Source organism: Lissotriton vulgaris, chromosome 3_1 (genome assembly GCF_964263255.1).
Source record: "Lissotriton vulgaris chromosome 3_1, aLisVul1.2, whole genome shotgun sequence".
Lineage (NCBI taxonomy): Eukaryota > Metazoa > Chordata > Amphibia > Caudata > Salamandridae > Lissotriton > Lissotriton vulgaris.
In genome coordinates, this window is record NC_141689.1 from 1385118853 (window position 1) to 1385190941 (window position 72089).

The window sequence follows — 72089 nt, forward strand, 5'->3', positions numbered from 1 at the left end:
GTGGTATCCTTCAGATACGATTTTACATCACCGATGAAGGGCTTCAAAAAGAAATCGATATAATTCGAGAGGGGTTCCAAACATGACTCGCACCCGGAGACAATTGGTCGTCCTGGGGGCTCCTCCGGGTTCTTGTGGATTTTGGGTAAAAAATATAAAACTGGCGTTCTGGGAAATTTCTTTATCAAAAACTCGCTTTCTTTTGGTCCCACAAATCCATCTTCCACACCACATTTTATTATTTCACAGATTTGTCCCTGGATGGCCCGCATCGGGTCCTCTGGGAGTTCTCTGTACCATTCGAGATTGTTAACCTGTGTCGCACCTTCCTTGAGATATTTATCCTTGGACCAGATCACCACCGCTCCGCCCTTATCCGCGGGTTTGATAATGACCGACGGGTCACATTTCAAGTTTTTAATGGCTATGCGTTGGCCTTTGGTGATGTTTGGTTTAGTATATTTCTTATTCTTTTCTAGTTTATTGATTGCTGAAAGCATTACCTGTTCAAACGCCACCACCTGCTTCGGGATATTTTGGTAGGGGACAAAAGTGGACTTATTCCTCAAGCCGTTTACCTCTGGGTCCGTGCTTGGTGGTTTATTTGCAAAAAAGGCTCGCAGCCGGATCTTCCTACAAAAGGCAATGGTGTCTAGTTTAAGTCTGGTGAAGTCTGTTCGCTGGCTGGGGACAAACTTCAAACCAAGATTAAGGACAGCTTCCTCGTCTCTAGTAAGTACTTTGGTAGAAAGGTTCATTATTGTCGATGGTGTGGGGTCTAGGATTTGTAAAAGTTCCTGCGGGTGCGCATTTCCCATTGTGGTTTGAACCGAGTTTTTGCCTGTGGGCCTTTGTCTAAAAAAGGCCCTTTCTTGTTTGAATTATTCCCTCTCTCCTCAGGTCCTGATGAGTTTGAGGAGGATGATGTATCAGAGAATGTTTTGTAGCGATTTCTTGATCGACCCTGGAAATTGTATAGGGCTCCACGTGACTCTGTTTGGGTGTAATAATCCTCCTTGAGGAATGGGTAGGCCCTCTCTAGTGTAAACGCTTTTGAATCCCTCTCGTATTGTGCAGATTTCGAGTTTATGGTTATGTCTCTAAAAGTTTGAATATCTTTTTCAATTTTTTCGAGCAGTGCTTTGGCATCAGAAACCGCTGGGCTTTCCTGAAGACTTTTAGTAAGAACCTCGATTTCCTCTAATTCCTTCGCACATAATCTTTGGGCCGTTTCGATGGTATGGACCATCAGGTCCCGGCTACACTTAGTGTTGATACAGCTAAAACCTTTTTTATATTCGCTGTCCTCCGTAAATCGGAGCCATCCAGGGACAAATCTGTGAAATAATAAAATGTGGTGTGGAAGATGGATTTGTGGGACCAAAAGAAAGCGAGTTTTTGATAAAGAAATTTCCCAGAACGCTGATTTTATATCTTTTACCCAAAATCCACAAGAACCCGGAGGAGCCCCCAGGACGACCAATTGTCTCCGGGTGCGAGTCATGTTTGGAACCCCTCTCGAAATATATCGATTTCTTTTTGAAGCCCTTCATCGGTGATGTAAAATCGTATCTGAAGGATACCACCGACTTCTTCCTAAAAGTTGAGGGAACACAATTTGACCCAATGACGGAATTTATGGTGACAATGGACGTAACGTCCTTGTACACCCAAATTCCCCAGGATGAAGCACTAGAAGTGCTAGAATTATACCTTGAGAAAAGAGACAGGCCTCACCAGGTCCCCACCTCGTTCATCCTGAAACTAGCTGAACTAACACTTAAAAAGAACTACTTCAGGTTCAATGACCAATTTTTTATGCAGATCAAAGGTACGGCCATGGGCTGTCTGTATGCGCCGGAGATGGCCATACTCTACATGGCGGAGTATGAGAATAGATTCATCCACTCCAACAACCCCTTCAGTAAACACATTAAACAATGGTTGAGGTACATCGACGACGTGTGGCTCCTGTGGCAGGGGAGCCGCGCAGAGTTGATGGACTTCCACCTTTGGATTAATGGTAGACATCGCGATATCAAGTTTTCACTGGAGTCCAGCAATGAGAAAATGACATTCTTAGACCTAGAGATAAGTTGCACGGATGGGCTTTTGAAGTCTTCACTTTTTCGAAAGAAGACCGACAAAAATACTATCCTCCACCACCGTAGTGCACATCCAAGAAGCTTGAGAGACAATCTGCCCTACGGGCAGTTGCTTCGGATACGGAGAAACTGCTCGGAGGTGACAGATTATGAAAAACATGCAACTCGTTTCTGCAATGAGATGAAGAATCGGGGTTACCCTAAGAGACTACTAAATAACTCTAAGAAAAGGGCACAGTATACTCCCCGGGAGTGCTTACTTGAGAGAACGGTTAAGAAAGACATGGACCGGCTGGTCTGTGTGACAACGTTCGGACCAGACACACATAAAGTAAGACAAATGGTCTTGAGAAACTGGCATCTACTTGATGGACTTGAATGCCCCTTTCCGCGACCGTTGTTCGCATATAAGAAAAACAAAAGTATTGGCCAGGACGTCATTAGAACAGACGTATCTACCCCAAAGCCCAAAAGCGATTTACTATCAATATGGGGCCTTAAGCCAATTGAAGGACACCACAAGTGTGGAAATTGCATATCATGTGACTCCACAATTGAAGGGTCCGAGTTTGACCATAGGGGAGTCAAATGTAAACATGCCAGTTTTTCTAACTGTAAAACACGAAATGTGGTATACGCGATCATTTGCGATTGCCACAAGATCTATATAGGCAAAACTACTCAACAGGTCAACAGCCGGGTCACCCAACACAGATCAAGAATCAAGAGGAAAGTTGTAAGCGCTCCTATGGTCCAACATTTCCTGGATCTAAACCACAGTGAAATGGACTTTAAATGGACTGTACTCTGGACAATAGCGCCAAGTGGCAATAAAGGTCCAATTGACATTGAAGAAACACTTCTTAGGAAAGAGGCATACCTCATTCTAAAATTCAATAGCACACAAAATGGATTAAACTCTCTCTCCGAAGTGTCTAGGTTATAATGCCATAATTGCGTGGGGCTCCACGGGGGGTGTTATGACCCCCTTGACTGAAGGGCAAAACATCGGGGATGTTAGAATAATGCTTTCGTAATCAGCTGTAATTGGCGCATTCCCATTGAACTACATATCCCAGAACACCCACGGTCTTGGTTTTGCTTTTAGTCACTAGGCAACCAGGCCGCCGCCTTCCATAGCGAACAGAGTCCGAGTGAGAGCAAGTCGCGGCAAACAAGGTGAGCGGGATAGAGGGTCTTAGATACAAATGCTTCCCGCCACAGGGACACAAACTTAGGGGCAGATGTATCAAGAAACCATTTTGCACTTCTCTAATAGCGATTGTTAAGGAATCGCTATTTGAGAAGTGCAAAATGGTATGTATGTAGAATTTCGCTATTTTTTAGCGATTCCTTAAAATTCCTTAATTGCGATTAGCAAATTGCTAATCGCAATTAAGGAATAATTTTCCCATTCATTTCTATGGGCCAGGAGGCCCATAGGAATGATTGTGCAGTAATTCTCAAATTGCGAATTCGCAATTTGCTAATCGCAATTTGAGAATTATTTCAAGGGTGCAGGGGTGTCTCAAAGACACCCTGCTGCACCCCTCAAATCTACATGTGTGTGCATGTGGCACACATACATGCCCTATGGGCATGTATGAGTGTCACATGCCACCCTTACAAATGCCAATTAGGGCATTTTTGTAAAAAATCGCAATTTACCACCAACTACAAGTTGATGGTAAAATGCGATCTTTTTACACAAATTCGCACACCAAAAATGTGTCATACATATCATTTAAGGAATCGCAAAATTTGCGATTCCTTAAATGCTATGCAAAAGAAGGAATCGCAAATAATTGCGATTAAATAAATTGCGATTATTTCATACATGTGAAATATCGCAAAACGGCCGTTTGCGAGTCGCAAACGCCGAAAATCTGCGATTTTCAGCCTTTGCGAGTCGCAAAAGCCTTGATACATCTGGCCCTTTATCCCCTATTTTTGCTAACAGTGCGCGACTCGAGAGGACAATACGGGACTTAACACGGGATCCGTCCAAACAAAACAGAACCCGAGCGCAAACGGTTGACAACGGAGCCGGCGGCTCCCTAAGCTTGCGGTGAACGCGAATAAGGTAGGATTGTTTCTACAATCTCTCATATCCAGTTAGACTACGATAGAGGCACAATGATAGTAACCCTATCTCCGCCTTCCCCCTAGGTCCGAAAAACTTCACCGCACCATAGGGATGGCCCATACACGGACCAAAAAATAGTGAAAGGTATGTCCAGCAGTGTTTTGGTAGGAGGTTACCGCAGAGCGAGCGTTGAACGCTACTTGTAAATGACAATTTGATTTTAATTACCTTTTAGACGGCAGTTCCAAAGATGCACAAACACCCATAGGATAACTACAGCTACAAACAAGGTACTATGGGATTTAAATGTGACATACCACTAGCAGTATAAAACAAGGAGGCCATAGTCAATCACACTTACACACTGTTACCTTTCTTTTATATACATACAGACAGAAAGTGACAAGGCCCTGAAGAGAACCCATAACTACTGTTTGGAGTTCGAAACGCGTCGGCATGAAAGGAGATGCAATTCATGATCATTGAAAGCCTTAGACTCATATCATTTGTGCACTGTGATATCTCCTTGTTAATGTGATTCTGTCTAACACTGTTCTTAAGATTTCGTTCATTGATGGTTAATGAGGCTAGTAAAGTTGACTTGCCTTTTTTGAACAGTCTGAAACTGGTACAGTTGTTTTGTATGTCTCACTTTGTGATTTTTCATTTGGTAATTGTTGTATTACAGTTGATGTACTTATATGTTATACGTGCAGTGTTCCTTCTCTGTCATGAGATGTTATGATTTTTTCATAAAAAGAATTGAAAACAAAGGTAAATAAAATACCTAACATATCTAACCAAAGTTTATGTGTTGCCTACAACCAAGGGCTAATGGAATAAGTGGGGCGGCAATTTTTGTGTCAAAGAACTCATTCTATTAACCAGCATGAGAACAGCTTCAGCATTCGAGGGAGTGGCCTCTCTCGGCGCTCCTGAGGGGGCTGGAGTCCTGCCATGCTGTCCCGGGCCACCGAAGGGGGCCACCTAAGAGGGCGGCCACCCTTAGTGCCACATGATGGCACAGACCCCAAGGAGCGGTCTAATGTTTGGGACCTAGAGGGTCCCCAGTGATGTCACTTCCAGTGGGGGAAGGGCGGGCCGAGGATATATGGCCTCCCCCCTTGACCCTGATAAGCGGTGCTGCCCGGACGCTGTTTTTGTGAGGTGAGTGGTTTTCCCTCCCGCCCCCCCTCCCTCCCCTCTCCCTGCTCCTGAGTTTCCTGTGGGTCCTTGGTGGTCGGGTGCGGCCTCCTTAGGTGCGGGGGTGGGCTGCGGTCGCGTGGGGTGGGACCGGGGTGGGTGTCGGTCGGTGCCTTTGCAGTGGGGGGAAGGGGGGGTTGTGCCTGGGCCTGGTCTTGGGTGCTGTGGGAGGCAACTTGAAGGGAGCATGCGGGGGCTATGTTTCAGTTAGGGCCGGGCTTCGTATTTTCGGAGGCCTGATTGTCTTGCACAGAACAGCAGTAAATTAAGCTTCCAAATGGTGTAGAGGTTCACGTACAGCGATGAGCTTTGCTTCTGCTGCTGGGGAATTTTGTGTACCGGAGGCCATTCATCGTGTGGAGGGATAGTAAGTTTGGTGGGCAGCGCGGGCCATTCCTCGCACGTGGGGCATGAGGCACCGCTGAGGTGTATAACCAGAGGGAAATGGAGGTACTTAAGAACAGGTCGCCCTCCAAAAGCGCCAGATGAAAAAAGTGACCCCAAAATATGGGTTCGGAGACCTGTCTTGTATAGTGGCTGAACACAAAATAATATTAAGTGTAGCCAAAAGCAGAAAGAAAAAATGTCTTTCTTGAGTCCCCTCACTCACCGGAGTTTCCTCACGGTGACATGCTTCATCATTGGCCCCAATGATGAAGCATGTCACCATGAGGAAACTCCGGCTACACTTAATATTATTTTGTGTTCAGCCACTATACAAGACAGGTCTCCGAACCCAGATTTTGGGCTCACTTTTTTCATATGTACCGCTGAGGTGGACATTATATATAGGTTTGTTGATTTTAGGTGGTGTGGTGTGGCCACGCGGCCGTCCCTCTGCCTGCGGGTCTCTCGGGGGGGGGGGGGGGGGGGGGGTTGTGATCTTGTGCAGCCCTGCTTCCCGGTGCCTTTCCGTCCCTGGTGCTGTGTCCCCCTGCCCCACCTGCCCCCTTCTTGCCTTGTTGTCCAGGGACTGCTGCTTCTCCTTGTTGTCTGTGCCCCTTATTGCCTGTGCCCCTTGTTGCCGGTCTCCCTGTGCACGCATACCCGGGCTCGTTGTGAGGGGGGGCACCCTGCGGCTCCTTGCCTGCGTGGGCGGGGGTCACGCGGGCAGGTCGGCGTGGCATACTTCATGCGTGCGTCCCTGGGAGCCATGTCTTATGCGGCTTACACCCATGCCCCCGCCCGCGTTGAACTTTGTAGGGGCGGGGCGCAGACAGAGCCTGCATGTGGGTGTGTGGGGGGGCAGAGGCATTGCCGGGTATGATTTATTTGTTGATTTTTACGCATTTTTATATAGTGCAGACTTTACCCGTAGGTGTCAGAGCTCTTCACGATGGGAACAGAACTGATACATGAGAACAAGTACGGGTGAACAAATTACACACGCAGACGTGACATTGCGTGAGGCAGGGGTGACAATTGTGAACAATACAGGGATGCAAGAGGTAGCAAGCGGTGCATTACAGGAGGAAGGGGTGACGTGTGCAGGTCACAAGGGAGTACAGAGTGCAAGTAGATGTATAATACCAATAATTGAAGGACACTCAAACACAAGAACAAACGTTGCGGCTTAGCTGGAGCGTTGATGATTAAATACGGGTGAATACAGAGCGAATATCACCCGATGGTGTACGAGCGCTTCACAGAAGAATAGAGCAATTTTTGTAAGCCATGCACTGTTTCCCTCACGCCGTTGGCGGGAGCTGTGCCTAGGTTATTTATTTGTGAGTTTATTAGTGTGAACATTACCCGAAGGTGTCAGAGCGCTTTACATAGAATCAGGTTTTGCTTAGCGGGGGTTGCACTTGGGGTTACATGTGTTCGTTAAGATGCATGAATGGTAAAAGTTGGATGAACAGTGGCAAGTGGAAGGCTAACATGTTTTTCTAATTACAGATTGTCTGTTGGCAAAGAATTAGACGACAAAGAGGACTTTGGGATTTGATCTGGAGCAGGTATGGTTGGACACAGTATCTATGATAGCACAGTCCAAGTGTACCCTGGTTATGTGTGACTTCTCACTACAAAATGGGACACCATTGAAGCTGTCGCTCTTGGGCCTGGGCGTACCTGCAGTGGTAGCATAAGGTTCGATGCTCTTGGGCCTGGGCGTTCCTGCAGTGGTAGCATCAGGTTTGATGCCCGGCAACCGACACGCATACATCCTGTGATTCAGGGGTAATCCTGTTCTTCCAGTGTCATAAATCAGATCCCCCCTTGTAAAGCAACTGGTGCTAACGTATTGGGGCTGGGACACGGATGACCGAGTTAGGGCTTGCGCACCTGTCAGCTGCCTTCATGTATTTTGCGTGTAAACTGAGTCTTAGTTTACTAGGGCTAGGGTGTCATTGGGTCAAGGGCCCGCAGCCGGATTGTGCCGGGACTAGGAGGCTGGATGCTATGGGCGTACACACAATGCAGTTCGGTTCCAGCACAGCTTTTGTGTGTGACTATGTACAGAATGAATGAATGAATGATTATTTGTAATGCGCGAACTTAGCCCAAGGGCGTCAAGGCGCAGACTAGAAACATAAAGTATAACTAGACAATTACAGTTACAGAAAACAAACAGCAGATTTAAGATTCAGTGATAGGCCTGGGAGAAGAGCCAAGTCTTCAAGAGCTTCCGAAACATGATCAGGGAAGGTTGGTTAGACAGCTCGGTGGGAGGTTGTTCCACAATTTCGGTGCCAGAGTGGAAAAGGCTCTTCCTCCCCATTTCGCTTTTTTAAATCTGGGGATCGCCAGCAGATTTCTTGAAGATGATCGGAGGGTTCTCTTGGGGGAGTAGGGGCTGACCAGAGCCTTTATGCCATCGGAGCCAGAGCCGAACACAGCTCTGTGCGCCAGACATATAATTTTAAAGGAAATCCAGCACTGTTAAGTGAGAATGTGAGGTGTGTGTATGACAGCCTCTGCGGTTGGTTGAGTGTGCCACTAATGTTTGCGAACTCTCGGTGTGTGGGTGTTTGTGTGACAGCAATGTGCCCTGGGGATCGTTTGGTATCTCTTGAGCACTTCACCACTGTGCGTGAATGCACAGCATTGGTGTGTCACAGATGTGTTTTATAAACCATCATTATATACCTTCACTGTGAGTGTATGCAGGGTCACAACCTTTTGAGTGCCTGTGGTTCTAAGGGTGTAGGTGTCAAAGCTACCCCCAGGAATATGTAATATTTTGAACCACAGCACAGGGAGAGAGCTGGGTGTTGGATTTATTGTCCAATTAACTGTGACTGTATAGATCTTTTCCTACATTTGGTAGTGTGTAGAGTTATTAGTTCACCCATGGACGGGCCCCGTGGACAATTTGACTTGGATCAAACAATACAAGAGGTAGCAATCGGTGCATTACAGGAGGTAAGGTAACATGTGTGCAAGTTACAAAAGCGTACAAAGTATAAGTAGAGAAGAATAGTAAGGGGACGAGTTAAGAAGTGACTCTAAATCACACACTCCAAAGTGCAATGGTCATTATCTGACTTAGCATGGGAATAATTGACTTAGTTTCTAGACACTACACTTCTGCAGCTGCTGCTGGAGGTACGCAAGTATGTGCCCCACCCAACTCCTTACTAGAATGTATTGTGTGTAACTAGTTTTTGTAACTGACAAACAAGCTTGGCCTCGGTGGCGTGGGGGGCATTGATGGCCCGGTCTCATTGCAGAGAATCCATATTGTTATACGGTGGGGGGCAGGGCTTCTAATGGATGTTTTATGTTTCAAATGCAGGAACTGCGCTGGAGAACCGCTCTACTCACATGGAGGCTCACCTGAATTATCAACAGGTAGAAGGGTCATTGCACGCTGGGGCAGTGTGCTAGGGACTGGGACACCCAGGTCCTCCCCAGGTGTCAGGACTGTTGTGGAGCACACAGGTTACACCCCATGGAAGTATTACATTCGTAGTCAACTGGTGAATCTGAACTTAGCAGAAGGTTTTCTCTTGTAAAACATCGGATGAACCTGGGCAATTTGTTGATTTAATGGGCAATAATTGGGGTGTTCTGCCGGAAAGCAGTGGGAGACTGTGGGCAAACCATGCATGCCCTGTGAAAAAATTGAAATACATTTTCTTTGGCACATGTGATGAGTCTGGGCATATCTTGCAGCCCATGTGCAATAATGGAGTGTGTTCTTTTGTACAGCAACTGGTGCACAAGCAAGGGTCTCTGATCCTGGCGATCGAGTTAGCAAACTAGTTATCGTTTCTGACAAACAGGCTTGGCCTTAGTAGAGTGGGGGGCATTAATGGCCCCTGTCTCTTTGCAGAGAATCCATGTGGTAGATGAGGGGGGCATGGCTTCTAATGGATGTTTTATGTCTCAAATGCAGGAACCGCGCAGTTGAACTGCCCTACTTACATGGGGGGCCACCTGAACTATCAACAGGTAGAAGGGTCATAGCACACTGGGGGCAGTGTGCTAGGGTCTGGGATTCCCAGGTTCTCCCCAGGTGCCACTACTGTCCCTGTTGTGGGGCGTGCAGGTTACAACCCATAGAGGTAATACATTGGTAGTTAAATGGTGAGTCTGTGCATAATAGGTAGCCCTGTGCAATAATTGGATGCTATATCTTGAAAAAACAAATGACGCGGCTGGGCAATTTGTTGTTTTACTGGGCAATAATTGGGGTGTTCTCTCTGTAAGCAGTGGCAGAGTGTGGGAAAATCATGCATTCCCTGTGACGAAAAATGAAATACGTTTTCTTTTACACAACTGGTGTATCCGGGCATATCACGCATCCCATGTGCAATAAGGGAATGTGTTCGTTTGTACAGCAACTGGTGCGCAAGTAAGGGGCTCTGATCCTGGCAATCGAGCGAGCAATAGGCTGATCTGTCAATGCTGGTCTATTTATATGTAGCCCATAACCTTGCATTTATTCCCGACAGTGTATCAGGGTTCTGTTGAAATGGATTTGTTATTTCTTCCAGAAACGCACAGGTTTCGTTCTATATTGGTCAAAACACGCCTAGCAAGCTGGCCTGCCAGGGCTCAGAGCAGGAACAGGGGAAGAACACACTGAGTCCAGTGTGTGGGGTTCTGGGTCAGCACGTCCAGGATTGGAGTGTAACCTGTTTTCTAATTTCAGGATAATCGGATTAAGTACACAGGCACCACTCTGAGAAGGGCAGGTGGGAACGGAAGCAGGAATGGCCAAGGGTGCTCTGGTCTCGGAGCCTGAATGCTGTTCCTGGTTAAGTGCTTTTGGGGGGCAAGGTGACAACCCAGTTCTGACTTCTTATAGGGGAGTAGAAGCAGTGTTAAGGGTAGCGGTTGTGCAATTACCATGCCCCCTTACACATCAGCCCCAGTCTTGCTCAAGTACCTATGCAACTGCTGGCCTCAGCTCATAGGTGACAGGAGGGGTAACCACAAGGGGAGATGGGCAGAAGACTGGTATGGTTACATTAGGGGGTGCCCAGGGATCTTCTCCAGAACTTATCTGAAGGTCAGTACTTGTGTCGCACTATAAGGTTTGCACACAGCAGGGGAGAGGGCCTGGCCAGGTGGTCAGGGGAAACGGTATTGTCAAGTCTAGACTTCTGTAAGCGCGGCTAGGGCCCGCCAAGAGACATCCTTTTACCAGTAAGGAGGCCTGGTTCGCTTCTTTTGACACACTGCTGTGGGATACAAATGGGTCAGTTTTGGGGGACATATGCTCCGTTGGGTAGAGTTTCTTAGAGTAAGGCGTGTGCAGCATGGACCTGGGGAAGCCAGCTCAGGCTTGCTCCTGTGTTGTAAAGTTGATGTGATGAGCCAAGGGGTGCTGCGCCATGTGTAAATGATGTAGTACTGCATCTAGTTTGCCAGTTCTGAATGGGACCATCAATAGCAAGAGCAGCTCCTTATATGGATAGCAGTATAGCCTCTTTTAGTTCGCCCAGGGTTCGGGCGGGCAAGGTCAGCAGCTTGGCAGCCGGAAACGGAGTAGAGAAAAATCATATCCGGGACAGAGCTATGTGCACTCGGCAGTCAAGCAAACTATGTTTCAACAGAACCCTGATACACTGTCGGGAAAAAATGCAAGGTTATGGGCTACACATAAATAGGCCTTTCTGTGTGCAGGGGGCGCGAGTGAGCCATTCCAAGGAGGGTGCGATGGGCCTTGACAATGCTGAAATGGAGGGGGTGGAGCTCTAATACGGACATCTCCAGAGCACAGTTTGCAGTGTTAGTTGAGAGGTTCAGGGACATTACTGATACAGTTCACAGTCTTGAGGAGAGGCAGAACTGATAAGGGATTTTGGTTGCTGGGCAGCACTTCTGTCCAGAGGAGGAGAGGACATGTCTTTGCTTGAGCTGAGGGAGGCCTCTGAATGAACAGGCTGTAGGTAACTAGGTCTATAGGGCCACTCACTACGCTTTTGAAGCAGCTCTCTTTTCAGCAACTTTTGCACTGGCTTTCTTGGGTGCATTTGGAATGGGGGAGCTAGTGGCGAGATCCAAACAGGATTCATCAGGAGTAGCCTTGTGCAGACGGGATGCTGTCCTGACAGGCGAGGTCCTGACTTTAAGGTTGAGGAGATCTAAAACGGACCAGGAAGGGGCAGAAAAAGTTATATTGTTGAACAGGTTGGAAGTTACCAAGTACTGCCCGGTGCACCTAGTTGCGAGATACCTCGCGCTGCGACCCTCCTGGCGAGGGTTACCTCCTGATGCATGCTGATGGGACCCCTTTGACCAAATACCAAGTACAGCGCATAATGGAGGTGTGTTTGGAATTCTCAGGCAACAAGGTCCAGGGCGAACGCTTTTGTAGCCACTCCTTTAGAATAGGGGCAGCAACCACAGCTTTCCAGGCAGGCTTGCCAGTGGAACACATAAAACAAGTGGGGTGTCGGGAGTCAAGTTGATACAAGAAATACATACGTTCTTAAGAGGCAGGTTTAGGCACTGACCTCGAATTTTGATGTGCCGTTGTTGTTCGGCCGGGAGTCGGTGTAATCATGTTTGCAGTGTTTGAAGAATTTGGTTGGTGTACATAATAAACAATGTGTAAAACTTCTGTCTGGGGCGCAGGGGCCTGCTGCACATGATGAGGAGCACTTTGGGTGAATTGAGCAACTTGCTGGGGACCTGTGATATATGGTGGTCCGATACTACCCCGAGGCTATCTTGGCGGGGCGCAATGTCAGGGGAGGCAATGGAGGTCTCGCGCAGGCTGGTGAACAGCGCAATGCGCAAATTCACCGAGCAAAGAGAATTTGGTTTTGTCAGGCATGGGTTTCTACATGCAAAATGCACAGGGTGCTTTGAAGAAGATGGCATACACCTATCCAAAGTGGGGATGGACCTCTTCCTGCTAGATTTAGTGGAAGCGTTGGTAGCGGCAAGTTGTAAATAAAAGAACAATAGAAGGTGGGGGGCTCTGGGGCGGCGGGGGCCACACCCAGAGCCATGGCAGAGTTACAGGGCGATCCAACGCTGGAAGGTACAGAAGGGTACCATCTACAGGAGCACAGTAAGGGTGCGAGAGCCAATTATCCCCAGGGAGATCCTCGGTGGGATCCAGGAGGAGTGACGGCGCCACGTTAGTCCTTCGGGCAGTTTTGGACCTGAGCAACCGGGGGTTGCCTGCAACGCTCCGCCCCCGTAGTGGGGAGGGGCGTGAGTAAGGGGTGGACTGGAGGTCCACCGGGGGGAGGAGCTAGCCCTTCCCCCAAAATTGAGAACTCCCTGTGCTTAACACCACAGGGGATTTATGGATCATCAGGTGGGCAGGTGGCGAGGGGCGGCCTGACCCTGGATCGCCCGTAAGATAACCCAACATGTTGGCATAATGTTTATGCAAATAAAACTGCAACAACTTTCTCCAACAAAACATTGTGTGGTGTCTGTTATTATGGGAAATTGTTGTGAGCGGGCTGGGGTATGGGCCGATGTTGGCACTATGCCAGGCTACCCTGGGCCACCGAAGAGGGCGGCCACCCTTAGTGTAACATGATGGCACAGACCCCAAGGAGCGGTCTAGTGTCTGGGACCTGGAGGGTCCCCAGTGATGTCACTTCCGGTGGGGGAAGGGCAGGGCTGAGGATATATATTGCCTGGGGTTGCGGGCCTTGCGCCCTCTTTGATCCCTGGTCGGCCTCGTGGATGGATCCTCCTCCCCTTGTCACCGATGAGCGGTGCTGTCCGGACGGTTTTCCCTCCCTACCGCGAACCCGGCGGTTGAGCTACAGGGGGGAGGGGGTAGTTATCTAATACTATTTTGCTTTGTGTTGCAGGCGGAGTTACAGGGCGATCCAACGCTGGAAGGTACAGAAGGGTACCCTCTACAGGAGCACAGTAAGGGTGCGAGAGCCAATAATCCCCAGGGAGATACTCGGTGGGATCCTGGAGGAGTGACAGCGCCCCGTTAGTCCTTCGGGTGGTTGTGGACCTGTGCAACCGGAGGTTGCCTGCAACGCTCCGCCCCTCATAGTGGGGAGGGGCGTGAGTAAGGGGTGGACTGGAGGTCCGCTGGGGGGAGGGGCTAGCCCTTCCCCCAAAATTGACAACACCCCCGCCGTTAACACCACAGGGGGTTTATGGCTCATCAAGTGGGCAGGTGGCGAGGGGTGACCTGACCCTGGATCGCCCGTAAGATAACCCAACATGTTGGTATAATGTTTATGCAAATAAAGCTGCAACAACTTTCTCCAACAAAACATTGTGTGGTGTCTGTTATCATGGGAAATTGTTGTGAGCGGGCTGTGGTTTGGGTCGATGTTGGCACTATGAGCTTTGGCTAATAAGGCAACTGGGTTAGAGTGATTTCAAAGTGGACAACACGGCCGGCCAAAGGGACAGCGCACTTTGTACTGCCCCAGGCAGACCACCCTCCTCCCTGCTGCTGTCACCAAACAGGCCCGGCCCCGTCCTGATGCTCTGTTCGACACTGGTGGATGAAAAATAAAATGTCAATAAATGAACTTTATTACCATTTTATTTTTCATCTTTGGGGCTTTTGGTGGCATTTTGGTTGGTGGGGCGACGCTTCTCCGCTCAAATGGAGGAGCCGCCCCAAAACACACATACACACATATATATATATACATATATATATATATATTTCTTCACTTAGCGAGCAAAGACAGCTTGCTAGTAGATTAAGAGGCACACTCGGAGTTAAAGTGCAAAGCTTAAGATGCTTTATTTGGTGCCTAAATTCCTCTCCCCTCCATATCGACAGACGCGTTTCGCCTCGCGGCTTTTTCAATGTCGATTATTCATTTGTGTTTCAACCATTTTAAACCGTCCCTTCACTTCCATAGCCATGGAAACAAATGATGGACATTATATCAACCAACTAGACATCAGTTTAGCGGCGGCCATCTTATAACAGGTAAAAAATGCAATGATATTATTAACATTCCAAAAGTGCAAGTGCTCAAAGTAAATCAATAACAAATGTTGACAGTTAATCGGGTTCACAATTAAAATACATTCATAATGGACAGGTATTTCATTTGTGTGATGGCAACTAATTATCTGCCATATTCATTTCCCGTAATACATTTTTTCATATCACAAAACCTCAGCAGATAACATGCTAGATAAACTAAATGTATGTGAAATTACTGAACATATCACACAATATCAATATGTTATTCAACCTGCTGAAGTGACAAAATTGTGCTCTGAATGGGCTGGTGATTCATAAATACACATAGATGTATGTCCAGTGGAGTATGCTACATTAAATATTATACCAGTTCAAAATTCATGTAAAGTAGCAGTGACATGCAGAACGGTTCAGAGGAATAAGAAGGGTGTACCAGTGTCTTGTTACTATATGTAAATCTATATTTTTCTCATATAGACTGAACACCCTATTATCACACTGTCATGCTGTATCAATGTTAATATAACACAGCCTTGAATAGAAAGGTTAGTCCAGATGTGTCCAAAGCTCCTCATTATTGTTGAGTCCAGCCGGACTCATGCTTTGGAGTTCTATGATATAACGGGACTCCTTGGCTCTAAGTTGTCTCAATCTGTCTCCACCTCTTTCATGTTTTTCCACCCCGTCGATACAGTAGAATTGCAATATGTCCCTATTGCTTTGATGGTATAATTCAAAATGTCTCGCGACGGGGTAGGCGGGGTCCTTGTTAGAGATAGCGCGCATATGGTCTAATATGCGCTTTTTGGTAGGGTTTTGAGTACTACCAATATATCTCTTATTACAGGGACAGATGAGGCAATATACAGTATATTCTGAATTGCAATTGTAAAACTTGTTAATAGTTCTAAATGGCCTAGAGTCCCCTGGGCCGATTTCAAAACTTGTCATTTTTTTACTAAATTTACAAGCCTTGCACTTCTTGCAAGGAAAGAAGCCATTAATTCCCAGTTTCTTTTTAATGGCTGTTGGTTTAGTAAAATGGCTGTGTATAAGATGGTCGCTAATAGATAAACATCTTTTATATGTGATGGAGGGACGTTCTGGGATGTGCTTTTTAAGAGTGTTATCAGTTTGAAGAATATGCCAATTCTTTTTGAAAATTTGGACAATTTGTGCTGATTTCTCATTGTATGTGGTGATCATTCGTACAGTCTGATCTTCAATTTCAGTAAAAAAAAAAAAAAAATATATATATATATATATATATATATATATATATATATATATATATATATATATATATGAGAAAGAGAGAGAGAGTGCATAACTGACCATTTATGGCCATTTACTGACAGTTGTACTAAGCACTAATGGACACTAAAAGCATTAGCTTTGCCTTCATGAAATATTCTATTCAATTAGGAATTTTCCTTAGTGAAATCCTAACTACTGTAGCTACATTAATCAAGCTCTAGTGTTTATTGCAAAGTGAGTGCCAAGGGCAACTTACTTTTATTAAGCAGTTCAAAAGAATACATCAAATGTTCAAAGTCAAATTTAATGGAGGAATTAATGCAATCTTACATTAAATCTTAATGTTAGGAAGCACACAGTTTCTGGAACAGGACTCAGAGAATTGTAGCGTAGCCTGAAAAATTCTGTGGTTTCAGATGCCAAGCGCCCCACAATCGACCTTTCATTCATGCACCCCCAGCAAAGAGTTTTACCATTATGTAAATTGAGATAATTCGGTTTCTTTCATTAAATAATTTCTAGTTTAGGAGTACATTTTCGGTGATTCAATCTGTTCTCCGTTTCCCGCGTTTAAAGGGGACGTGGTTGATTTGGCAATGCATGAAGGCGATTCACGTCACCCTCAACCGAACAATATAATTGATAGGATGTTCCAATGGGTGTTGTGCACAGTAGCCTAGTGGTGGAGAAGTGTGGCTCACTGGTTAGAGGAGGCATACCCTGAAGCAGAGGTCAGACCCGGGACCAGGGTTCAATTCCCGACGCGGCAGGGTCTTGAGCCCAATTGTCCACAGACTCGATAATTCTCCTTTCGGTGCCCACTCTAATCACGGGTTCACACTCTGCAACCCTGGGCATTAGCTTGCTTAATCTCCACACCGGCCCCCCGCGGCGGGATGCCTGGCTTTCACCTTGGGGATGCCCAGTACGGGTTATTTCACAGGGAAAAAGATAGGACGGGTTCCCAAGGCAAGCGCCGAGATGCCCTAGGGTAAGTCGAGCGCTATATAAGAACACACATACATACATACATACATACATACCTAGTGCCAGGGTCAATAGCTGGTTTATGGAAACTTTGCTGACTGACATAATTGCGAGGGTGAAAAAGGACTGAGTTCGACTGGGCTGTTTGTGAGTGTGACATGCTGAGGACGAAGAGAGTGTAATGAGCAGTTTGTCTTGGCAGACGATGGTGTAATTGGCAGCTTGAGTTCAGGCTGAGAAGGTCTCTGTAGAGAAGTGCTTGCAGGGGAGAGTTGCACTTTATTAAGGAATGTTTTTTAACGTTTTTGACAACTGCTTATATTTTTCGTGGCATCTAGTAGAGACTTGCCACATGCAAACCAGAAAGGCAGGGTTCTAAGATTGCTTTGGTGACCAGGTAACTGTCCTAATACCTCTTATTGCCCCCCCACCCAACCTTCTCCCTGTCAGAATTAGTCACTGAGTCTAGGCCGGAGAAACCAAACGCAAGTACTTAAAACTTTTCAAAAGTTTCCAAACTTTACGATTACTAATAAGCTTTGGATTAAAGAGGTGTGAATTATGTTTTACCTAAAAATATCATCGGAACCCTCCAGTGGATTTTGTTGATTTTGTGTCTAAAAATGTATAAAAATGCAATTGTTTTTTTACAAATTGATGTTTAATTTCTTTTGTGTTGTGTGACATTCTTATTCTGTTGTTTGGTGCACCTAATTGCTTTACGCTAGTTTCTTTGTTTAAGCCTTGCTCCTCGAAGCCACAGCCACCCAGGACTGAGCAAGTATTTTTACAAACACAACTGAATGTGGACCCCGGACAGTTTTGTGAGTGTATTACATGGTGAGATCTCACAGCCACACCGTATATTACACCAAAATCCTGGCAATCACACACAGAGGGATTAGCTAGTCCAAAACATTGTGTCCAAGTGCAGTGATTTCCCATACATCTGTGTGCCTGCATGTGACACAGGAGGATTTCTTCCACAAATGTGTTCACATCCAATTCTATTCCGGGTGATTTATAGAGCACATGGCTACCTGGGGGCTAACAGCCTGAACAGTAGCAGTTAGTCTGTGGCACCGTCAGTCCGGCTAATCAAGGTAGTTTATTTTACAAACAACCGTACTTTTAGGTGCTTCCTGAAACTAACTTCATTTTGGATATTACGAATCCTAACTAGAAGGAAGTCCCATAACTTTGCAACAATATATGAAAAAGACCTACCGCCAGCACTTGCTTTGCAAATTCTGGGAATTGAAAACTTAATTGAAGGGGGTATATAGCTGTAATAGGGACTGAAGCAGTTGGGGGTCTCTTTGTTGGTAGATTTTACGAGCTATGCAGAGGGCACAGCATGAGATAACCCTTAGGTACGACAGACAAGGAGTTTGGAAGTGATCAGGTCTAAATTGGGTTTTCTCAAATATCAGGTAGGGATGTGCTTCATTATTGTGAGTAAATTGGGGCTAAAAAAGTGACTGTGAGGCGAAGAGTGTGATTACCCTGGAATTGTGATAGCCATTTGCATCACCTGGCTTTTGTCATGCCTGTGGTCTTAGCCTTATAATGTATATCGCTTGTATCTCTGTAGCCGGCGAGATCATCAGAATAGCCCCCCTCTGTATCTTAAACTGACTGATAAAATGTGGAAACATGGTTGATTGATAGCCCTAAAAAGCATCCTTTAGCTATAGTTCCTGACCATGTGACACCAGGTTTAGGCCTAAGTACAAGTAATCCCATGGCTGAAGAATGTGAGCAGGGGCGTAACAATAGCTGAGGTGCTTTCCTATCATATTTTCAGGCTGGAGGGGGAGCTGTCTCCCACCAATACAGACTATCAGGGCAAATATTACATGTGGCTGAGTGTCCCCAGCACACCCTGCTCCGCAGGGGATGTGGGCCCTGTGCTACAACCCTGATGTATTAAGGGCCTAGTACAGATGTACTCGGCTCCTGCATCCAGATGTAGGTATCTTGTGACCTCTTTCTCGTTCAGGTGAAAGTCAGCCCCCCCCTGCAATGTGTTGCACAGAACGGGGAAGGGGGTAACACTATACAATCTTATGTGCTATCCTTGATTCCAGTTCCCAATCCAACAGGAGATTTTTCAAAGTCGAATTATATGGTTGTTTGGTACAAAATTATCACAAGGGAGACATTTTAAAGGTGAAAAGGGCGTTCTTTGGGTTAACGCGCCATTAGTGGAGCAAAAGTGCAAGCATCCAACCAGTGAGTTTATGGTTAAGGATGGGTGACGAACAAAGCATTGTGTTTTTATTATTATTATATTATTATTATTCTGAGTTTTGTATAGCGCCTGGTTACCGATAGGCATCCAGCGCTTCCAGAACATAACACTGCTAAAAAATGAAGAGATTAAATGGAAAACAAGAAAGTTTTTAAAAGTTTACGGAAGCGAAGATACAGGCGTGACACATGAGTAATTACTCACCACATTTACAATTGATTTAGCCCTGCAAATTTATATTTAAGCTGTGCGTGTTTTTTTCTTCAACTTTTTTTTTTTGTGATGGACAAACAACTGTTGTCAGGATTGCTGTGTTTGCCCGTCAAGAAAAGCTTCCTTTATCTGGGCTTCACTTGGGCAAGGCCCCTCAGGTCCAGATACAGGGATCAAAAGTACCAGATCAAAAATAGAATTCAAGATGAACTGTACTCGGCCCTCTATTTCGAGATTCTGCTCGCCAGTTTATATGCAGGAAAATAGAATGCTTGAGCCCTGTGTGTCTATCTACAGCCGCTCCTTTTATTGTGAAGATGACACCCTTGTGCCTGAACTCCTGCAAGCAGCAGACTTAAGGAAGGTGGGAAAACTACGACTTACCATTCTTTTATTTAGCTAAACGCGCGTCTTTCATTCTGTAAAATTAAATTATGAAATCAGTTAAAAAATGTCATTTTTTTGAAACCACATTATTCAAATTTCAGCTGGTATGGTTCAGTAACAATAAGTTAACCAGTATGCTTTTTTTTTACTTAGCACTATTTTACTGTGCTACTCTAATAATTTTACACATGAAAACGTGCATATAGTATCACGTGTGGACTTGCAAACTGCAAAGATCCTTTATATGTAACAGTTGAACCAAGCACAGTGCCAGTTACACAGGAAGTTATTAAGGAAATGGGATATTGGCAAGACCACGCTGTTCTCAGCCCTAAATGCTGCACATTCCTGTCTACTACTCCCAATAAAAAGGATTTTGCAGCCAGTTAGCTTTCATGTACTGCAGCATAAAAAACAGAATGGATCGAAGGGAGAAGGTTCTTAAATTCGTGTAGGTTGAAGCTGTTTATATTTGCTGCATTGTGGTTTGCTTAGCAACAAGTACCTTTGAACTTGAAGAAAGGAAATTGGCTTGTAAAATGGAACAACCATTGTCAAAGCTAATCGTTTTGACTTTTGAATAGTGCATACAGGCAGAGGCACAGAATATACATACATAACGTAATATATATACAAAACGGTCATCCATACATACAGACATAGACGCACATATGGCTCTATGCCTAAAGACTTGTGCGCACACACAGCCACAAAGGCAAATATACATACAGGCTGCCATGCACACAGAACCTCGGGCATAAAGGCCTCATCTATACAGAACCAAAGACCTACAGATAGCATTGCTCATAAATCAGTATATAAAATTACACCCACACTTAGACTAGCAGCTGTACATGCTCCAAAACATGAATCCCATCAAACATACATGGAACCCAATTTGAATGGATCGATTCAGACAGATCAACAGACCAAATTCAATTCAAATTCAAATGATCTTTATTCGGAATTTGGTACATCCATAAAAGTACATACAGTTGAAACACATTAAAAGCACATAAAAACATATATTTTCTTAAAAATATTAGATAAAAACAAAACTTTCCAGATAGGGTTTGAAGCAGCATATATAGCATAAAGTGCATGATACATAATAAAAGGATCTTAATGTACTGGTGTTTTTAATCATACGTTTCAGTTTATCCTCTCCCTGAGATAATCATACATATCCAGGCAAACATACAATTGGGTCTATGTGCAGAATATATCATAATAATAAAGTGCAGTGTGCGTTCAGTAACAAAATACTGTAGTCCATCAAACATGTTCCATGCTTGCCCTTGATCTCACACAGACTTTTATAAAGCAGCTTACAGAACATATTACCTCATCTATTGACAGCATTTGTAGAAATCTCAATGCCAGGGTAAAATCCCTTAGGTTGTGTTTACGGAAAATCGGCATTAAATATTGGCGGGTATACAGTTTGTAATGACCACAAAAGAAAAAATAATGTAACAAACTTTGTTTCCCACCTTCAGAGCAAGGACAATCCAACTGTACTAAATTTTTATTATAGCCGAGGGGGAAGCTTAGTAGATTAACAATGCTTCCGTCCCGGATTCGGAACAAAAGGCTCCGGTTCCATCTTCCTATCTGGATTGACAGATATCTACAGAGCTTGTTTAGACTGTCATTGCCGGAATCGGCATAGGGCAAATATTTAATAACAGCAGATTTAGCAAGTTCAGATCTCATCCTTTCCTCCTTATATAAGTCAAGCAATGCCCGTTTGACAATGTTCTTGTGAGCATGAACAATGGTATTAGGAGAGCTAAACAAAGAGCCCTGTCCCACGCTCAACAGGCTATTCTCGACGGCGTTTAACCAAGGTACATGATGGGATCTTTCGCATAGTAAGCAGTCAGATATTATGCTGCGTGTTAGGGATGCCGCTGGGTTTAACCATATATTTATCCAAAAGAGTGCGGGCCTAGATCTAATAAAATCCTCAATATATGGCAACCTAAGCTCATTGTGACAGATGAATGTGGGGGCACCAGGAACTCCCCCCAGCACCCTCCTACAAAATCTATTTTCCTCCAATTGGATAGACATGCTATTACAGTAGCCCCACACTTCTGCTCCATATGTCCCCGTTGGTTGACATTGGGTACGATAGATGTTGAGCAGGGGGGTAGTGACATCAGCCTGTTTAGGTTGTCGGAGAGATAAGATTGAGTTAATTGACTTGCCAATTTTATTTCTCGCATAGGCAGCATGTGGCTGCCATGAGCCTGTATTGGAGAATAACAACCCTAGATAAGGGAAAGTGCTAGTGCATTTTAAAAAGTTGTCACCTGATTTAATTGAGGTAATGTTATATTTTTTAGGTCCACAGTTCATAATAAATGATTTTTTAAAATTAGTGTTTAAACCCAAATCAGACATAAAAGCAACAAACCCAGTGATTAAAATACGTAGAGCATTAGGTGTACGCCCCATTAATACTGCGTCATCCGCATAAAGTAGGGCAGTAATGGGGGAACCATTTATAATTGGTACATCCTTAGTGATCTTGCTCAAGGTGCTGCTCAACCCGTTAATATATAAAATAAAAAGCAGTGGGGCGAGTACGCAGCCCTGTCTAACTCCTCTGCTGATAAAAATGTCGTTGGATAATTCACCCTCATTGTTAATACGTACTCTGGCCTTTAAATCCCTATGTAAATAAGAAATAAAATATACCAATGAATCATCCAAACCATAATTAAGTAAAAGTGACCACAAACTAGAACGATTAACAAAATCAAATGCAGAGCTCAAATCCATGAATCCCAGATAAAGCGTGGACTTTTTAACAGTAATATACTTGGCCATGATCAAATTCAAATTGAGACATTGTACGATGGTGCCCACATGACTTCTGAATCCTAGCTGACTGCAATGTAAAACATTATTATCCTCAGCCCAATTCCTAATCCTTTTAAAAATTACCCTTCCAAGTACCTTTAGCGTGTTATCGATCAGTGAAATCGGACGGTAGCAGGCAGGGTCCATCCTATCACCTTTTTTGAATATCGGTACGATAACACTGTTCGACCAAGATTCGGGAATTGAGCTGTCAGTCAAGTTATTAAATAAATTGCATAATAAAGGGGCCCAGAAATTAATTTCAGATTTGATCTGGTCAATTGAAAGACCATCCGGGCCGGGAGCTTTATTACTAGCGCTCTCAACTATAGCATCCTCGACCTCGGATAATAAGATGTTCAATGATCCGGCAGTATTAGGTGGGGGGGACAGTATCTGGAGAAGTGCCAGATATAGCATAGATTTTAGAGAAATGCTCCACCCACGCCTCACCAGTTATATTACAATTAATTGGTTTAATGTTTGAACCAAAGGATCTGAGGGACTTAACCTCTCTCCAAAAACCTGTTGTGTCTTTTAATGAGGCAGTACGTGTGAGAGATTCCCAGTGATCAATCACTAGGGCCTCAGATCGAATACGTAATGTGGCTTTGTATTTTGATCTTAGGTCTCTCACAAGTAGGGCGTCCCTAGGGTTGGCTTTCAGGGCCGCCCTCAAGTCCCTATTAGCCTTAGAGCAGGAGGAGTCAAACCAGCGGGGGCCATGGTCTTTATTAGGCCTGACCGGTTTAGAAGATTCTCTTTTAATAGCCCCGCAAAGATTACTAAAGGCAACAACCACATCATTGCCTGGACTATTGTGCGACAGACAAATCTCTACTATCGTTGGGTGTTTATTGATAACTCTAGCCAAGATATCTTTGTTGTCCACCCCTTTCCATATTAATCTTAACCTATCGGTGGATAATGCCAGATCTTGTGCCCCACTCTCTACTCTCGATGCATCCTTCGTGAGCTGCAGATTTTTAAAATATATTCTAAGTGGATAGTGATCACTATGTGCGGAACAGATGACTTCTGCTTTTAAGATTATATCACTTATTGTCGGAGAGATAAATATATAATCTATTGTGGAAGCACAGCCCTGGCCAATATATGTAGGTGTTAGTATATTGTTTGCATTTGTTCCTGCAAATTCCATTGCATTCAATAGGTCATGGGAGGCTAGATGGTCTTTCAACTCCACTCCATTTCTACACAATGGGCTATTGCGGTACATATGGGCATTAAAATCCCCTCCAATGCAGATGCCATCAAATGATCCATGCTTCTGCCCCTCCATAATTTCGTCAATAAAATTAAATAATATCAAAAAATTATTATTAGGGCGGGTGACAAAATCAATATTATAAAAATTAATTATACATAATTTCATCCTGTTGGTGTACTTCATGGCCATAAAACATTTACCCTGTGTAGGGATCAATTTAGTTTGTACCCCAGTTTTTATTTTAGTCCAGATAGATAGGCCCCCACTAGGGCGACCCATGGATGAAGGGGATGCCATTAGGTTATAGCAACTGAATCCCTCCATTGTAGGCATAGTTGTGCACCAAGTCTCTTGTAGCATCAGTATGTCACAGTTGTCATTGACCCAATCTGACCATTCTTTGATTTTCTGTTTAGAATTAAGACCCGCTATGTTCCAGCTTACAAGAGATAGTTCGGAATCCTGGACAGACATTCTGTGGTTTGGGGATTTTTGATTAGCTACAGTCAGTGACAGGAGTTGTATTACTTCCTGAGGTTCAGAGATAGGTACCAAAGGTAGTTCATCTGGGTTGGTCTCTGACGGTCAGTCTAGCATATCAAAATCCGACAAAGGTGCAAATCTGTTGAACATCTTAAATGGGAATGGAGCTGGCTGAAATTGCATAGGGGGTGGCTGAAAATGCATTGGAGGTGGTTGGGATTGCATTAAAGGTAACCGAAATTGCATTGGGGGTTGTCTGTAAAAATAACTCAGAGGTAACATGGTTGCAACAGTGGAAATAGCAGAGCAGTTACTGTTTCTATTGAGTAGATATCTTACAGTACCAGGATTTTTAAAATTGAGAACTATACAGTCGCCTTCCTTATCTTTGAATAAAGGCCCAACCCAAGACACCCTGCGAGCGGATAGAATCTCTCTCGAAATATCATATCCGACCCCTTTGTGCTTGGTTAGCCAGTCTATACATTTGTTGCGCAGTTGTACCCATGATTCCCCCTGTTCCTCCCTCAGCGGTGGTACTCCTGCAAGGACCAGGACAAAAGGGCAAGCATCCGATGGCAGATGTAGGGCAGGCCCTTGTTGTTTAAAAGGCCTACCTTTCCCAGATTGCCCAGTACCTTTGTTGTTATCAGCGGTTGGCCTTGCTGCTGTTGTCGATTGGGTGGAGCCGTTATTGTGGTTGATGGTATCCGTGCCAGTAACAACGGGAGGGGCAGCTTTTCGAGGTGCAGGTGTTGGAGTAGCTTTGGAAGGTAAGTTGGATTTCGCCAAGTTCTTCCCGCCATTGCCAAGTCGGGGTTGAATTGTAGGTGGTACAATAGGCGGTGGTAGTGATCCAGGATTGCTTGTGCCCCCACCCAATAAAGTGGAAGCTTCCTGCTTCTTCAGTAACAGAGTGTTGCTTACAGACTCAAGCTCTTTTAGCATACGATCAGCTCTAATTTGATCCAGGATAACAGTCCCCTTTCTTTTTACTTCTTCGTTTTTAACCAGGTTATCTAATCTGTCAAGTCTTTTAAAAACGTTATTAAACTGTTTGATCATTTGCTTCTCTAATCGATTAAAAATTGTGTCAACTATAGTTTCTATGAGGTTTCCATTTTGTTTTGTGAGGTTATAATTATCTCCCATTAGTGTTGTTTGTGTCCATATCGTATTAGAGTTCCCACTTGAGTTACTAATGGTTACGGTGGGAATGTCATCCGCGTCCACTGGGTCTTTATCGGCAACATGGATAGTTTGTGCCCCAGAAGATTTTTGTTTATTCCACAGGCTCTGTGGCGTGGGCTGACTCTTGTTAGTTAATGGTTGTTTCCTTTTATTAGCACTTGGCTTGGCGGTGCCTCTTTTGCGTTTTTCCCCTCCCTGTTTATTATTGGCTTCCATGGTTCCAGTGATATTAACAACTTCCTGGGAGGCAATTGTAATAGTGGATGCAGCCTCTGACAGTCGGGATACGGGGAGTGTGGATACCAGTACCGGTTTTGTAATTACAACAGCTGGTGATAGTGGAATTCTTGGGCTAGTTGACAGTGATATTGGCTGTGTAATATTGTTGGTACAGCTCAAAGACATTCTTCTTTCGGTATCAGCTATTTCGTTAGCGACCAAGTTAAGTGCATTTTCAAGCAGGGACTCAAATGTGGGAGGGGGAAATGGTAAATCATCCTGTGTGGCAACTATATCGGCAGGCTCCATAGTAAAAAGGGGTGAACTCACAATAAGCAAGATGGCAATGTTAGAGGGGTTGCCCGCCCGACCACAGCTGACCACTGACGGCCACAGACGGCCCGCCCTCTGCCCGGGCTCCGCCCGGCGCCATCCGCGCGCGTCCGCAACGCGGAGGAAGCTCCGTGGTTTTATGCACCTCCTGGTGCGCGGGACAGGAAGTGGTGGTCTGCAGCCGCAAGGGACGCTGGGAACCGTAGTTCCTCCCCTCGGCAACCGGGATGGTGGTTGGCACCGTCAGCGGGAGGTAACAGCGGCGTCAGCAGCCCAGCGTCCAGCAGCAGTCCTCCGGTAGGTGAGTTGATTCCTGCCTTGCACTCGGCAGGGTTTTGCAACAGTCCCCGCTCCTCCGAGGGAGCTCCGTGGTTTTATGCACCTCCTGGTGCGCGGGACAGGAAGTGGTGGTCTGCAGCCGCAAGGGACGCTGGGAACCGTAGTTCCTCCCCTCGGAAGCCGGGATGGTGGTTGGCACCGTCAGCGGGAGGTAACAGCGGCGTCAGCAGCCCAGCGTCCAGCAGCAGTCCTCCGGTAGGTGAGTTGATTCCTGCCTTGCACTCGGCAGGGTTTTGCAACAGTCCCCGCTCCTCCGAGGGAGCTCCGTGGTTTTATGCACCTCCTGGTGCGCGGGACAGGAAGTGGTGGTCTGCAGCCGCAAGGGACGCTGGGAACCGTAGTTCCTCCCCTCGGCAGCCGGGATGGTGGTTGGCACCATCAGCGGGAGGTAACAGCGGCGTCAGCAGCCCAGCGTCCAGCAGCAGTCCTCCGGTAGGTGAGTTGATTCCTGCCTTGCACTCGGCAGGGTTTTGCAACAGTCCAATTTACATAGATAAATGGGCAGCCCTAAAACATGCCACTGCCAAACTCCCTCCAGCTGTACATGCTCCAATACATGAATCCAATCAGACATACATGGACCCATGTTCCACAACTTGAATGGATTGATACAGACAGAGCAACCGACCCATATACACAGATAAATGGGCAGCCCTTAAATATTCCATTGCCAAACTCCCTTCCCCCTTCTGCAATCACAGATACCTCCCTACTCAAACATTCCTTATGAAAGAACTGTGCATTCCATAAGTGAGTGTGAAACAGCAAGCCAGTCCTGTTATCCACAAAGAGAAAAGCTTATGCCGTCCCATCCTATGACATTGTCTGGGGTCATGGAGCAGGCTGTTTGACACACCACCACTGTATTAGATGACTGTGAGGAACATCACCACAACATGAGCTACTCGTGGTCAGAGTAGAAGCCGCCCCCCCCCCCCCCGGGTGCTGGCCGAGCACTTTGCCGGGGCCGGTTTTGGTTCCCAGTCCGGCCCTGAGAAGAGCGCTTGTCACAAGGGCTAATCAAGGTAGATGGTCATGAGCATGAGGTAAATTTATAGTTTCTTACGTTTAGTCAATCAGAAATATTTAATTTGTAATACTGCTTTCAATATTGAATGCAGATTTAAGTAAACTTTCTTTAATTCTAAGATGGAACTGAAAAGGGGCGTGTTGGGTGTATCTTTCCCAGACCAAGATATTGCCCATTCCAAGCAAAAACAACCATGAGCTAGAATATGGCAGTCATCTTTGAACTATAGTATATCAAGGCACTAATGCCGGAGAACCTTTCTTTCCCATGGCTGTTTTTGTCTGCTTGCATCTCACTCAGTTTGAAGACTGAATAGCCTTGGGATCTCTTAAAGAATACTTCTTTGTGGTATCTGCTGAATTTCTTCAGTGGAACTCATTCTTGTTGTAGTGTCACCATCTTTGTTTGTATGGTCTGGGACATTGCCTTAAATGGCAGTTTTGTATTTTGTCAGATTCTATTTGAAATAAAGTTACTTTTTCATCTGGGGGGTTACAATCTCCCATTTCTTCTAATGGCTTTGAATCACATACTTGGTGTGGCTTCCTAGATGTATTATGAGTTGGGTTCGATACTTCGCAGGGTAGTTAAGGGATTAACTTCTACAAGAATATATCATCACACTGCAGAAAGGTTACACTTAGACTAGCCTGTCATATTATATATTCCAGGTGACCCATTTATATTCATAAGCACATTTAGCTGAAGAACACTGCCCAACTTTAAAAGGTATATCATGCAAAGTAGTTTAGGTAATTTGAGATAGTTCAGTTTAAAAGACAATATATGAAATGTGTTTTGTTTATTCTCTTCAGGACTCGAATGTATGAGATGAATCCATATCAGGCCCAAGAAAGAGTGTTATGCAGAGAGGGCTTTTCCCAATTAATTCTCCATTTCACCTGTGTTCTCAGGAGTGACTTTTAGCCTCCTTTGAGTACAAGGTAGGCAAGATGAATTCCTGGTAAATTCGCTACAATAAAGTGATGGAAGGAATACTTTCATTATTTTCAGCCAGAGGTGATCTTTCATAAGCGGGTGGGGTGGGGTTTTTCCAATTGGAGCAGAGAACCAAGACTGCTGGTCTATGGCCAGACTTTTGAGTTACATAGTGTTCACAAAAATGATAGACTAGAGTACGCCCCAGCTAACTACCAGTGACTGAGATTAATTCAAGCATTCTACCCAGCCATTACTTTGTTGTTTCCCTCAGTAACCCAGCAGCAGTTGTTCTATGTAAGGCACTGAAAATCAGCAGACACTGAGACAGGCCTGGTGAGTGGGAATGACTATGAGCAGGTGAGATTGAAGGAGACATAACAGCTGCCATGTGTATATAAGGAATTAATGAGGGAGTGCTTATTTTGTTTAAAGAGTCGAAGGCAAATGAGGACTTCCTCGAACACACCAATATGCAATGTTGAGATCGCAAGACAAAGAGGTATATAAAAAGTGAACCCAAAGGAAAGTAAGTGGAATTTGAAAGGAAAGACACAGGCACTGCATGATAAAGCATTGCAGTCTGCTAAACAGATATTGCTTCTGCCTCCTAACCCAACATCAATAAAGAAAATCTGACTTTTAAACATATTTTGATTTTGGTGGGCAGCCTGCTATCCAACTAGGGAGCAGAGGTCTCTGCCACCTTGGTTGAAGGCTGCCTGCCGTGTTTAGGGACCCCTGCATGCCTGGTGGAAACCACACTTCCGTGAAGGGAGCCACCCTCATGGCAGCTCCCTTCATAGCAGACGTTTTACTATCAGGTGCCAAGTTTAACGCACACACATTTTTTGTTCAAGTAACACAAACTCCCAAAGCTGGAGGTTATTTTTTTTTAAAACGAAAAGTATATGGCCCTGAAGCACAGTGATATTTTCCTATGCGTTTAATATTTGCCTGCCCATTTCTGTCATGCCTTTCATGGTGGAAGAAGGTAAGTAAAATGAGTGAAGACTGTCCTGCCCTCGATAGGTGGCTGTGACAGGAAATAATAAAGTAAACTGTCACATAGCACAATTGGCTATTTTTAAATTGTTTTTAATATATACACTTCTCGAGACACCAAAGCCCTCCTAGTTGGGCAAAGGTGCCACATTGGTGCCACATTGGTTTTATTAGGGTTCAGACGCTCAAGAATAAAGTCTTGAACGGAGTAGTACTGACCCTTTTTAATATATCTTCACACATGTATAGTTAGCACATATAAAAAGACACAATATCCAGCTCCACTGTAGTCAGGTGTCGTAGCACACCCTATAGGCACTCGGCCTATGGGGTGGGACCCCGATGATGAAGCATGCCACCAACCAGGTTGGTGAGTGAGGGGTCTTCTGAAAGGACTACTACTGTCCTGTGAACGGTGTTGGGGCACTTGATGCTTATTTAAATACACCTCTTAGGAAAAAGCGAATTGCTGATTTCCTCCCCTTTCAGGAGGCACTTCTTCTGTGTTATTATCACTAAAAGACGGGGACCAGGAGTTCCTACCACACATAGTCATATGTAAAATTCCCTCACTCTCCCTTTGTTACATTCATTTGTAACCTCTCATGAGGACTGGCCCTTTTACTTCTATTGTCACAATGTATGTTTCATTTTTTATTGTGAGCACAATTTTCTTTATTGAGTTTCTCCTACTGCAGGCACGAAATGCTTTCCTGCAACGACGTCCTCTTTGCTTACACCACTCTGGGGACACTGCTTTCACAGTGGCAGCCGATTCATGTTTTTTTATGTTCAGGGCACCATGCGCGCTTTGACTTTCAAAGCATCCCAGGACAATGGCGGCCACTTCTTGTTTTTCATGTTCAGCATGTCATGCGCACTTTCACTTTCAAAGCAGGCCGAGACCATGGCGGACGCTTTTTGTTTTTTATGTTCAGCGTGCCATGCACACTATCACTTTCAAAGCAGCCTGGGATAATGGCAGCTGCTTCTTGTTTTTTATGTTCAGCGCACCATGCTTTCATAGCAGCCCGGTACAATGGCAGCAGCTTCTTTTTTCATTTCCATTAGAGCTCTATCACATGACCTGAAAGTATGGCGATGCCCTGTACTACAGTGTTGGATGGGTCTTTGGCTTACAGGACAAAGGAAGTACAGATGCAGTCTATTTGCAAGAATGCTATAGTCTCTGCTTATCCCGATCTGCAGATATAATAAACAGAGGTAAGAGACTACCATGGGAAGAACAGACCAGGCATCCTGAGTGTTAAATACAAGGAGGACTGGAAGGGGTGGGGGGTGTCCTAAGACATCCGATTCCTGCGTGCACTGAGCCGGAGTTAGCAGCAAGTTATTATAGCATACACAGCAAGTTATTATAGCATACACAGCAAGCTATTATAGCATACACAGTACACAGAGCAGAGCCTCACTGTTATGAAAGACACTATGCAGAGAGCGGAGCATCACTGCCAGAAACACGCTACATGCACCAGAGTCTCACAGACAGAACATCATACATGTGCCCCAGCTGCTGAGAAAACAGGCGAAGTACAACAGAGCCTCACTGTTAAATAAACATTTGCAATGCAATGGGTCTCACATTTGTGTGTGTTTGAGCTATTGGCATAGTAAATACCAATGCCTTTTATTTATGTATTTTGAAAACACGCACTTTGTACTTACAGTCATTGCTTACGAGAAGCAAGGCAGCGTGTTAATGCACTGCTTGCAGCTTTTCAAAACACATAAATGAAAGGCGTTGTCATTTATGTAAAGTGTGTGTTTCCCCCAATAATGACACGACACTCGTGTTGCTGATAATGCTTTTTTAATTCTATATTTCCCTTAAAGAGCGCCGAGCCAGTGCGCACTCGGTATCGGCTTTCGCGCATCTGATGTCCCGATGCGCGCGCAGCCGCCAACATGGCCGCCAGCACGTCACGTCACGGCGTGAGGTGCAACTACTAGAGCGCTACACCACATATCTCCCCTTTTTTCCAAACAATGAAACGTTTAACTTACAGTCCACTGTCCATGTCAAAGTCTCGAAACCTTGTCGGTCTCACCACTGCTCTTCCCCTCCGGGTCAGTCTTACCGGGGTGGACGGAATCTCCTTCTCCTGAGTCTCTACGTCACCCCTTCCACTTCTCGGTGCAGCCGCACCCTCATCTTGTCTCCTCATGTCTCTTTCCTTCGCAGCTCCCTGGCTGCCGTCGTAGGCTCTCTCCTCATGCTGTTCTCCTCTTCTCTTATCCAACTCCCCATCCGCTTGTTCCTGCTCTCCGTTGATTTCCACCATGTCTTCTAGTTCTGCTCCACCTTGGCTCCATCGTAAAACTTTGTTGCATCTTGCCATACGATCTTGGGACCACACGTTTCCATCACTTAACAAAGCTGCTCTGTCATACACCTCCTTGACCTGCATAGGTTTACTGTACTTGCTGTCCCCCTTCCTTTGTAACGTTGCCAACTTTACTCGCACCCACTCGCCTTTTTCCAATTCTGTTTTCTTCACGTTTCTGCGGTTGTTGTAGTGTTTGGCATAGATGGCCTGTGCCTTTTCCAAATTGGCTTGCACCACTGCTGGGGACCACTTGCTCGTTATAGTTTTCTCCTTCCATATGCGGTTGTCCCGAGTGAATGGTTCACGACCCCTCAGTATTTGGAAGGGGCTATATCCTGTCCCTGTGGGGGTGATTCTGTACGCCCACACCATGTGCCATATCTCCTTTTCCCAGTCTTTGTTGCTGGAGATCGCTGCTTGCACTGACCCCATCACTACTCTATTGAATCGTTCTACCAGCCCATTTCCGGCTGGATGGTAGACAGAAGTATGTTTGGCTAGGATGCCGTTCCTCTGCATAAAGTTGCTCCACTTGTCGGAAGTAAATTGGGGGCCATTATCACTCAGGATGGACTTGGGGATACCCTCTCTCTTGAAAGTGTCAGACAGGAACCTTAGGATAGTCTCTGTATCCATCACCTCATCCACTTTCACCTCTGGCCATTTCGAATATCTATCAATGAGGAGACACACGTATTTTTGAGCACCTTGTTCATCCAGAATCGGGCCCAAGATATCTACAGACAACTCTTCCCACGGGTTCTGCGGAGGGTCAAATTTTCCTAATGCTGGGCGTAGAGGTTTGAGTGTCTTATCTGCTCCCTGGCACTGTAAGCAGTCTCTGACGTGTCTCTCAGCTCGTAAGTCCATACCTGGCCACCAGTAATTTTGCTTGGTCCTCAATTTCATCTTTCCAATTCCCAAATGGCCTTCATGGAGCATGCTCAGTAACTTGGGAATGATGTTTGCCGGGGGGATGACCTTATCTACCCTGTACACGAACACTCCTTGGGCGTCCATCGACAACTCTTCCCTGATCTCATAGTATGGTTTTAGGTTCTCGCTGGTTTGTCTCTTGTCCGGCCAGCCCTTCGTGATGTACAATTTCACCTCCTGTATGGTCTGGTCTTCGTCATAAGCTTCTTTCCACTCCTGATTGCAGATGACTCTTTCTTGGTCCTCCCTGCTTGGTCTTCTTCACTCTGTTCCATGGCCGCCGCCCTGCTTAAGTAGTCTGACACTCTGTTCCGGCTGCCTGGGATGTATTCTACATCGTATCTGAATTCTAGTAATTTCAGGGTCATCTTCGAGATCCTGGGCGTAGCACTGGCATGTCCGCTGGACGTTAGTACCTTCAGTAAGGGTTTGTGATCCGTTTTCAACTGGAACCGTGTGCCCCACAGGAATTGCCTGAACCTTGTCATTGCCCACACGACTGCCAGCATCTCTTTTTCTATGACGCTGTATTTCTTTTCGGTGTCGCTTAGTGTGCGGGATGCAAAGCTAAGTGTCTCCATCCTTCCTTGCCCTCGGTCCTGCATCAATACTGCACCCAGCCCCTTATCGCTGGCACCAGTTGTAAGCACTGTCTTTCCCTGGGGGTCGTATCCCTGGAGTGGCACTGCTCCTACCACATCCTTTTTGATAACTTCGAATTCACCTTGGGCTTCTTCCGTCCAACGAAACACAGTACTTTCTCTCGTCAGCTGCCTCATGTGATGTGTCTTGGTGGCGAAGTGCTGCACAAACTTACTGTAGTATTCCGCCATACCTAAAAATGACCTGACCTCCTCTTTGTTGGTGGGTGGTGGTGCTTCACAAATTGCCTTTACATTCTCTGCTTTTGGAGTGATTCCTCGCACCCCAATCTTGTGTCCTAGGTAGGTCACCGACTCCATGCCTAGCCGGTACTTGGCCCATTCTGCTGTGAGGCCCTTAACATCTAAGATCTTCAGTACTTTGTTGAGTTTTGCGTCGTGGTCTATTTTGTCTCGACCCATTACCAGGATGTCGTCTTGAAAATACTGGATGCCATCCATGTTTTTAAACAGTTGGTGCATCAGTTTCTGAAACACCACGGTCGCCTAGGCCAGTCCGAACGGCATGCGGCAGAACTGATAGCACCCAAATTGGGTGATGAAGGATGTTAATTTCCTACTTTCTGGGTGTAATGCAATTTGATGGTAAGCTGAGGTCAAGTCTATGGTGGAGTACCACTTGATTCCTCTGGTCTTGGCCAACATTTCTTCAATTCGAGGTAATGGGAACTTCTCCACCACAATGTTCTTATTCAATTCGCGCAGGTCTACACATAGCCTGACCTTCCCGCTGGGTTTCATGACTACCACCAATGGTGCGAGCCACTCTGCGCACGTGATTGGTTCGATGATCCCCTTTTTTTCTAAGTCCTGCAGTTCTTCCTGTACTGTTTCTCTCACTGCTAGGGGCACATTTCTCACTTTGTGGGCGAATGGTACGGCCTCCTCCTTCAGGACTATTTTGTGTGAGAATTTCTCCAGCCTTCTCACCGTGCCTCCGAATACTTTGAGGTACTCTCTCTTCCACTTGTCCAGATCTGGCCAAACTTCAAGTTCGATGAGTAGTATCTGCTCTTTTCCACCCGGATCCAGTTTGATGCCCAGGTCGCCTTGGTCCAACACCGATGGCCCGAATGTCTGACAAAATATCGAAATCAAAAATATCGAAATACAAAAATATCGGAACAAAAATATCGAAGTCAAAAATATAGGAATCCTATCCCTAACAAGGTAAGTACAAAAATATCGAAAAATTAATATCGTAGTACAAAAATATCGAAATTAAAAATATCGTTTTTTTAAATGTATTAATAATAATGTAAAAATAATTATAAAATACATATAATGTTACAAATATTAAATAAAAATATTAAAACATAATTAAAAAATTAAAACTAATACATATACATTTAAAATAAATTAAACACTTATTAATTTAATGTAATTTTATATTTTTTAATTTCATTTAATTGATTTAATTTAAATTTATTTTAATTTTACCCTGTACGACTGTACCCCAAAAACCCAAAACTGACCCTGAACCCTAAAAATACCCCTTTACCCAAAAACCCAAAACTGACCCTGAACCCTAAAAATACCCCTTTACCCAAAAACTGAAAACTGACCCTGAACCCTAAAAATACCCCTTTACCCAAAAACTGAAAACTGACCCTGAACCCTAAAAATACCCCTTTACCCAAAAACTGAAAACTGACCCTGAACCCAAAAAATACCCCTTTACCCAAAAACTGAAAACTGACCCTAAACCCTAAAAATACCCCTTTACCCAAAAACTGAAAACTGACCCTGAACCCTAAAAATACCCCTTTACCCAAGAACTGAAAACTTACCCTGAACCCTAAAAATACCCCTTTACCCAAGAACTGAAAACTAACCCTGAACCCTAAAAATACCCCTTTACCCAAAAACAGAAAACTGACCCTGAACCCTAAAAAAACTCCTTTACCCAAAATTAATTATTATGATTTAATTACCAATTAATTATTATTTAACAATAACAATAAAGTAAATATATTAGCACATTAGCTGTAATTAATTAAATTTAATAATTAATATTATTCTTTCCCAATTAATTAACTAAGAATAACAAAAATATATATATATAAAAAAATTACTCTAATTAATGTAAATAACTAATTAATATTAATTAATTACCAACTCATTAATAATTAAAAATATGTACAAAATTATATTAATTAATTAACTAATTCATATTAATTAATTACCATTTAATTATTAATAAAAAATATTTACAAACATATATTAATTAATTAATTATTATTAAATTACTTCCCACCCTATTACCCTATAAACCCATAACCCGCTACAGAACATATTTATCAATTAATCAATTAATTAAAATTAATTAAAAATTAATTCTCAATTAATTAATAATTCCTACTAATTAATAATTATTTAACATAATTAAATTACTTCCCACCCTATTCCCCTATAAACCCACAACCCGCTACAGTACTAAAAGACAATATTTAATTACATTACATTAAAAATAAATAATAAAACATAATAAATACAATATAATATACACAAAATTTATTTAAAAATTGATATTAGTAACATCGAAATTATTTATTTCGATATTATTGACATCGATATTTAAAACTTCGATATTACTAATATCATACTAATATCGATATTAAGACTGTCGATATTACTTTAATACACTAAGGGGGGCATGGGTGGGAAAATATTTAATGACCTAGCATTGTTACAGTCCCTATAACAACATAACAAACAATGTGTAACAATGGGTCAACCGAGAAAATATAATGCAGCTATCTAAATGACTGTGTGTGTGAGAGGGACACAATCCCTGAATCCCAAGTATTCTTGGTGAAAAATAAGTTCCCATCAGATACCCGTCCTGTACCGCCCTACATCACTTGGGATCCTTCACCCGAAGGAAGTGGAAAGAACCACTTAGGATTAGGTAGATTGTGGCCTAATCAAAGTGTGAAGTAATGGTTTAAAACTACAAGCATGCCAGTCCGTCAGGTGTACATTTCCAGTTATCACCCTCGATTCTAGTGAGAAATAAACGATAATAAAATTGGTCACAGAACGCATTATAGACTTTTTTTCATAAAAAACAAAGGGGTTTTAGAGCTGTAATTAAACTCCTAAATCCTCAATTCTATATGGTAACACACTACTTTTTCAAACAAGACACACCTCGGTTTTTAAACAACAAGGGGATCAAGCGCCATAATCGAACTACAAATCCCATCCATTTTGTAGTTCCAGCACCGATTACGCGCTATTGGTAACATACATTTCGCCATAATCGAACTACAAATCCCATCCATTTTGTAGTTCCAGCACTGATTACGCGCTATTGGTTACATACATTTACGAGCAACCATGTATGCACGCTATCGCGAGGGTCACCTTGCCCGCTTAGCGAATAGCTAGCACAGGAATTACCCAGTGGGTGCTCCTGGACTACATTTCCGGACTACTCGCTGGGTGACGCGCGAAAACACGGAGCACACGTGTCGTGCGCCTAACCAATTAGATCAGGGATAAGTATCCCGCTTCCTGTCCAGTCGGTACCTCCCACTAGTCAGCCTAGAGGAAGGCTAGGAGTACCGACGGACAGGTAAGCGAGACGGGGTGTTATGGAGGAAATCTCTGGGGCTTCTGGTTCTTCCTCTTTAAAAGACCATGTTGGGGTGGTTATCTTCTACTCCGAAAAACGGGAGGACTCGAAGGAGGAGACCGGATAGGCAACGGGGCAAACGCAAATAGACTAGTTGCATTCCGGATTTAGAATACACCGGCAATACAAATGTACGTGCCGACTACATTGGAGAACACGATCGGTTTTCGAGTGTCCTGTGCTTAATACGATTAGTCACTGCAATATCTAGTTGACATCATGGTACTCTAAAAATATTCAGTATACCATGGCAGAGTTTGGTTCCTTACTACATAGATTGAGCTACCGACTCCAGAGACATAATAGATCTCTCTTCTGCCTCTCTGAGCAGAGCGTCTTCACAGTAGCTTTAAAAAGGCGGTTTTAGACTTAATAACGCAGACTGTGCGAATAGAAGCAGGAGATTACATTTGCCCATGTCAGAATATCATAGGGTAATATAAACATCAGTAAACTCGCTTCTACTTCTGATAAGAAATCCCCAATGACAGAGGCAATGTGTTGTCGGATTGAGTTCTAGCGAACTCTTCCTCTTTCATTTATTCTTTTTTTGTTCACATCTAATAGAGCGGTGCTCCATTTGTACCTGAGCTGTTGCCGGGTGAGGTGGAGAGTGCATTCCCCAGAACTTGGGTGAGTGAATAAAAGCTTGATTCAAACCCAGGATATATGTACCTGGCTTATATGTTTGATTGATGCTACAAACACTGACCATGAATTGCTTGGCATATTAGTACTTCACGAGCATATCTCTGTGTATTGCAGCTTTCGTCATTAATTGTGTGTATTTTTTTGTCTTTCATGTGTGTTTGTCCATTGCTCATTGACTCGATCATATCCACTGGCGCTTGCAGGTGATATGATTCTTTTATACACATTTCACACTTGATAATAGCAGTTGCACTTTACTTATAAAAAGGTCCTGATGAAGCAGACTGGTATCTTTCGAACCAACGAATACTGCAGAAACATGTCGACCAAGTTAAAATCTGAGTAGTAATTTGTTACCACTACTTGCACTGTTTTTTAGCCTTGGGTGTGGGTAGGATCCCATTAAATTTTGTTTCCACTCCCACAACCCAATATTAATTCTTTCACTTTCACATGCCACATTGAGCACTTTATGCACTGCTTTTTGTTAATTCTTTGTGCCCCCTGATACCTTCATAAATTCTAAACCCACACACTCTACATTCCTTCACACTTTGATTAGGCCACAATCTACCTAATCCTAAGTGGTTCTTTCCACTTCCTTCGGGTGAAGGATCCCAAGTGATGTAGGGCGGTACAGGACGGGTATCTGATGGGAACTTATTTTTCACCAAGAATACTTGGGATTCAGGGATTGTGTCCCTCTCACACACACAGTCATTTAGATAGCTGCATTATATTTTCTCGGTTGACCCATTGTTACACATTGTTTGTTATGTCGATATTACTTACCTTCTATATTATGTCCCATCGATATTTAAACTTCGATATAATTGTATATCGAAATTTAAAACTCGATATTTTGTCTGTGTACCGATGGCCCTTTCTCCGATATGTATAGCTTGCAGAATGCGGAGCGGCCTCTGAACTCAAACTATAAAGGTCTGAATCCGACCATGGGTATGCGGTCCCCAATGTATGTGACTGGTCGGATGTCCAGTTTTTCCAATTCCAGGCCTAAATGTGGCTTAAAAGTTTCATTCCACACCGCTCTCTGGACGATGGTGTAGGGCTAGCCTGTGTCTCCCACCACGCTTATCAGTACTCCCCCAATCATAATTTCTAGTACAGGTTTGGTCGTTCTTCTGCCATCCACACTTAACACTTGGCCATATATGCAAAGTACGGTGACGACTTCTTCCTCTGTGCCTTCCTCTTGATCTTCATGATCTTGGTCTATGTATTTTACCATGCTCTTAGAAGATTTCCTCCGGCACACCTTCTCCTAATGGCCTACAATGCCGCAGTACATACATTTGGCGCGGAACGCTGGGCACTTCCTGTCGTGCGCTTCATGGGACCAGCTTCCACATCCATAACACGTTTTCTTGCTGCTCCCAGTCTGCTTTCCTGGTGGGCCAGGGTTGCCTTGCCATTTGTTGGGTCCCTTCGATGATGATCCCTTGTACTTGTAGTCTCTGCGGGGCTCCTCGTCGTCGACTTTGTTCACCATGGGAAGGGTGGCGTCTCTTTCTTCGTCGCTTCTGCGCACCTGCGCGCCAATTCTGCCCTCTTGACTATCACCATCACCTCCTTCAGCGTGGTTTCCCCACTGGCCCACAGCTTGTCCTGTACTGCCGTGCTTGTGGTGTGCATCACTATTTGGTCTTTGATGAATTCTTCTTCGAATGTGTCATATTTGCATGTGGCCGCCAGTTTCTTCAGAGTCGCCACGTATTCCTCTACCGACTCTCCTGGACGTTGTTTCCGTTGCTGGAAGTTGAATCTATCTACCGATACGCATACTGCTGGCCTGTAGTGTTCGTTCAAATCGTCAATGGCATGGGCATACACGTCATCATCTGTGCTTCCTCTTTGTTTAGGCACTAAGCTCTTGTAAATTCTGAGCCCTTCTGGGCCTAGGTTAAGTAGTAGGATGCACTTCTTCCTCTTGCTGTTGAACTTTTCTTCATTTTCATCTTCAAGTACTTCTATGAAGTTGTCAATGTAGTCCCTCCAATCTTCCCACTTCATGAGTGGCTCTCCTGGTTTAGGCAGGAACTGCACTGGTGCTGTTGCATATCCCGCTTGCGCACTCATCTTTTCACTCTTGACCGTGGGTGGTGTGCCGCTGTGACTTCTGGGACTGCCTGGCGTGCTGTCCGACTCCTGTTTCTCGGCCAGTAACTGTGGACTTTCTGTGTTTGCCCCCTTGCTCTTTCCTGAGGTAGCCAGCGCGGTTCCCCTGTCGCAGGTTCGCGGTGCTATTGGGTGCCCTTGTCACTGGCTCCGCCTGGGTTCATTCACCCTTCCCCCCACGTGCTTGTCTAACCCACTGTAGGCTGGGGTGGGCTCTGCCGCGCTCTTTAGGGTGAGGGGCTGCATGTGGTGGCTTACTTGTCCGTCCACGGCTGGTTGCTCCCCTTGGTTGCTTGGGTCAACTGCCCTGCTCCTTTTTCTGGATGCTTGAATCACTGGTGCTTTTTCAAAGGTGGTTTCCTTTTGTTTTCTTATTTTTTTCTTCCATGTGCAGGTGTTCAGCATCCCGCCCTCGTCGCCATTGTAAAGTGTGTGTTTCCCCCAATAATGACACAACACTCGTGTTGCTGGTAATGCTTATTTAATTCTATATTTCCCTTAAAGAGCGCCAAGCCGGTGCGCACTCGGTATCGGCTTTCGCGCCTCTGATGTCCCGATGCGCGCGCAGCCGCCAACATGGCCGCTGGCACGTCACGTCACGGCGTGACGTGCAACTACTAGAGCTCTACACCACAATTTACAATGGCCATAGCTCAAACACTCGTAATTGCGAGACCTGTTGCATGGTAAATGATTGTTCTACAGAGGCAGATCAGATAGGAAAGTATAAGTGGGGGTTAGAAGTCAGACTGTGACAAAGTGTGCAAGAAGACAGACTCTAGGAAGGAAATGAGTCAGCACGAAAGAGTACAACACTTGAAAAGAACTGGCTCATGGAGGATTCCAGCTGAGAGAGAATCGCCGAGCCTGGAGAGGAGGTGTCCAGCATTGGGAGGCATCACATTCAGCTGCAGCCCCGTCCCACAGGCAGCGGGTGTGACCAGTCACCAGAGGGGCACCTGGCTCCAGCTACGCTCTCCATTGAGCACGGCCCATGCAGATCAGTGCTCGGATATGCGCGTGGAGAAGGCATCCGCATTACAGGGCAGGGGAGGGAAAGCCATGATGAAGCGAATGCTAGGAAAAAATTGCGCTCCTTATTAGTAGATTGCTGACACTCTTAGTTTTACGTTGTCATGTTAACTAGGGGACCCCCTATGCTTCTGAAAGATTTTAAGAAGAGTCGAGGGGCACCAAGTGAGCTTTGATAATAAGCTTTCTTTTTGTTCTTTTTTTCGTTTTCCTTTGTTTGGGATTGTTTGTTTGTATCACGAGAAGATTTAGACGAGGGTCAAGCACAGTTAGGAGTGGGAAAGGTCACTAGATAAAATAAGAAAAGAGAAGTTAAGAAAAATAAATGACCCTGTCTATGAAGCAAACATTGAGACTTACCTGCTGCATATTTCTCTTTTCTTTTTGAGTAACTCTGGTCCAGCCTGAAGATCCTCCTACAAAAGAAAAGAAAGACTGGTTATTAGAGCACGTAATAATAGATTGACAGTCACCTGTCATCATTTTTTTCACTGACTTAAATAAAAGAAAGATGAAAAAAGCTGAAGCAAGACTGAATTTTTTCTCTCATTAGTGGGAAAATAGAGGAACAAAAAGACACATTTGTTGATTGTGGTGTCAGAAGTGGGATTTGCCTCCCATCTTATACATAATGGAAAGCGTATACCGCTTTGTTGAGGGCCAACAGAAACTTGAATGGGTCCAAGAGAGATATATTAAATCCGCTGATTTAGAGAGGGTAGACTTTCAAGATACTCTGAAGATTCAGGCAGACAAATTGCATCAAATATTGGAAAAACAGTTGCAGTTGGCTACAAGAATAGCCCAAAGTAAAGGGTTTTTGTCCTGGTGGGATCTGTGAATTCATCTCAGGAATTTTTACTGGCAAAAGACCCGACTGCGATTTTAATACATTTTTAAAGCACAACAAAAGCCAGCCGATGACTGAACGATAGATTGATCTCTTATCTAGCACCCTTTATAGTAAGGTAGGCACAGGCCACATACTAAGCAGCCAACACTACTGGCGATACACCATATTCATCTGTGAAAAGAGTAATACTGGATTGGTTGGAGATCGACGAAGAAAGCTGTAGAATAGCTTTTTGGAAAGAGAGATGAGAACTGGGTGATACTCCCAGAACAGTTTTTTAAAGTTAAAAGATACTGATGATTGGTGATTAGAGGCCCACAAAAGCACTAAGAATGAGATAATGGCAACAATTAATTTATAACAGTTATTAGAACATTGGAATGTTGGGAGCTCCATTGAAAACAATGGAGTGCTCTGGGCTTATAATGGCTGGTATAAGCCTGGAGCTCCAACATTCCAATGTTTCTTTGTTCACATCTCTGGCTGTGAACAAAGGCTTCAGGGAACCTGGGGGGATTCCAATCCCCTCACGCTCCCAAAAGGCTTTGTTTTTTTGTTAGAACATTCTGTCCTCTAGTGACAGAATGTTCTAATAGCCTTATAGCCCTTCGTAGATGGGCTATACCGCTATTAAAGTCCCTCTCCCTTATTAAAGGCCCTCGCCTTCGGCTCAGGGCCTTTAACGCCGGAGAGGGCCTTTAATAGCCGGTATAGACCTCTACGGCGGGCTATAAGGCTATAATAGATGCCCTTCCACCATCAACTTGGAAGTGTCTCACACAACATTTGGAACTGACTCTAGAGCGTGACATTAAGGTGATTAACTCATTTTCATGTGTATAAACTAAAAGTCCTTCTGGGGAGAGTGCCAAATTAAATAAATCCCTGCTCCTTTGTTTGGCCAAGCCTCTAGAAGGCTGATAATTTTCAAGAATGACCCCCCTCTCATGAATTTTGGACCTCCTGGTCAGTCGAGTTCTAGTGAACCACAGTGCTCTGAATCTGGTGAGTGGGGCCACATTGTCTGTTTATGCAAATTAAAAAAAGGGGAAAAAGAGCCCAAGGAAGTGAACTGCATCAAACAACAGATATACTATTCCCAAGAAGCTGGACCTAGTTATTACTTAAATGTTCAGGTGAATCACAACTGATTCAAAATAAATAAACAAACGCGGCGTAAATTATTCATCGGAACACCAGCGCTACATGAAAACGTAAGCAGTGAGCGATTTGCATTCCTGCATCAGCAAGAAAACTAACTTTGAGTCCTCACGCTCTGTGATCAGAGCTCGAGTCAAGATGGCGGCTTCGTATGCCCGATGAGCCTGCGTGCCAAAAACACGCAATTGCCGGCTTCCCGGTGCAGTAACCTACAAGGAGCACCTCAAGGAGTAAGCGACTGAACACCTTGGCAGAAACCTGCTGTTGTATGGCGGCAGCTACGCGCACCCACACCGAGCGGAATAAGACAGACATAGCGCGACACAGCTGTGGCAGTTAGAGTTAGCAGAGTCCTGCCCTGGCGGCAGTGATCGGGTTCCAGTGTGGTCTCTGACGGACACAAAGCTGAGCCCACACAAACATCGGAGCCCGCACATCGCTCAGACGCAGAGGCGGCATTCTTCGGGGGACAAAAGAAAAATCGCCATTTCTCCCATAGCCACACAACCTGGAATTGCTGCAATTGGGAGGACAAAGAGTGTTCCCTTGGTGCCCCCGATGTCTGTTGGACAGTGTTGGGAGCGGTGACAGTTGAGACACACAGAAGGCACGTAGGCTGAGCAAGTCAGTCAGCCCCCCTTCAGTGGCAAGAAACAACTCTGCAGCCTGTGAAACACTGCCTGAGGAGAATGCCGGCCAAGGGAACTATTACGCAGCCACACAACTGGGGTGCATTGACACTCTGATCCGGTGAGTGAGTTCTTCCTGGCCTAACGGAGAATCGCACGAGTTCCCCAAGATATTGACGGGGGAAGGGCGAAGATCGCGGTAGCAAAGCTGGGAATCCAGGGAAATTAGTGCACACCCCGAGTGAGCCACACTTCCAGTGAGTTTACCCCCCCACGATGAAAATCATGAATCCAAGGGCGCCCCCATATCTTCTATATGTGCCCATTCTTTTGTGGAGAACTGCTGGATAGGGAACAGCTATATGCTTGAACGTAAACTGCACAGCAAATGATCAGTCTGACTAGACTCCCTTGTGCCAGTTGGGAATGGTGCGCAAAGTCCAAAAGCAGAAACAATTACATTTTGAAACCCTTACAACGATGGCTACTCAGCAATCCACTACAATGGCAGCAGAAGCTACTGCTGACACCACTGGTGCTGCTGCACCCCCAGATAATTTGCACCCCCAGATAGTTTGTGTGGGCCTATGCTCAGGGCCCTTCGGCGGGAAACCACAAGGAAGTCCCGAGTACAGTACTGAGGGTCCTGGGCCGACTGGGGGCAACTGTGTTCTTCATGGGGGTGAGACCGACCTGGGCATCGCCATTTGGCATGCTAAGTGGAGGAAAGAGAGCCCCATGGGCATGAAACTGATTGCCATTAGGCTCCTTTGACACTCTGCGCAAGGTGCAAATCCCTGTTACTTCCTAGGATTGGGGCAATATCCGATTGGCCTGCTGATAAGGGATCAATGAAGGGGCAAGACAGTCCTCTGCTTGACCCCAAGATGGCTTCCATAGTGGTCCCCTCCACATTGTTTTACTTCCCTGGGACAATAATTGGACATTGACCAGACCTTGAGCTCACACATCAGAACTTGGAACCTGCGGAACTTACCCCAGACTGTGGAGACCAAGCGATTTGGCTGATGCCTGGTGGAGCTACCAAATAGCTAAAAGAGGAGATTGGCTGTGGACTCCCCCCTGCCGTCACCTACCCAGACGGACCTTGGGCAGTTTTTCCCTTTGTCTCTACGTCCTATCTTCCTCCTACCCCTTTACCCTATCCCCTTACCCTTCCTCGCTCCATCCACCTTGTCCCCTAAGTTCTTTAAATGCTTTTCTTGATACTTCTCTAACTCTTAACTGATGTAAATTGCAAAATTATTGTTCCTCATGTAAAGCGCTCTGATTCCTTCGGGTCTAGCCAGCGCTATACAATACTCATTAATTAAATATGTTCCCATTTAATACTCTTTCTCTCTTTGTCTACTTGCCTAGCTCCTATCCCCTCTCCCCTGAATCTCTCCCCTTGCCTGCTACTCTGCCTAGTCCCCTGTCCTTTGTGCCCTTTGACTAAGCACTCTTTCTCCCCTTGTTGGGGAAAGATCCAATATTTATACTTTGGAGTCTCAACGTACCCGCTGAGAGAGTCCACTGCGCCAAGGGAGCCACTCACACTTGAGGTATGGCATGGCACCACTTGCCAAAGCACTCCCTCTCCCCTTTTTGGGGAAGGATCCAGTATGTAGGCCTTGGAGTCTCAGAAACCCCTCTGAGAGAATCCACTGCATAAAGGGAGCCTCTCGCAACAGAGATAGGGAAGTGATACCACTTCCCCTGGGATCACAGCTTACTGGACTTTGGACTTTGCTTTGACTCGTCTACCGGTTTGTTTCCCCGTCACCCTTCCCCTCCTCTTCCCATGCTGTGTCTCTCACCCTTCCCTCCTCTTTCCCGCCTTCACTATCTGTCTACTTCCCCTGCTCCTACCTCCCCTCCCCTGAATCTCTCCTTGCCTGCTTTTCCCCTTACGTATTTGTGCTTATTGTTTATGTCGACCTTACAAGTAACTGTGTTGCCATGCTCTAAGAACTGTGTAACCTTTGTAACAATGTTACCTGTAACTATGATCTGATACTCATGTAAAGCACTCTGATACCTCCGGGTCTAGCCAGCGCTGTATAAAAACTTTAAAATAAAATAAGACTGTAGACATTCAGTTATTAGGGACAGTCTAATTTCTCCATACCAATACCACAATATAAATGTATAATTAATTGCATCCATGGGGACCAGATGGAGTCCCTTTTTTAGGCCCACATGGGCAAAAACATTTTATAGAGGTTAGAGTGCTCCCTAATTTTCTGGCGGAACTCATGCTAGGTGCTGACAATCCTCATTTCCTTAGTCTCATAAAAGAAAGTTTAAAGTTAACCAAATTCTGGCTAGAGCAAGCTCCCTTCGCTAAACAGGAAGAATTAGAAACTCCAGCTCATCCTAACCTATGTAAAACCCGAAAAAAGAGGTGCCAACAAAGAAAAAAGCCCCCCCAAAATACTTTCTTAGTAACAAATCTTGCAAAATGAATAAACATTTAGGGCAGCCCAAATAAATGATCACCCCTTACAAAGTACCTGGCAGTGGGCTCAGGATGATAAATAAAATGGGAATCAGGTATTCCCCCTTACCAATATGGTAAGAAGCTGGGGATATACCACAACTTCTAGTCCCTAATATTTTTTGGGAACAAGTAATTTTGTAGGTGGCATTCACATTTACTGGCCGGACATTTTTCGGTTGGAATAAACCTCAAAAGCTATTTTGGGACAATTTTATAGGCCAAGTATTTTTAATCATATCTTGACATGATATCAAGAATATCAAGTGTGTCAAAAGAAAAACCCATATCGACCTCCAGAAGCTTCACTTCAGAAAATGCAAATAATAGAAACACCCAAGAGGATAACTTTAGATTTTGTAGGACCCTTGAACACTTCTAGTAAAGGATACAGGTACATACTTGTGTTGGTCAAGTGCCCCACGCAGTATCCAAAGGGTGTCCATCTTAGAGAGACTGCCTCCAAAACATAGGACCTGGACCCCCCAGGATGACCCCCGCCCTGCCGCCAAGAGACCAATCCCACAATCAATACTACTACTTCCAGAAAGTGGGTATAAATTGGCCATGTTTAATTTTATCAACAATCATAAACATGACAAAAACATTCACATATTATACATTTATGGTATTAATATTTCACTTTTAATATCAACATTTATCATCAAATATCATACACATCAGTAATGAAAATTAATTAGCTCCAGCACCAAGAGGCCCTCTGGCTCTCATCTCCTAATCTGATAACCACGCAAGGCGCAACCCACCTGCGTCCTTGAGCGGTGGGCCCCAGCCCTCTGGTCCTTGTCTTCCATTTTTGGGGCCCACCCCTCTACCACCAGGCTGCCAAGGAGGCTCTTAGGGAATACCAAGGGGAAGTTGCCCCCTGCCCTAGTTCGTGACCTGGCACCCTTGCCTCCCCAGCAGGTGACCCCATTTTCCCTGCGGAGAGCTTACCGTCTCTCCCCTCAGTGCTGGCCTAGGGAGTACGTAAGGAGGACTCACGTTATCCCAGCAAGTCAATGTGTCAATGTTCTGTGTCTTCTTTCCCGTCACTAGGGTGACCAGGGCCCACAGGTCCTTCACCCCCTACCACAAAACAAGTTCTGCACAATAGACCATATTCCCTTTGGTAGTTTGGGGGGTGGGTAAGTTGAACTGTTTCTGAAACGGCACTATTTCTAGCCACTCAACCAGGGAGGTCGGATGTAATGCATGGCAAGCGGTAGCATGGGCGGGGGAAGGTTCCCCCTCATGGACACACAGTGGAGTAGTGGGAAGTCCTTGATGTCACTGTCAACTGTCACCGCTCCCAACATTGTATGCTTTACATTCCTATTTGTCCCTCCATCACCCGATTTGCCGCCAGGCCTCTGGGAGGCTGGCATGTAGGCTGTGTAAGATATGACTCAACTGAAATGATGTGACAATTTGGATTGCTGCCGGCCTCCGGGTTGTAGGCTATAAGAGCTGTGTGAAAATTGGATGTACAATAAAGTATAAAGTTAATTAAAAAAAAAGACAATATTCCTTTGATCCAAATGTCTGTTCCAATGTCTGATAGATGTACACCATCCTGGTGAAACATTACCTCCCCTGTGATCCTCTGGTGCAGGATATGACACGAGCGGCCCTGCCCTGAGCACAACTTGGCCAATTCCCCATTGAGTCGTCTTACTGATACATTCAAGGCTCATGCTCATGCTCGTACTCCAGCACCCCATGTCCAGCGTGGTATCATGCATGACCAGGCTATCTGAGCGATACAAAAGGGGATGATGGACGGAGCGTTTGAGCAAATCAAACACTCACCCCCAGTCAACTGATCTGGGTGGCAAAGTGGGCTAAAGAACGGTGATGAATTAAACCCAGATCTTTTGACTGGGTGTGAGTGTTTGATTGGTTCAGATGCTCCGTCCATTACCACCCCCTTTTGTACCGCTTTTGGCCGCCATAAGTGTGGCAGGGTATGCTCAGACGTGAGTCCCTTGCTCACTTTGCCACAGGATTCAAGCAAGCCAGGCTGAAGACGGCTGGAATGCCAGAAACCGGTCCTCGGTAGCTTGTTTCCGGTCCAGGGAAGGCATGGCTTGGCAGTTCGGGCTGGACTGTTCCCATGAGGCACAGGGTTATACTGATTTGCATATAGCCATGTCTGAACTGGGGTGGCAGAGTGGGCTAAAGAATGGTGATGGATTAAACCCAGATCTTTTGACTGGGTGTGAGTGTTTGATTGGTTCAGATGCTCCGTCCATTACCACCCCCTTTTGTACCGCTTTTGGCCGCCATAAGTGTGGCAGGGTATGCTCAGACGTGAGTCCCATGCTCACTTTGCCACTGGATTCAAGCAAGCCGGGCTGAAGACTGCTGGAATGCCAGAAACCGGTCCTCTGTAGCTTGTTTCCGGTCCAGGGAAGGCATGGCTTGGCAGTTCGGGCTGGACTGTTCCCATGAGGCACAGGGTCAGACTGATTTGCATTCAGCCATGTCTGAACTGGGGTGGCAGAGTGGGCTAAAGAACGGTGATGGATTAAACCCAGATCTTTTGACTGGGTGTGAGTGTTTGATTGGTTCAGATGCTCCGTCCATTACCACCCCCTTTTGAATTGACCAGGCTATCTGCGCTCCGGGGAAGGCCCGCCCCAGCCATGCAAACTCCATCAATATGGCTTCCCTGACCACCAGGCGTCCACGATCTACCATGTCGTTGCCACCCAAATGCAGAATGATTAAATCTGGGGACTGCTGTCCCTCGTGTGCCCTTGTCTCCTCAACGAGCTGCCGCAGCTGCCGAATTAGCAAGCCCCCGACGCCTCGCCATAGGAACCACATCACTTTCAGACCCTGTGGTTTTGACACTCGCTGCTGTTGTAACTGGACTGTGGCGTACCGTACGAACGAGTGCCCCAACACCCATACCACCTAAACAGGTATACCAATTGACGGAAAAGAAATGGAAAAGTCAGGAATAGGCATGTCGACAAATCTGTGTATCCTTTTACAGTAATTCGGGCTGCACGTAACGCTTAAAACACTCTGATGACCAGCACCCCACCCTCTTCACTGTCTCTGCTGGCAGGTCAGCGCCCGTCGCTAAAGTCGCTGCCCCAATTCTAAAAGAGTGTGACGAATAGCCTGATTAACTCAATCCCAGATTTCCCAAAGCCCGCTCAAAGACTGCCTTGAATTGATATTGGGACATGCAATCCCCCTGCTCATGTATGAACAGGGCCTGCCCCATACCTACGGGGCGGATCGCTAAGTAGGACCCCATCAGAGCTACTGGGCAGATTATTATCCCAGGAGCAGGGCTAAGTCGAACCGTGGTCCCCTTCCCCAAAGGGTCTGTTTTTGACTTCCTAAGGTCACTGCCAACCCACCATGGACTAATTTGGTGTCACAAAGTTGTAGACCTCCTAACTGATCAGACTTGAAGGACCCTACCAATTCCCCTAATCGAAAGTCCCCATGAAAGGCCAGGGAAAAAGCGGCCCCAAAAAGGATGCTCTCATATGCTGAGCAGCATACCGAGTGCAGTGACCCAAGAATGTCGCCCATCGTCTTCACATTCAGAAGCCTCCTGCAATCCCTTATGACCCCCTCTAACCGGGCCCATCCTGACAGAGCTTTTCTGACTACAAATCTGTGCTTGGGTCGCGTTCACCTGCTAGCTTGGCGAAGAATCCTACTACAGTCACATGCCCCCTAGCATAGAAGGCTGGCCTGCCCTGATCCTTGTAAGAAGCCACATATCGCTCCTGTAGAAAAAAGGCCCACTATTCCTGCGCGCCACACAAACATCCTGTATGATTTGAAATGCTGTTGGTAAGTTCTCCTAGTGCGTTCACTCAGTGAGGCACCTACCAGCCCCCCCTAAAGCGGGGCTCCAATATTGATGTCAGGAACACGGTCATCTGATCTTCTGCTAGTGGGTGATACCTTCAGAAATCCTGCAACTTGGAGCGAGACAAAGCATCAGCAGCCTGATTCTCTACACCTGGAATATGTACCGCTTTGAATAGTAGGTTTAGCCTTAAGCAAGCTAACACTAAGTGTTTCAATAACCTCAGTACATTTTTACAAGTAGCCCCTTGCCTATTGATCGCCTTCACTACTACCATGTTGTCTGACCAGAATACCACAGATTTGTTCACAAAGAACTCAGCCCAAACAGTTACTGCTACTATGATAGGGAACAATTCCAAAAAGGCTATGTTCCTAGTCAAGCCGCTCTCATGCCACTCAGTTGGCCAATCGGCCCTGCACCAGCGTGATCCCAGAATTGCTCCGAAACCTATACTACCAGCTGAGTCTGTGAGCAAGCCTAATTCAACACTGGAAACGTGCGGGCCATACCACTGTACCATTAAAATTGCTCAAAAAACGGCACCACACTCTCAAGTCCTCCCTCACCTCCGACTGCAAGCGCACGTGATGGTGCTTTTGAGTCAAGCCCACCATTGCCCATGCTATTGACCTTGAGAAGGGGCGCCCCATTGGGATTATCCGAAGGGCAAAGATCAGCTGACCCACTAACACCTGTAGTTGGTGTTAGGTTACTTTAGCCCCTGCCAATATTGAATCAATTGCTTGAGAGAAGGCCCGCACTTTGTCCATTGGTAACCGGCATTCCCCTGTCACGGTGTCTATCTCGATTCCCAAGAAAGACACCCATGTTGCAGGCCCAACAGTCTTCCCAGGCACTAATGGTACTCTGAATTCTTCAAACATGGCAACTAGTTGTCCCAACGCCGGAGCACATTCCCCGTTCCCGGTTTCAGGGCCCATGTCCATAAAATCATCCAAATAATGCACAACGTCCCTTCACCCTGTCTTGAAGGTAAACAGCCACTGTAGCATAGAACTAAACATCTCAAATTATCTGCATGAAACTGCACAACCCATTGGCATACACCTGTCATAGTAGAACTGGTGATTAAGCTGGAAGCCAAGCAAGTGATAATCGTCAGGGTGAACAGGCAAGAGCTGGAAAGCAGACTCAATGCCCGTTTTTGCCATGAAGGCATTTCGTCCTAGGTCGTGCAGCTTCTGCAGTGCCATGTTAAAGGAAGAGTAAGTCACAGAGCATAAGGGTGGATCTATAGCATCATTCACTGATGCTCCCCTTGGCGCCGACAAGTTATGAATCATCCTGTACTGGCCTGGCTCCTTCATAGGAACCACTCCCAGTGGTGAACAAACATAACCCAGCAACGGGGGGGGGCAGAGAAAGGGCCAGCCACCCGACCCAGATCCCGTTCCATCTCAATCTTTTGTGGCACTACTGTGAGGTGCATGCGCGCTGAAAACCAGTTATTGCAATGATCTAGCGGGGGTACCCCCTGTGATGGAATGCAAAAGCCCTTGGAAAACCCTTGATTTAAGGTCATGGCTGCCATTCTCTCCGGATACTGATTCAGACCAAAAATCAGTCTCCCAACATTTACTGGCGTAGGCAAACTATTGTTGTGGAGGCTTGGGCTCCCTACCTCTCTCTTATGATTTTTTAACACACTTAAACTCTGGGTGAGTCGGGTGACCGCAGAATGTACAGGCGTGCTTGAACTTACATTGGCCGGTAGGCCAAGTACACGTTTTTCTGTTAAATGCCCAGCAAGTCCCTTTCTTCTCCCCTGGCCCACCCTGGGAGGTCCGAAAGGGCTGTTTCACGTGTTGTGTCTTGTTGTTTATGCTTTCTAGCCGCACATTAACCTCTGTGTGATCCCATCCCATGTCAGGGTCTTCAACCTTTGCCCATCTGAAATCCCTATCATAATCTAACCATGCCATGCCATCATACGATGTGTTGGCCTTCTGAATCTTATTTGCAAAGTACACCAAAGATATTGCCAATTCCGGCTTCTTTTCTAACATTACTGTTGTTAAGACATGAAAACTGAACGACCAATTAGTTATAGATTCTTCCACCCTTGGTCTCCTGTCTTTGAAAGAACCTTCCTTCCCCTCTTTCTCTTTAAATTCAAGCTCCCTTCTCTTTGGCCTGATTCAAGAGAATATATCCACGAATTCTCCCTTCCAAATTTTTTCCTTTCTGTCAAGGGGAACATGCGTTGCCATTTTACCAGGCTTAGAAAACACTGTATCTTGGCCACCAACTGATTTAGACCCACCATCTGAGCCCTTGCATGAACTCCCAACCGCCTTACCTGTTGCGGTCACCATTGCTTCTGGCTGAGCAGGGGCCGCTTGACCCGCCACATGATGGGGAGCGCTTACACTCTTGTCCTGAATCTTTCCCAGGAAAGCCACCTGTTTGCTAATCTCGCTAAGCGCACTATCTGTAGCCGAAGGTGGTGCCCATGGTGCCAATGCCGCCCCACTGGCCTGGCTCCCCCCCACCGGTGTTTCCAGCTGTGCTAAAAGAGTTGCCACTGAGGCCAGTATACTAGCTGTCAGGTCCTGAGCCCCTCCCGCTGGGAATTCGGGTTGAGCATGGGCGGGAAGAACTACTGCGCCTGGTGTAGCCGCCAGTGCTGGCAAATCTCCCCCTTGTCCCTTAGGTATGGGAGGTGGTATGGGAGGCACTATTACCTGCGCCACCTCCGGCACTACTGGGTTTGGGGTACTGGGTGCAGGCACTTAAGCCTTCAATGCCCCCTAATTTCGGCCAATATTGCCCCCACATCGTTCCTCGGTTCCGGCTGTGGTTGTGCATTCGGAACTGGCTGCGGGGCTTCCTTAGGTACTGATTGAGGGGATACTATAGGTATCGGCTGGCAGTGAGGGTACATCTGGTACTGGCTGCAGGGGAGCCATGGGACCCTGGTACACTGGTTCTGGCAGCTGGGGAACTAAGGGGGCAACTGGCGCAGGAGGCTGCCCCTCAGGTACCCTGCTCCCATGCCCCTCCCTATTCCTTTTAGCACCACTACTACTCCCGCTCTTTTCTTTTCTCGGCTGCGTCCTAGGCCTCTTCAGCAGGGGAGGGAAAGCAGCTTTGGGAGGGACACTGGTTCTGCAAGGGCGATTCCCTAACCCCGGCTCTGGGGCCTGTTCCTCCTCTGACTCTGGGGCCTGCCCCCCCCTGTTCCTCCTCGCTCTCAGTATCCCTGCTGAGCTTTGCCAACGCTAGCTTCAGCAATTGCGCAAGCTCAGGGTCACTGTCCTTCCTCTTCTGGTTCCGCACCCTTGCTGGCATATTGCGACCTGATTCCCCCGGTTCTCGCACCAGCTGACTATGTACTGCCTAACGTGTGCTTAAACTAGACTCTTTAGGACAGATCTGCCTGCGCTGCTAAAACAGCCTAATCAGTCTAAACTTCGAAATTAATCCCTTTTAGCAGGCAGGGTAAAGTGCTCCCACTCTCCCCGCTAACGCTCCGGGTCGTGCAGGAAGGTTTAAGCAGCACTATCTCTCCAGACCGGGTTATATGTAGATTGTGTGGGAAAATGCAATAAACTTTTACACTGGAATGGTTAAATTGCCTCCGCTCCCCCCATTAGGATCCAGCTTGTGCTGGAAAATGCAATAATACTTTCACTCTAAAACAGTTAAATTGCCCCCACTCCCCCCGCTGAGGCTTCAGATCGGAAAGGAAGGCGCCAAACACTATGCACCGCACACTACACGCCAAGATCACAAGGGAACCCCCTGGCAGCCCCGGAGGACAGAGGACTCAGCTCAATACAGGAGCGTGAAATTCCTTGCCCCACCAGCCTCCCACGGCTGCCAAAGGCCCCCTGAGACCCCTACACCTTACCTCCCGATCCTGCAAGCCAGCCCGCGTCTGCCTCTGCAACCCGACTCCCGAGGTCCAAAGCCCGGCAAGAGAGCGCCGATCCCACCTCCACTGCTGATGAAAAAATGGCGGCTGGTCCTCGCGTCCCCACACGAACAGCAGATCCACAGGGAGGTCACGGCAACTCCATGAGGTCACGCTATCCCCACGTCAGTCCGAGATTCGTTCAAGCGGTGTGTCCCGTTAACCCGGCGCAGGTAAAAGAGAGACCGAACTAGGTGACCCTGTGGCCTAAATAGGCCTAGTCTCTACCCCCTCCTGCGCCGGAAACACGTCACCACTGCCCCGGAAGTACTTCCTGCGGCCGGTCGCCAATCAGGCCGTCCTGGCCGCAGTGAAGGGGCGTGGCGATGGTCCGGGAGCCCAGGCCCTAATGACGCGCTCTCAAGTCTCGCGCTTTTCCAATTGCTAACACCATAATTGAGAAATTTTCCAGAGAATGTTTTCCAAAGTAAATCTTGACTGATCAGGGTACCCCATTTGTTTCTAAATTAATGCAACAGGTTTGCTAAAACCTAGGCATTAAACATATATGTACACCTGTTATTATTCCCAAATAGATAGTTTGGTTGAGAGGAACCATGGCACTATAAAGTTGACATTAAACAAAATGATGACAGGTGAAGGGAAAAACTGGAACCAGCTACTACCTCCAGCATTATATGTCATCTTTAGTGAAGCCCAAATCAGTTTAGGATGCTCCTCTTACGAGCCTCTCTAGGGTCATAAGCCCAGAAGACTACTTGAAATGTCACGTGATGCTTGGCTGGAGACCTCTCAGGAAGTAAGAACCTTGCTAGACTAGACTACTCAACTTAAGACCCATTTTGGGAAGGTAAGGGAATTGGCCTAGACAAAACTAGAAAAAAGCACAGCAAAAACAACAGCAGGTTTTTAATAAGGGTACCAAGTGGAGAGAGCTAAAAGTAGGTGACTGGGTTCTGGTAATATTACCTACTACCGATAACAAGCTTAAGTCTGAATGGCAAGGGCCATACCCAATAGTCAAACGAATAGGGAGACTTGCATATAAACTATAGATTTTTAGCTGTAAAGCAAAACTATCATATCAACCTTCTCTAGAAATGGATATGTCCCCTCTCTGATACGGTAAAAGTAGCAACAACCCCTTTATCAGAAGAAAGTGCACTAGCAGTTATCTCTATGGGGGATAGCCTTGGTGAAGATAAAAATGAAAAACTTCAACACAACTTTATTGCTTTTTGATAAAATCTTTTCAGATTCACCAGAGATAACACATTTAGCCTCCCATGCTATCATAACAGAACCAGGTGTTGTTATAAGACAATGATGCTACTGCACATCAGAAGTTCGTAGAGAAGCTATTCAAACTGAAGTAACCCAAATGTTTAAAAATGGAGCAATATAACTCTCTTCCAGTAAATGGTCCTTCCCCATAGTCGTAGTCTTCAAGCCAGATTGGAGCCTACACTTTTTTATTGACTTCAGAGCAGTTAGCAAAGTCTCAAAATGTGATAGTTACCTGTGGCCAAGAATCGATTAGCTGATAGAACAACTGGACGAGGCACAATATAAATCTATAATAGTTCTGGCAAAAGAGTACTAGCAAATCCCCTTAAGGCCAGCGGATAAGGGAAAGGCAGCTTATGCCACCCCCACTGGCTATATCAATTTACTACTTGGACTACATGGGACTCCAGCCACCTTTCAGAAACGAATAAATCAAGTTTTGGAAATACATAGGTAATATGCGTCTGCGTATCTGGATGGTATAGTCATTTTCAGTAATAACTGGCAATAACATTTGCAACATCTAACAGATATCTTTAATACCCTTCACAAAACAGGCCTTCATGTAAACACAAAAAAATACAAATTTGCACATTCAAATGTTAAATGTTTATGTTACTTTCTAGAGAATGGATTGATGGAGCTGCAAGAAGAGAAGGTAAAAACTATAGCCGAGGTCCCTTTTCCAAAGAACAAACAGAAGATGAGAGCCTTTTTGTGCCTTTTGTGTTACAGCTGAAGGTTCATCCCTAATTATTCACTTTTATCTGCCCCTTAACTGAAACACTAAGGTAAACTATTGGTAATAGATATTTAAAAGGTCCTGAAAGCATATAGGATTTAAAAAACATATTTTTTTCCAGACCAATTCTCAATTCACCCAATTTCTTTTAAAGAACCATTCATTTTGCAAACAGATCATTTGGATGTTTTACTGGGGGCCATATTGTCACAATTGAATGATAAAGAGTAAAAACTATCCTATCCATTAGTAGGAAACTGTTCTCTAGGGAGGTAAAATATCTGCTATCTAAAATGAATGTCAGGCGATTAAATGGGCTATTGACAAGTTCACATATTATGTAGAGGGTCGACTGTTCAAGATCAAGCCAACGCAGATTTCTTGTCTTATTTCCCTATTTTTCCCACTTGAAAAAATATAATGGAGGGGCGGGTGGTGGGGGGGGGGGGGGGGGGGGAATGGGGTTGTGAGGGGAAGGAGAAGGATTTGGAAAATGTACCTGTCATTGGGGCCTCCTTCCATAATAGTCCACAATCGACCTTAAAAGGAAAAAAGTTTAAGAAATGGTAGCAATAAAAGAAAGACTACCAATAATTGAAAAAATTAGAACTAGGGGGTGAATCAGGAATGAGAAATTAGGTGGGGATCAAAGTCAGGCTGCGGAGGAGCGCCGGAAGAAGATGGACTCGAGGAAGAAAGGGAGTCCACTAGAGAGAGGGGGAGTCCGGGAAAGGACTGGCTCATGGAGGATTCTAGCTGGGAGAGAATCGCTGAGCCCAGAGAGGAGATGTCCAGCTTCAGGAAGCAACACCTGCAGCTGCCGCATCTCCCAACAGCGAGAGGGACTGGAGTGGTGCCTGTCTCCAGCCACGCTCACCAGGGAGTGTGGCTCATGCAGGTCAGTGCTTGCATATGTGAGTGGAGAAAGCAGCCAGTGCATACCAGGGAAGAGGAGGGAAATGCATGATGAAGAGAGTGCCAGGACAAACCAGGACACTTTATTAGTAGATTGATGACACTCATAGCTTTATGTTGCCATTTTTACAAGGGGGCCCACTCCAAGGCGGCTCCTCTGCTATCGCGCAGGAGAATTGCCCCACAGCTTTTAAGCAGAGCAAAGTAAAGGAAACCTAAAAAGAAAATAACTTTGAGTTATCATTTTATGTTACCGTGCTGCTTTGCGGGCGGGCTTTGTTTGGGCGGGTTTGGGGCTGCTCTGCTCTCGGAGCAGGGCAGGGGAGCAGTGGAGTGGTTTGCCCACTCCTAAGTGAACAGTCATGCGCATTTTCCCTGTTCTCCATTAAAACCTGCTTGGAGAACATGCCTAGAACAGGACCAATCACAATGCTGCATTGCATCATTGTGATTGGTCAGGTGATCCTGGCTGTTCTTCCTGTTCCTCGAGCCCGACAAGGGCAGCAGGAGCAGAGACGTGGGACCCAAAGGCAAGTTAAGTTTTTTAGGTCTCGTGACCTACAATGCGCGCAAGCGCATTGAGAGAGCGAGAATTCAAGTGCTCAAAATCCTCGTGAAACCACGGGCTTTTTGCTGCGGTTTTTATTAAGTTCACGTGGCCACAGGCACACGCTTTTGGGCCATAAACTTGCATTTCTCCTCCCCCTCCCCAGCCAGCTTCCCCCAGGCCGTAGCAGCACTCCTCCCACACCTTTGAAGTGAAGCTTAGCTTCACTTCGAAGGCCCCTGCTGCTTCACACCGTGTCGCATTTCTCCTCCCCCCTCCCCTTCTCTGCCTTCCCTCCGTCTTGTTGTTGTTGGCCTTCCTCTGCTCGTTAAGTGTTCTGTTTGGTTTACTTCATGCATTAAACTTCGGCAGCTTCATTTGCCCTTCCGTCACATAATCTCCCTTTGTCGTCCCACCCACCCCCACACAACACTGCTTGCCCACCGCTCCGAGGTCGCTGCTTTTTTCTTTAAACTTAAATTATCGCTTCATTTGTAGTGCCGTCACTTAATCTCCCTGTGCAGTCTTCTCTCCATCCCCTCGCCCCTCCCACAACACTACTTGTCTGCCCGCATCACCCCTGCGAGATAACTGCTTTTTTTGTTTAATTTAATTTCGTAGATTGTTATCGCGCTGGCAAGGCGGAGTGTAAGTGATTTTCCCAGAATCACAGGATGTTGAAGCGACGCCGAGACTAACATCGATCCCCAGCATCCGAGTCAGCCGCTCTAACCGCTGTATCACATCCTCTCCCTCCGGGGATCCATGTTATGAGTCTCCTTTTGTTGACAGCAGTGTCAGCAAAGACATGGTATCAGGTGCAAGGAACCACGTGGTTAGATTACATCAAAATAATATATCTGAAAAGAGAAACATGCAAATATAATATTTGATGGAATCTAACCAAGTTGTTCCTTACAACCGCTACCACGTCTTTTTTCCCACTGCTATATTGGTTAAAACACATGTGCGTGTCTTTCTGCATCTCGGACAGGTTGTTGTACTTTTGTGTTTGGTTTACATCTGTTGCCCGGACCTCACAATGAGCTTTGCAGCATGTCCAATGCAGTTTTGGTTGTTTTTTTAATTTTGCCAGATGGAGTTATTCATAAGTTCAAATGCCGCTCAAGTTACATTGCTATATGCGAAGATCTCTGTTATTTGTGGTTTAGAGTCACTCACACAGTCAATAAGATGGCCACATCAGAGCTCGACTTCTCGCTTCAAAGGTGCTGCTCTTATGTCAGGGGACTGAAACCTGGGTCCGATGTCAGCACCCTGAAATCCCTCAGTAGACGTTACCCTCATTGGCGCATGTGCAGTGCTCACCGCCAGCGGTACACATTCTCTAGATATATTTGTACCTCCACAACATATTAAGTGACCAACATATTAACTGAATGTCTCTTTATTTTGCTTCCTTTGTAATGATTCGTTTACATTGCCACTTGGGTGCTGTCAATTCTATCTTAGAAACTGTTCCCATTATTTTCCTGCCTGCCGACTTTCTCCAGCTGTGTACCCTGTTAAGGCCGCAGCTGCTGCGTATACTGACTTGTGACGAAGTCACCCAGCAAAGGTAGTTGCTAATTGCATTTCATGATTGTTAGCATTGGCTTGGAGGCTTCCATGACCTGATTGGCACTGATGTCGTGGAGCACAGCTAACGACTGCTCTGGTTTCCACACCAGAACGGAAACTGGGCATATTTCTCGCGAGGCCATCTCTCTTTGGGACAAGATAGTATCTTATTTTGTGCAGCCAGAGCTCTTAATTTGCACCCCTGTCCTCACACCGTAGAAATGGCATGTAGGTGCCTGGTACAAAGAAAGCTATATGCCTTATTACTATAATACTGTTCTTTTGTGAAGTATTTTTAATGTATTGCAACCTAGATTAAAAACTTTTACCCTTGACAGTTTCTTAGCTGCTCTGGTTTTCAGTTGTTCGAAGACACCCTTTGGAGTGCATGATTGAAAGTGGTGTTGCTGGTAGTAAGATCTGTATGAGAGGTGTGTGAGGTTTGGAAATGTGCTTTAAACATAGTGCGACAGCAGCGTTGCACATAAACATGAGATAATAAATAGTGTGACATAAGAGACAGTGGTGTACATTTTACCTACAGTTATATTCAGGAATTAATAGTAGTTATGCAACTGAGCCTATTTTTAAGTGGTAAAAATTACTGAACAGTCGATGTACTGAACACAATCCACAGGACAGGTCTACAATTGCGCATTGAGGCAAAAGTATGACATTTGGCCGTGTTCTTTATATTTTAATTTCGATTATGTGAGCTGGCCTCAAGCACCATGAGCTGATATGTTCTAAAATGGATGCCAAATTTTTAATTTACTGCTTTCACATGTAATTTCTCTACAGAAAACATACAATATAATATTTTCCATAGGAGTCACTGTTGTATCTTAATATCATTCTAAAATGCTGATATAAGGAAATCACTAACTTACTAGAGTCCAATTTAAAAAAAATGAAAAAGTCTGAAAGGGATCATGATTTGTCTTAATTATATCACTGCAGATCCCAACCTTTGCACAAAAGTGTACAGGTATGATTGAAGGGGTAGATGAATCATTTTGTGTCTCTTTATAAAAGCAGTTGACATATGTAAGTGGCTCTGTTTTGTTATAGATTTAGTACATTTTGAGGACTCCAGGATCAAGAACAGTAGAATTTAGTGGCACGTGTATCTGTATGAAGAGTTTATTGGCACTATGAAAATTTCAGATAGACATCACGGATCCTTATTTAAACTGCAGACAGGGTAATGCAGTTACATTTATTTTGAGACCAATACAGCGCAGTGAACGGTGGCAGTCCATAGACTCAGAGCATGATTCATGCACTGCTCAAACAATTATATGGCACCACCAGAGGCATCAGATTAGGCTGTATCTTTCTCCAATTTATAAGGCTCCAGCAGCTTTACAAAGAACCACAATCAATATTAACAAGCACTGGCGTTGCCAATAGGTCTCGCAGTAGGAAAGTTGGAGCTATTACAATTGCAAATAACAATGCCTTTTATTTTTGTTTTCATTTTAAAAACATAAAGGGCTTTGTCATTTACAAAACCAATAGCTCCAACTTTCCTACTGGGAGACCTATTGGCAACGCCAGTGCTTGTTTATTTTTCTTACATTGTGTACACCCATTCCCAGAATACCCTCCCTCCCCATGCCTGCACATGCCCCGCCACCCGCTAGCCTTGACGGCCACCACTGGGCCCACTGTGCTTCTGAAAGATCTTAAGAAGAAGTTGAAGGGCACCAAGCTGGCTTCGATAACAAGAGTTTTCTTTTCTTTCTTTTTTTTCTTCATTTTTTTCTTTAAGGGAGGCCATTTGCTAACCAGGAGAAAGTTTGGACTAGGACCAAGCATTATTAAAAGTGGAAAATATCACTAGATAGGACAAGAAATGAGAAGTTAAGAAATTAAAAAGTGACCCTGTCTGTGAAGCAAACATTTCAACTTGCCTGCTGCATATTTGTCTTTCCTTTTTGAGCGACTCTGATCCAGACCAAATAACTGCCAACCGGTGAAAAAAAGGCTGGTTAATAGAGCACTGTAATAATTGGCCGACAGACACCTGTCATAATATCTTACACTGACTTAATTAGAAGAAATACGAAAAACAGAAACACGAGTGATAGTTTTTCTCTCAATATTAGAAAATAAAGCAACAAAAACTCCCATTTGTTACAGTCTGCCCATAGAACTTGGTGATCAGCTATAAACGTTCAACGCTATTGGCAGGTAGTTTCTAGAGGTGAGCGTAATTTCTGTAATTCTTTGTAGCATAATCACGCAGAATTACCCAAGAATTTTGAGAGATTATGAGTAATTATGCGAAAAGATACATTTTGCATTTAGCACTACTGTTTTAATGCAAATATGCTCTGTTGCATCCAAAATGGACACAAGGATGCATTTTGCGCTAACAAATAGCTAAATGCAAAAGAACATGAATTGCGAGCATGAGCAGCCACTTGCGCTCGCTCAGCATGCTCTTGCAGTAGGATTTTTTCAACCAAATTACTCTTAAGTATGCGAGCGGGTGTAATGACGTTATCATGGATAACTTCCATGCTACATTTCTCCAAGCTGAAATACACCCCTGTAGTTTTTTACTGTAAATGTAAATGGTTACAAGTGTAAGTATTCAAGGGAATCTACAGCAGTCACGGATTCTCAAGAGTAGCCTTGGACTTCTAGAAAAGTCAAAATTGTACTCAAGGGATCAGCAGCAGCCAGTGCAGGTAAGCGAGGTGGGGCAGGGCGGGGTGGGGAGATGTAACAAGACGACGCATTAGGAAAAAATAAATCCTATTCTGGTGTCTGTCGACATCCTCACCCCACTACGCTTACCTGCACCGGCTGCTGATGCAAGGGATTTGGGTAAACATATGTGAGCAAAGCTCAAACTGCCTTTGAAATGACAGGGGCAATGTAATGTCCTAGTAGTGTAACTGATCTGTGGGATCCACTAAAGAGCAAAAGGCAGCCCATAGGGGTTTCAGGAAAAGGTACTAATTTGACTCTGTTAAAAAGGTCTTTTGCAAGGATTTGCAGAATTTCCATGTTAAAAGAAACCGGTGCAATTCCCTGTGAAAATTATTTTCATAACTGCAAATGCAGAGAAGGAGACAAGCAAGAGACAGCAGAACTCCATCTCAGCTTTTCCATTCTCAAAATCCGGTTATTGTAACTCTAGTCTCTTTAAGAGACAAAGGTTACATTACCAAACATTAGCAATGCCAATGGTCTCACGTTTTTGACCTATTGGCTTTGCCAATGCTTTTTGGCGATCCTGTACAGCATTGTTAAAAAGCAAAATTGCCAATCTCTGCATCATCAGGGAAAAAAGCGCAATGACGTGGTTGCAACATTCCATAGGTGCATGCATATCTGTGATGACATATGTGCATTCATGCGTCACACAGATACGCATGCTTGCAGAGTGATACGTATGCCATTTTCTTTTGTTTTATATTTACTTATCCAAGATGGAAGATGTCTCTTGGATCGGTAAGTCAAAAAAAGAAAATAAATTGCTCTAGTAGACTTGGTGTTGAGGACGAAGCACACCGAGGTGGGCGAATTTGCATTTGCACATTTGTACATGCGAGGCTGGGTCGGCAACAAATCGTGGCTGCAGGGTCCACCAAGAAACAAATAATATATTGCTTTAAAAAAGAAAGCGAGAGGTGGCGGAACAACTGGGGAGCGGGTGGGGGATTGAGAGATGAGCAATGGAGAGGGGGCGGTGGAGCAATAGAGGAGCTTGACTCTTGGAGAGGGAAAGCATTTTAAAAAGTAAGGGGGTAGAAATAGCAATGGATAAGCTCGGGGATTGAGGAGCAACATGAAGTGCGCATGTGGGAAAGATGCTGGTCGAGAGGAAGCAGCACACAACAGTAGGAGCTAGAAAACACGCACACACTCATGGATTGCTGATAGAATAAAGTAGTTCCCTAAAGGTGAGCAAGGCAATGACACAAGCCACCCAATCAACAGGATGGTGAAGAGACAATGCTCCACAGGAAGGACAACGGCAAGAAGAGGAAGGCAAGGCAATGAATAAGTGAAATAAGAAGCAAGCAAACAAGAGTGACAAGAAGCCGACCAATTATGAGCAATTGGCGAGAACTACGTCCACTGTAAATTTTCAGTGGGGTCCTCAATAGGTCTTTGCTCAATGAGACTGCTAAAAGCTGGCTGGTAAATGAGATCTAAAAACATGGGGCCCAGTTCAGGGGAGGGGAGCAGCGGTGTCATGGACTGCTGCCTGCTTCCCGATGGTCATTCCTTTAAATTTGGACATTAAGGACAGTTCCACTTTCCTAATAGGTACTGACTGATCTCAACAAGAATTGGTTACGTTTTCTGCATTATAAAAGTTTCTTAGTGAGTTACTTGGCAGAGGGAGATGTTGTCCCTTTACTGTTTCCTTTTCCTTCTGATTTGCAAGGAATCTCAGCCTGAAGACTGAAAATCACAACACCATTTCATTCACGATTTACTTTTGTGCTTTGAAATTTCGATGTGTGGGCTCCTAAAGCCTGCCACTCAGCACAGCACAAGGTTTGCATGAGCAACAAGCTTTAGTTCATGTTGATGTATACTTCAGTTTACATATATATTTCCAAAGCTTCTGCTAATTCTTCGGTTAACAAAGTCTGAAAGGTAATGAGGTGTAGTTGAGTTTATGCTTTGAATGACCTAGGCTGTCTTTCACATATATATATGCCAAGCACACAGAAATAGTTTTGATGCTAACATGCAGTTTTATATCTGCATCTTGGAAGCACAACTCTTTTACAAACATCACTGCTTACTTGTCAATGAGGACTGCCACCAGCAGCAAAAAAGCAGCAAGCGAGGATTCGTGTTTGTTTGGGTCGCTGCCTTCCACTGCCATAGCCAGGAGGGTGCTCTGTCGCATTGCCTCAGAAGGCAGCTCTCTGGATCATCGCTATAAAGCAACCTTTGTGCTTTAACAAAAGAGCCAATGATAGTGTATTTCCTTGCCTCTTACAGGAGACAAGGATGAATGGGTCCCTCAGGTGAAGGTGACGACTGCCCGCTGGGATAAGTATGATGGATAACAACCATTAGGCCAGAGGTGCGGCCTATCGGCTAACAAGAACAGTGTGAGGCCAGGCCGCAAACTGGAGTCTAAATTTAAAGGCAGGACGCTTTCCTCAGGAGTGGCGACCTATTTTATTGTTTGATGACAGAAAGAAAATGTAATTGGGTTCTCCTTCTCCAATAACAATAGGACCCCCTGTGGTAGATTAACCTTACTATCCAATAGAAACTCGGACGACTGCAGTCCTTCCTCGAGATAGGCATTTTGTTCTGGATTCCTTTGTTTGGAAAAAATGCTTACATTTCTGTACTATGTTGATTTAATTTCGACCGTGATTTAAATGTTTTTTCATTATTTTGCTATTTTTTCATTTTACCTCAGTTGCCACTTTTCATACTTAAAACAAGGTAGACTTCCTCATCGTTCTGCTCTCGACAAACGTCTTTCTCACAATTCACAATGCACTTTTTCTTCTTCCTCAAACCCGGATACTCTAGATTGAATTAACGGTGAGTATGCGAGTATTATCATCTTAATATCCCAGGTGACAGCTGTATGAGTAAATGTGTTCAGTTTATAAAAATACGAAATCCCAAATTCCTCGTAAAACAGGACAGGAAGCGAAGAAAGGCACACTACCGGCGCATTCGGTCCCACAACGAAAACATTTCCCATCTTGCCATAGCTTGATTTTTAATAAACGTGCAGGGGTGTAAAATAATCATTCAAAAATATAAAATGATGAACCGTAATGCGGGAAACATTCAACATAGATTGTGTGAAGCTGTTGCTGTTCTTAATTTCAGAGCATGATACCTCAACCCCAGATGCGGACCCCATGTGTGTGCTCTATGTTGAAACAGATCCACATTCCTCGACATACCAGTCAAAAGTATCACTTTATAAGCTGTACTAATATGGCCCTTTCTGTCGCATGCATAAGACAATCTAGAAAATCGTTATGGAAGCAGTTAACGTCTTTAATCGTCCATTTTGTAAGACATTGCTTGATTGAAGATATCTGTAAACAACTTGTAGCGGAAGAGAGAGACGATGCTGCAACACCTTGTATGACACTCATATCGCATCCTCAAAGATTTGCCAAGTGTGTACAGGCCTGCCCAAGACACCCAGAATCAGAACACAAGTCCTAAAAAGGAAGTGGGGGGTCTAACCAAGTAAGGCAATATTCAACTCACCTAACTGCACGTGACATTGTGCATGACATTACAGGAAGTATCATTATGACCCATGCAGTGATTTGATGTCACTGCTTTTCACTTAATCTATACTATAAGATTGCATTCTGGTAAAACATGCTGCTTTACACTCCTTCTGGGCTAAGCCTGAAGGCTGCCCTCCACAGCTACCACTTAGAGAGCTTTCTAAGGTTGTCCAAGACCTCTTAAGTCACCATAAGGGTTGTCTGCACTGGTGCAAGGTGCCCACTTACAGTAGTGGACATGATATACCAGGCCAGCCTCTCACATTGGTCGCCGAGGTGGGATTCAAGCTTGCATCGTTTTGCTAGATAAATCTTTGTATTGATTAATTAAAAAACTATCAGTACTTCTAGGCACATATAATATAAGCTTTTAATAAGTAAGTTTTACTGAACTTGGGGTGGGTACGCCAAGGGTCTACCCTTTCTCCAACCTGAAAGAGTTTAGTTCCCTCTAGGTTAGGTAGATGCAACACCACACCACACTTAGTATGTCTTCCAAAAGATATGCCAGTGGCTCTCTGACTACTAGATACAGTGAACTTTCGTTCCAAGAACTGAAAGCCCTGTGTGCCTCTAGAAAGTTAAAGACAGGGAAAGGAGCTAACACTCAACGCCTCCTAGAGGTGTTACGGTTAGATGACGTGGAAAGAAGAAAACAGCAGTGGAGCCCATATGTATCTACAGTGCATAGAGGTGAGACCTATACAAATTAGGAACTATAATATAGGAGGATATGGTTTTTATTGATCCCTTTATATTTCCCTAGTAGCTCCCTCTAAAACAAGACATCTGAATATCACTTCAGGCCAATAGCCAGACTGAATTGGGCAATAGAAGTCGTGGTGTCAACACAATATTTAAAACCTTGTAAATAGAAGGTGAGTTGGCACACATAAATACGATATATATAATGAAGAAATATTGTGTCCTTCATGCTGTGAATGGTATGGATAGCTGTATATACGATCTTGTTTTTTAACACGAATGATTGCATGTGAGTAAAGACATGTGAACAAGAATGTACTAGATCATAGGCTCTATTTTTCTAGACAGAACCAACACAGAATGAAATGTCAATATGATCCTTGTGTTAGTTGTTAACAAGTGTTCCTCTTCTCTAAGAGTTAGGATAAAAGAAGTTTTTGTGTGAATAAATACTATGTCAGCTAATGATATGGGTCATGCTAAGAAAATGTATGCTCCCCGTTTATTTATTAAAAAAAAGACCTCTTGAACTCTGTGATGTGGATAATACAAATTACAAACCATGGTTTCTGAATCTAATTTATGTTTTTATAGTTGCATAGTTATTCACAACTGTATCCTGTTAAAATGAGAGTGATCCTTTGGTCTTGACAAAGATGGAATAAACTGAGAACCCATCGAAACGTGTCGACGCACATTAACTTATACACAATCCCCTTGCTCCACAATACTTGAACGTAAATACTCGGCCACTCTAGACCATACATTGAACATTCTTAAAGTGCATGCATATGCACAGCAATTGAACAAAGTTTCTTTAAAGTACTTGTGAAAAGATAACCTGGGCCTTTGTTTCCTCTACATTACATTGGTACCTATATGTGAGGCTCACATAGCTGCCAGCCAGAATCACGGAGAAACAACAGAAGAGCTGATGGCCCCTTAAATTCCGTCTTAGTTTCAGTCCCAGGTGGAATCTTAAACATGAAAGCCCCCTCGCCGCTTGCATGTTGCTGCTGTGAGGGGAAAACAGACAATGCGCAGATGCTGCTGTGTGTCCAAGTGTCAGCAAATTACACCGGGGCAATTCCATCATATTATACTGGGGCCCAACTTCTTGGCAGGGAGGACGGCGTCCACCCTTTGAAAATAGTGGGTGGACACTGTCCACCCACATGTACCCCCCACCTTTTTCCCTGCCTGGAAGTTATCATGAATGAATAATGGTGGATGTATGACGTTAGAACGCATACATTGACAATGCGTACCTTTACAACGCGTTCGTAACAACGAAAGTTGTTACCACGCATTGCGCTGGGGGGCGCAAAATTGATTAATTTAATTTACTATTCCAACACCAGTCCCCGTGGATAGTAGGAAAGGTGTTGGGATAGTAAATTAAATCATTTACTATCCTTGAGCGCCCCCCAGTGCAATGCGTTGTAACAACTTTCGTTGTTACGCCCGAGTTGTAAAGGTATTCCGTGGTAATGCTTGCGTTCTAAACGCTGCATACCAATAATGGTAAATTTGGATTATAACCTAGCAGGGTATATTGATTATTGAGAGTGATACTAAGAAACAATTTCTTTAAAGAGGATCAAATTTGATGATAAACCTGTAAGATCTTATACCTAGTCCTATTGAAATAAATTGTGTCAATCAAACCTATATTTGGCTTGATTACACCTCTGAGGGGCAAGTAGTCCACAAAGATGGAACCAAACAATTATGTAACTCTCTGACTCCCTTCTATCCTTGTCTGTTCTCTCCTTTATTCTACCCTCCTTTATTCAGCGCACAGGTGACTGGAGATGATTTGTGTGTGTGAGAGGAGTGGCAGTTCAACAGTGTGCCTTCTCTCTGGGATCGGATTGGCAGGTTGGGCAATCGGCCTGTGCCCGAGAGGCCAGCAAGTGGGTCATGTTTTTCATCTTTGGACAAGCAACTCCATATACCTGGGTTGATTTTTGCAATAGACTGCTGCAGCTTGGGGTGAGATTTAGGCTCCCAGGATGCTTGTTTCCAGTCCAGGGAGGACCTGGCCTGGCACTTCGTGCTGGGATGTTCCCATGGGGCGCAGGGTCAAGACTGATTTGCATGCGGCTAGGTCTGAACTAGAATGGCATGAGGAGCAAAAAAACTATGGATTCTGGCCCAGATCTCTGTTCTGGGGTGAATGTTAGACATTGTGCAGCATTCTGTGCATCAATTGTTCTTTTTGCAGTAGGCTGAGCAAGCCTCATATTAGGCCTATTAATTATTATTTGCAGAATGACAATAGGGAGGAGGGAGAACACACATCATGTGGTGCACATCCTTCCATCTAGAGATTCAGAAGGTGACAGTGAGCCCTTGAGGAAGTGACATCCTTTGAGCAGTGCAATTAACAAGTCTTCGGTGTGGGGAGGAGGCTTTAGAATACCAATAACCACAAAAGTTTTAAATAATGTTGCAATTGAAAAATAAATCTGAATAGAAACAGATTAAAATAAAACACCTTTTTGCAGTGTTGCTGCAAAATAAATAAATAAATAAATAATCCTCCATCATGGGGCAAAAGGGGAGAAGAGAGAGGACAAAGAAAGGAGAGAGAGACAGAGACAAAAGGAAATGAGAGACAGGGAGAGAGATGGAGAGACAAACAGAGGGGGTGAGAGGAAAGATTGAGTGGAAAGAAGGGTTGAGTGATGGACTGGCATATATATAGAGAGAGAAGCATAGGAAAGGGGAGGAAAATGAGAGAAAAAGAGTGAAGAGCGAATGATGAAACAAAGTGTGGATGGAGAAGAGAATGTAAGAATTTTCATGGTTAGGGAGAATAAGGAACACTTGGATTAGTGCCTCATACATTCCTTAGTTCTCAGGTGGTTCAGTAGTCTATATTTTTATTAATAAGTTGGCCGACACCTACAGAAAGTGCTGAAACCATAGTGGAACCCACCAATGGTGTTTCCTTCAATAACACATTGCATGGTAAAGGAAACACCAGTTGATTCTCCTCTGGTTTTAACACCTCCTTCAGAAATAGGTGGTTTTTCAATTACTATCCAACTCGAAATCAGGCTCTGGGTTTATCCACTACCAGAGCTAACACAATGACCCTCCACTTCCCTGAATCATTTTTGGAAGACTGTAGAACTCAAAATGGTCACAAGGATCTAAATCTATTGAATTTCTATGGAGAATGGTGGTATTAGTATAAATACTTTATTCTGTTATGAATAACCATCAAAGTCAACACAGTCAAACAAAAATATGTGGTATTCTGCAAATGAGGTTTGCTAAGTAGGTAGCTACGGACTGCAGCAATCCAATAATAGAACACAACAGAATATAAAATTAGGTGTGGTAGAGGACACATTGGACTTCAAGGGGTGAATGAAAATGAGTGTGCACAACTGAAAAGCACAGCAGAAGAAAGAAAGGGGGAGTTTTCAAGACAGAAAACAGTACTGAAGTAAAACTCAAAGCGTAGACAGAAATTGAGAGAGTGGGGAATAAAGAATTTGGAGTTATACAAAGACTGAAAGAAACCGTACATGGTGGGCAGAAGAGTGAGAGAGAAGGTATATTTTGACAGAAGAAGAAAGTGAGAGAAAGAAAACAGATCGGTGAGCGAAATGGCGAAATAAAAGAAGAGGGAGAGAGACAAGGTAAACGTTGGAAAATGAGTGATAGCGGAAGAGTGGGAGGGGGTGATAAAGAGGAAGAGAGTTAAATTGATCAGAGCTAGGCTGAGGGAGGGAGACAGAAAATGAAAAGCTGGGATTATAGCTAAAGAGGCATACAGACACAGAAAAGCCAATAAATGTACTGGGTGAGAATGAGAGAATAGAGGTGAAATGAGGGAGTAAAGAAAGGGGAGAGAAGAAGGACTGCCATAAAAAGGAGGCAAAGGCTGCTTGCATGTGTGGGTCAGCAAAGGTGAGCAAGGATACAGATATCATATAGAAAATGAAATTAAAGCCTCCAGTTGGAGTGATTTCCTGTAGCATGTCAAGAAGATTCACATCATGTTTCTTCTCACAACATAAACGTCATCAAGTACCAAAAGGTCTTAGATATGTAGAACCATCAATGCCTGAGGTTTAGCATAGAGTTTTCCGACCACCTAAGGATTGACAGTAGCCTCAGAGGCCTCAGAGTGACCAGGAAAGTCAATGTTCAGAAGGTAAGCAAGAACTTTTGGACGTGGAATTGAGGATGAGTTTTAATGGCCTGGAGATGAGCAGAAACCAGAGGGGCCTAAGGTTAGCTGTAACTCAATGATCAGTGTTCATGAGAAGGACAGTCTTGGCTCCTGAGTAGGGCAAGAAACCACAAGTGAATAACAGTGAGGAGAATTGGGCAGTGCATGGTGGGCAGGAGTCAGTGATGCAATCAGGAGACTTTAAGACCTGAGAGTGAGCAAGACTTTAGGGAACTGAGAGTGAGCACGAACCTTAAGAAGCTGAGGGTGAGATGTAGACTCAGGGACCTAAATGGAGCAATACACTTGAAAATATTCACCCCCAATGCCCACTGAGCATATATAGGAGCTTCTGATGGTGACTATGTTCCAAGCAGCAAGGTTCTGGAAGCATATTAGATAATATGGCAAGTGGAGAGAGGAAATTATTTTACCAACATGGAGCAGTGCAGGAAAAGGAAAGTTCATGAGTGCTGCTTAGGTGAGTGAGTAACACCTTCCAAATGTATTTTCAGAAATGGAGTCTGGTTTCTTCAGGAAAATTGTTCACTCTTATATGAGTTACTTACTCAGTCTAAAGTGAACAGCAGCTTCTTCGGCTGACCAATAGATGGTGTGAAGTATAGGTGAAGCAAACTGCAGTTCCTTCTCAGGAGGGAGAGATTGGGTATTGAAAAAAGCGAAATCTGAGACATTTCTATAAAACGGATGCTATGGTTGTGGCTTAGTTTGTAAATAAAATAATCTGCCTCCAGAGCTTGCGGTTGCTGAGAATGCTATGTACCAAGGTTACTTGTTTTGATTCCACCTCATTACTCTTTCTTCTATCCACTTGCACTCCCCGTCTCTTTGCCTCACACTTACGGGTTCTTTTCCACCTCTTTGTCGCTGTATTCATATTCTTCTCTCCTCCCTTTCTCCCTTTCTGCTTTTCTCTCTGTTGTTGTAGGTCAACGTCTGATGAAAAATAAGCCCCAGTCCCCAAAAATGAGTTCTGGTGCCCACCATTTGCAACCACCAGCACAAATTAAGCACTGGTGCTACTCCCTGAGGAGGTAGACTAGGGTTCTGACCACAGCTCGAAAAGGAGAAATTTAAAAAAAAGTCTTGATTTTTCTTAATATAAGAGAGATAAAATTTGTGTTTGAACTTATGTCATGGTTAGTGTGATAGTGAAGTGAATGTTCAGTGTCAAGTAAACACCTCTACATGAAGCTGAATATAGCAATTCGAGGAAAATCACCTAAAATACAACTGGATAGTATTGCTTGAAAATTTAGAGAATATGTTTGTTACAATAGGATGTTCTGTTTTCCAGACTAAATTAGAGGTGGTGATAGGTGAGCCAAGCCGTTATGACAAACAAAAATGGTCATGTGGTGATCTTCGACCCAGGATGGGTGTCTGTCATAGGTTAATAGACTTAGCCTTGTATATGCAGGTGCATCTCAAACTAGTGCATACTGGAAGCAGCAAGAAAGACCCTGTGTTTGGGAACGCTTATTTGACACTAGCCTCTCTTTGCCCACACTATGTGGACGGTAAAATGCATAGGAACATTTTGGGATGGTGTCTATCTTGACCAACATATGTAAAATCTAAACAGGAAAAGCAGAGTGGTCAACAGTGTCATCAAAGAATGACAACAAGTCATGTGAAGGCAAACATGTAAATAGTTGCAAAAATGAAACGGAAGTTTGGAAGAAAGCCTGATAAAGTCAGAGGGTGATGAGGGTTTCTAGTGGCTGCCATAGGTCAAAAACCGAGCAGGATGAACTTGATGGTAAGTATCCCCTGCTTTCTGTCACTTGGCATCAAGTGTAAGTGCAGTTAAAATAGTTCTACCCTCAAAGTATTGCGTAATCCTCCAGACACCACACTGTTCAGCCAGCTACCACTATTAGTGAAGCTCAGACTCAACTGTTGGCTTATAGTTGTGTGCCACTGTGGTATCGCTAAGCACTCAAAAGTGTTAAAGGGCTAACATGTTGTGTTGTGCTGAAATTGGATCCCTGTCTGTCTGTCTATCGGTCTGTCTGTCTGTCTGTCTATCTATCTATCTATCTATCTATCTATCTATCTATCTATCTATCTATC